This window comes from Pseudophryne corroboree, chromosome 5, assembly GCF_028390025.1.
Source record: "Pseudophryne corroboree isolate aPseCor3 chromosome 5, aPseCor3.hap2, whole genome shotgun sequence".
Taxonomy (NCBI): Eukaryota; Metazoa; Chordata; class Amphibia; order Anura; family Myobatrachidae; genus Pseudophryne; species Pseudophryne corroboree.
In genome coordinates, this window is record NC_086448.1 from 173304744 (window position 1) to 173376832 (window position 72089).

Here is a 72089-nt window from a genome sequence, read left to right on the forward strand (position 1 = left end):
CATTTCAGTGATATTGTCTAATAAATTTGCAAGCGCAGATATATATCTATAGTTCAGCACTCCTCTAGCGGTGCGAGTGAAATCTAACGCAAGTAGAACCTGAATCCCGGTGGATTCATGGATCAGATCAGAGGCCGGGTGCTCTGTCCTTTCTGTCAGCTGCCTTTTAACGACGTGCTCGTAATGAGTGTGAGTATAAGGAGCTTGGGCACCACGGTGTATATATTTCATTTTGGTATGTGATACAGTCATTACCTCAGGCAGTACTTTTCCAATATAACACAATCCTTCAAAGTTTGGGGCAAGCCACTTATACGCCTTCCTCCCGCATATGAAATATGCGTCATCGGGGAGAACATATGGGACGGAGTAGGACATAACCATATTACACATCTTCCATGTGAAATCTCCTAACCCTAATTCTCCCATCTGTCTAGTACACGTATCTGTTTGTATGATATGTGCACAGTATCCTGGTGATACCTCTCCAACTCTCATGATCCTATTTCCTAGGGTATACCTATATCGGAAAGATTTTTCCCTACCGGCTATGTGGCGTATAAGCTCTGTATCTGTTGGCATTCTATCGGCTCTGTATGAAAAGGTCATGGTTTGGTTATTCCATGACACTTCCCAATTTCCCGGCTTTCGGGGATTGGAAATGTTAAAACATACTAGGGATCTATCCACATGATATTGGTGGAGCTTCAAACTAGGAGGACTGGAGATATTAAACCTCCTGTCCACCGGTCTCCCACCCTTTAGCTCAAGTACCTCCCCTATCGTTAAAGGAAATGGTACTAGCCCTGATTTGCTATGACCTTGAGGTCATAGCAACAGAGCATACCCAACAATCTGTCTGATTTAACACATTACCCACTAAGGAGTGATAGTCACTCAATGGATGCCGATCCATGTGGATATTAAAACTGGATTGGCATTTCTTGATGCACCCATCCTCAACTACATTGTCACAGAGCCTACAGATACAATTTTCTTCAGCTAACAATCCTTCACAATTCCTTCTATTGTCAATGCTATCGGATCGTTTTCTGATACTCGCCTTTACTTGTTGATTAAGTTGCTCTTGGAAAACTACGCCTCCATCTTTGTCATCAGAACCCATTCCAGAACCTCTCTCGACCTCCATGGTACTCTCGCCGGAACAGACTGCTCTGGTCAACATCATGGTCAACAGGAAAATCCGGATCACAGTCTCTTGGGGCAAGTCCATCTTATAGGAGGAAACGGAGAAGAATGAGAAGGGGGAAAGAAATAATTTGAGGGAGAGGGGATGGGAAGTGGAGAAAAACAATAAAAGGGAACAGGGAATCGACAACTGCTTTCGATCTTATGATTTTCAATGCTCAGGTGCCGCCTCAGTCCTCCTGAAACAGACACTCCAGTGATACAACTTCCTCTACCGTCTGTTCCTTATCACGGGACCTCTCTGGATCAGCAACCTTCTTACAATGGGACGAATGAACCCAAGTCTCTCTCTCGGCAACTTTCAGTGCTGTAGTGCTAGTCAATAAGACTTGGTATGGTCCTTCCCATCTGTCAATAAGGCAACCTGAGCGTAGAAAATTCCGTATCATTACATAATCCCCAGGTTCAATGTCATGACAATTACTATCTGGCAAATCAGGAATCACCAACTTCAAATTATCATTTTGATTCCTTAGCTGTTTACTCATGTTAACCAGGTATTTTACAGTCACTTCATTGTTACACTTCAAATCATCCTGAGGGTTAATCATAACATGCGGTTGTCGACCAAACAAGATTTCAAAGGGGGACAGATTAAGAGGGGACCTGGGAGTGGTTCTGATGCTGTATAGTACAATGGGTAAAGCTTCTGGCCATGTCAATCCTGTTTCTGCCATAACTTTACTCAGTTTATTTTTAATAGTGCTGTTCACTCTTTCCACCTTCGCACTCGCCTGGGGGCGGTATGGAGTGTGCAGCTTACTATCAATTCCCATCAACTTACACATTCCTTGAAAGACATCACCTGTAAAATGGGTACCCCTATCACTTTCAATTATTCTAGGGATACCATATCTACATACAAATTCCTGCACAATTTTCTTAGCAGTAAACATAGCGGTATTTGTGGCCGCAGGAAATGCTTCGACCCAATTTGAGAATACATCTATACAAACAAGTACATATTTAAAATTTCGACAAGGGGGTAATTGTATAAAGTCAATCTGTATTACCTGAAAAGGGCCGCCTGTAGGTGGGATATGAGATGGTTCTGTTGGTATTGCCTTTCCGATATTCTTCCTCAAACAGGTAAGGCATGACATTGCTCTCTTACCTGCATGGGATGAAAATCCTGGAGCGCACCAATATGCTCTTACCAACTTGCACATTCCCTCCTTGCCCAGATGAGTCAGCCCGTGTGCTGCTTCAGCTAAACATGGAAGATATGCTCTGGGGGCCACTGGTTTACCTTGTCCATCCGTCCAGAGTCCTGAGGACTCCTGGCCATATCCTTTTGCCTTCCAGACTGCCTTTTCCTGTGTGGAACACAAATTTTGCATTTCACACAACTTCTGTGTGTTGATGGTATTAAATACCATCAGTTGTGTGGTGTCTGTCTGTCTGGGGGTACCGGCTGCTAACTTAGCAGCTTCGTCTGCTCGGCTGTTACCAAGTGATACTGGGTCCTGGCTATATGTGTGTGCTTTACACTTGATAACAGCCACTCTGTCGGGTTCCTGTATCGCTGTTAGAAGCCTTTTGATGTGAGCTGCATGCGCTATCGGTGTACCAGCTGCCGTCATGAAATTTCTGAGGCGCCATAGGGCTCCGAAATCATGGACTACCCCGAAGGCGTATCTAGAATCGGTGTAGATATTGGCTGACTTGCCCTTAGCCAATTCACATGCTCTGGTTAGGGCAACCAGTTCAGCAACCTGGGCTGAGTGAGGTGGGCCTAGCGGTTCTGCTTCTATGGTGCCTTTGTCATCTACGACTGCGTATCCAGTACACAAGTCTCCCGAGTCCGTCTGTCTGTGACAACTACCGTCAGTGTAGAAAGTAAGATCTACATCTTCCAGTGGGTTGTCACTGATGTCAGGCCTTGCCGTGAAATTTTGGGTCAAATATTCCATACAATCATGTGTGTCCTCCTTTGTATTAAATCCTCCTTCCCCATCACTCTCGTCCTCCACCCTTTGTGCCTGTCCAGGCACACCTGGGAGATATGTTGCAGGATTTAATGCACTGCATCTCCTTATGGTGATGTTTACGGGGGCCATTAGTGCCAATTCCCATCTTGTAAACCGTGCTGATGAGACGTGCCTGGTTTGGGCAGAATTTAGCAAGGCTGACACTGCATGTGGTGTATGAATTGTGAGGTTGTGACCTAGCACTACATCTTCGCTTTTCGTTACTAGCAATGCTATTGCAGCAACGCTTCGCAAGCATGTGGGGAGGGATCGCGCTACCGTATCTAGCTGAGCGCTGTAGTATGCTACCGGCCTGCTGGCATCACCGTGCTTTTGGGTTAGGACGCCTGCCGCGCAACCAGCACTTTCTGTTCCGTACAGCTCAAAGGGTTTCCTATAGTCTGGCATACCTAATGCTGGTGCCTGCGTTAGGCACTGTTTGAGTTTCTCAAATGCCATCTCGGATTCGTCTGTATGCAAAATCCGATCAGGTTTGTTTGATGAAACCATCTCCTGCAAAGGTAATGCTAGAATGGAAAATCCTGGGATCCAGTTACGGCAATACCCATACATTCCTAAAAACGTTCTGATTTGTTGCTGGGTTTGTGGCAGAGTCATGTCTCTAATTGCTTGGATTCTATCAGCAGTCAGGTGTCTCAGTCCTTGTGTTAGACAGTGTCCTAAATATTTTACTTTAGTTTGGCATAATTGCAACTTGTCTTTGGAAACCTTGTGTCCTGTGTCTGAAAGATGAAACAGGAGCTGTTTCGTATCCTTCAGGGACGCTTCCAATGAATCTGAACACAGTAGTAAATCATCCACATACTGTATCAATACTGATCCACTCTCTGGTTGGAAAGACTGTAAACAATCATGCAAAGCCTGGGAAAATATACTTGGACTGTCTATGAAACCTTGTGGTAATCGAGTCCATGTGTATTGGACTCCTCTGTATGTAAATGCAAACAAATATTGGCTGTCAGGGTGCAGAGGTACCGAGAAGAAAGCGGAGCAGAGGTCAATAACAGTGAAAAATTTCGCAGTGGGAGGGATCTGCATAAGGATGACAGCTGGATTTGGCACTACGGGGAACTGACTCTCAACTATTTTGTTGACCCCTCTTAGATCCTGCACTAATCTGTAACCCCTCCCCCCACTCTTTTTAACAGGGAAAATGGGGCTATTGGCAGTGCTGGACGTCCTTACCAGAATGCCCTGTTGTAGCAAGCGCTCTATTACAGGGTAAACTCCTAACTCCACCTCTGGCTTCAGAGGGTACTGTGGGATTTTTGGAGCTATCCTACCATCTTTTACTAGCACAACTACTGGGGCTACATTTGCCATTAATCCAGTGTCTTGTCCGTCCTTGGTCCAAAGTGACTCCGGTATCTGGGAAATCATTTCTTCTACCTTGGCCGGACACCTATTTGCAACAACAGTGTGTGACATTAATCTTGTTGGGGAGTATAACATATCTTGCGCTACCTGAGCGTGGTTTTCGGGTATGTCCAAGAACACACCTTCAGGAGTACAATATATGACGCATCCCATTTTGCACAGTAAATCTCTCCCTAAGAGATTAGTCGGAGCCGATGCAGCCAGCAGAAAAGAATGCTTGGTATGCAGAGGCCCTATCGTAACCTCTGTTGGTTTGCTTAAAGGGTATTGACATACTACTTACTCCCATGGCTGGAATTGTTTTACCAGTGGTTCTCATGCCCACGGTCGAATTTATCACTGACTTGGCCGCCCCCGTATCTACAAGGAAATTTAGAGATTTACCAGCTACATCGATTATGACCTCGGGTTCACTCCCAAGACTCGCAATCAATTTTACTGGCTGCAGATTACAGGTGTGGCCACACCCCTATTGGGTATGGTGACCCCCCCTGCATTGCAGTTGCAGCTATCACCTGTGGAGGGGGTGAATGGGTATTATCAGAGACTTGCCAGTCTCTTTTTGGGGGATACCTTCTTGTTTCCCCTGCATGTGGCTCATAACCCCGTCTCTGCGGTCCCTGATCCCAATTTCGTATGTCCTGTCGTTGTCTAGGGTTTTTATGTGCATTATGTGAGTTATTAGTACAGTTACGTGCAAAATGTCCTTCCTTGCTACAATTGTAACATTTTACCACATACGGCTTACCACCAGGGATCTGTGATCTGGACTGAGGCGGCCATGTTGTTAGGGCCTGGATACTTATTGCCATCAGTTTATCACTCTGTGACTCCCTGTGTCTTGTAATATTCCTGTCGTGCCCAACAGCAGTCTCTCTTAAGGCGGCCACCGACATACCTCTCCAGTTAGGTTGAGTAGTTTGCACCCTACTCCTTAATACCTCCTTTAAACCGTCCATCAGTACTGACACCGCTACCTCTCTATGGTGTATATTTGCCTCAATGTCCATGATCCCAGTGTATTTAGCCATTTCCTCTAATGCTCTGTGGAAATAATCGGGGGCAGTTTCCCTTTCCATTTGTTTAATGGAGAATATTTTGTTCCATTTTACTACAGCTGGGAAATATATTCCCAACTGCAGATTGATTCTGGTTACATTTTCTTGATTATATGCATCCGTAAGGGGAACCTCCTGATCTAGTTTACAGTCAGCTATAAACTTGATAGGGTCAATACTAGAGGGCAGACATGCCCGCAGTAGTGTTCTCCAATCTTTGTTGTTTGGTTCAGTGGAATTTCCTAGGTCCTTAATGAACCTTTGGCATGCGGCTAAATCTTTCCTGGGATCAGGAAATTCAGACAAAATTGTTCTTAATTCTGCTCGTGACCAGGGACAGTGCATAGCAATATTTCTAATGGGTGTGGCTCCATTTGTGTCAGTCTTACCATTGGGGACCGCTATTACTCTAACAGGGTTAATCTGGACTACTTCACTCTGGTTTGATTCTTCAGTGTGAGGTGCACTAGTTTCAGCATATTGTACAGTGCCGTACTTACCTGTAGACACAACCTCACCTGTCCCTGAGCTATGGGCTTTTGATGCCCCCCTTGCTGGTTGGGCGGTGCCTACTGGAGAATCGCTTATGGTGGCCGCTAGAGAGAGAGCTGAAATCGTAGTGGGCTCATCTTCTTGGTCGTATTCCTGGGGGAAGTTTAACATAGGATACAACTTGCATGGGTTAGCGTTAGTATCAACATTTGCATTTACTTTTATCTTAATTTTGTCATTATTAATACATTGATTAAGTGCACCCTTATCGCACACCCGCATGTCATTCTCTGCAGCCACTTTGTCCCCTGCTATATATGGTGGTGGTGCCGTTGCTATTAGATTTCTACCAGGATGGGAATTTGCTTTTTGAGCTAGTTCCTGTTGTATTTCACTTTCCTGTTGCCATATCAGTAAACAATCATAATGTCTAATCCTCTGCTTTGCAGATTTTATTAGACCTATCCTTTTTCTTAGATTCTGCAATACCTCAGGGTTCAGACTGCCTACCCGGGGAAACTGTTCCCCATCATCCTGTCATACGTTCCCACTCGTTGCATAATACCTGTGTGTGAGTTCCGTATTTTTCACACATTATATACCGTGCGGACCCTTTGGGCCAGCAACCACCAACGTGAACCCTTGTTGGACGTCCCTTCTTTGAACAACTGGCCCCCATCGTTTGTAGTTATTGCTGTCTTAGCTAATTCTTACAAACAGACCAAATTTGCCCGCGGTAAGGCGACGGTGAAAGTTTAACTAGTGCCTTCACTCACTCTGCGCCCCAATTGGCCTATCCAATCCGTGGGATCTTTTGTAACCTCTATTTACTGGGGCGCGTGGGAGTATGCGATCCCTCCCCAGTAAGTATTGGTTGTTGGAGATTTGCTTAGTGAACAGCGAAACTCCCTTAAAATAACAAAAACCTACACAAATCACGTTAGAATGTACAAATAGCGTTTATGATCCCACAGTAAATTGTTGATGGGTATCAAGGTAACAAACTAATGCACACAATTACGTGCGGTACAGTCGCACTGCGTATAAGTAACTATTACTTATCCGCCTTACGACCAACAGAATCGGTTGTTTAGGCTGCGAAACCTTCAGCCGGAGCTTTACCTTGACTATATGGGTGCTACGCAAAACCCCCGGGGCTGCGCTTAAATACCTCGCAGTCCTTTTGTCTGCGGAAACTACTTGCTCCTTTACTTTATACAATGTTAACGCGGGCAAGCCAGTCCCACGCCACCAAGTGTCCACTCACCTGATGTGGTCTCCGACGGGATCCCGATTTGTGGGTTCACAAAAAATAATACCTTAAGTTCCACACTCACTCCTATTCAATCATATACACTTTTAATCTTTCTGTACAGAAATTCCTTTCATACAGGTAGGGGTCCAATCCCTGGGTTTGCAGTAGAAAAAGGTTTTCTTTTAGCTAATACTTTTTGAAAAACTGAACTGAACAACCGTGTGCTATTTATCAGGTGGCTATACTATACCGCCCACCCTAAACAAGGTTATTGTGTGATTTGAGTCTCAATGGGCGTATGCATACGTTCCGTTGCGTAAAACACGCCACGTGCGTATGTCTTTGCGTCACGTACGTGCTTTCGCACGTTGTCCGAGACCCTTATGCACAAAGTGCAGATACGCCCACAGCGACACAATCAACACGTTTCTATCAATGTAAACAATATTCAACAGAAATCGCTTACCGTACATCAAACAGTATTTGCTATGCTGTGTGTGTGTCCTTTACACTTATACCCTTAACAATTTTCCTTTGTAATTTTAACTAAATAGCACTAAATTCCTCAGCACGTATCTAATAATCAATTTCTAATGGCAACAAGAAAGTGAGCTGCAACAATGTAGATGTGTGCGTGCGTGCGTGTGTGCGTATGCAAAAGCAGAAATAAACAGTTTTAAAAAATAATAGCGTATTGTTCTTACCTCCGGTTCCGGATTCCACCCCAGCACTCCTACAGCGTAGCGAAACAGACGCTTATCTAGCCAGCACTACTGTATCCCTCACCACCAATACGGATACTTAAGGATACTGCGTTCCCGCCCTTTGCTGACAGATAAAGTCTGTTTTAGCTAGTGCGGATGGATGTGTGGAGGACGGACGAGGCCCCAATTGAGAATGTCGATTTGATTACCTTATTAACACTCTAAGAGGTTAAGAGACACAGTAAGCAATTGGCGTACGAGGTACCGTAAGGGCACGCTCTTAGCGTAGCGGACGCTGTATCGGGAGCGTGCCGCTCGAGCGACACAAACGCTCGCGAGAATACGCTGTTGGTATCGGGCACACTATAGGTGAGCGACTACCGTAATGATACGCTAACAGCGTAGCGGACGCTCGAGACCACGAGGAGATCACGAGCGGTGCAGACGCTCACCAGATAACAATCAGTAAACCTTGTATGTAACTCACAGGGAGGATATTCTTATTCTGTAAACCTTATACTAAAACACTGTAGTGATATAATGCTGTTTAACCTTATAAATACTAAAGCTGTTTGAGCGATTGAGACGCTCCTATTACCCCTTGCAATATAATGAACACACAATACCGTGTTAAGGGTCCAACACCTTTAACTATCACGAGTCTTAAGTTAATTCAAAAAGGGGAAAACAGTTCACAAGTCATACGCTACAAACTAACATATAATTCTAACAGAGTATCTAGACAGTAACATGCACAATAGAGAACGATCGCATTACAAATACATAGACTAAGTGTGAATGGCTAACAACATACGGGTAACAAAGTGGCAACAGAGAAACATACCATACGGGGAACACACGCAGGCGCAACCGGAATCCAGTCCTCCAATTATCAGCGATAACTGTTGTAGAGAGAGTACTGGCTGGCCTGGGGACGGTGACCCTTATATACACTGCACACAATACAGTACAATGGTCCCTATATTCTTATTGTTCATTGGACACAGGAATTCGTCTTCGCACTAAAACAAAAGGTCATAGGTTGATTCATACAGGTGGGCTGTGACTATTTCCAACTGCTCAGGTGGGTGGGAAACTAGGTTTCCCGCTGCATGGATAAGTAAGTGCAAATAATAGTAAAAGTACATAAACTTCTTATGTCCATAACTATTCGCACGAGCGATTAATTCGCTTCAAACCAACACCGGAATATTGCTAATTAAATACTCTTCCGATGGATACTAAACACCACTGTATAACCCTTGTCTGACCCTTCGTATCAAACAAAGAGGGATCTCTTTGTCCATGAACATGCTATGTTAACTAAACTTTCAGATTCTATCAAAGGGACCATAATCTACAAAATACATTATATGTTAAAAATATGTAACGATTGAGTCGCACGCTAGGCGCACATAAACTCTACCGTAAATGCGCATACCGTGCGCCTGCGGGTGCACGTAACAGCGGGTATGCGCACGCACGGGAGAGCGTACGCATGCGCAGCGCGGACATGTATGAGGTGCAAATATGGCAGTGTGCATCATGATATTTTTCTGACTTTGACACCACCCATGAGGAACTGCTTTAGGACATCCCCGATGTTATTCCCTGTGGAATACTAGTGTACCCAGCTGCAGAAAAGGAGATTTATGGAAAGAACTTATCCTTTGTTAAATCTCTTTCTGCGAGGTACACTGGATTCCACAGGGCACCCACCCTGACACACTTAGCTTCTTTGGGTTTGTATGGCATTAGCCGCTGGTACCTTCTCCTGTTGTGAGAATGTGGGTCTGTGTGGCTACTAACTGTTGTCGTATCTTTTACCTGCTACTGCATTGGACTGGTTAACAAAACTGAGCTCCTGTGCATGCAGGCGGGGTTATAGAGGAGGCAGTGCAAGGCATCCTGGGAACAGTCGAAGCTTTAGCCTATTGGTGCCTCGGATCAATATCCAACTCTACACCCCAATGTTATTCCCTGCGGAATCCAGTGTACCTCGCAGAAAGAGATTTAACAAAGTTAGGTTCTGAAAATAAACCTCCTTATTATCAGATTCTTATATAGCGCAGCAAATTCCGTTGAACTTAACAATTGTAAACAACTGTGAAAAAACAAAACTGGGTAAAAACAGACAGATATAAGGTAGGAAAAATGTACAAACAAAGACTAGTTAACCCTTGCAAAACTACAGCTACTTATTCAAAATGGCAAAATATGGTGTGTGTGCCCACTTTGCCAGTGTATTTCATGCCCAAAACAGCGTTGGGCCAGGAAAAATACAAGTGGGTCACATGCAAGTGACCACCCTCTGTTGTTTTTGGGGGTCAAATGTGTGGCCCAAGACTAGTTAACCCTTGCAAAACTACAGCTACTTATTCAAAATGGTAAAATATGGTGTGTGTGCCCACTTTGCCAGTGTATTTCATGCCCAAAACAACGTTGGGCCAAGCAAAATACAAGTGGGTCACATGCAAGTGACCACCCTCTGTTGTTTTTGGTGGTCAAATTTGTGGCCCAAGACTAGTTAATCCTTGCTAAACTACAGCTACTTATTCAAAATGGTAAATTATGGTATTTGTGCCCACTTTGCCAGTGTATTTCATGCCCCCGTTGGGCCAGGAAATATACAAGTGGGTCACATGCAAGTGACCACCCTCTGTTGTTTTTGGGGGTCAAATGTGTGGCCCAAGACTGGTTAACCCTTGCAAAACTACAGCTACTTATTCAAAATGGTAAAATATGGTGTGTGTGCCCACTTTGCCAGTGTACTGTATTTCATGCCCAAAATAGCGTTGGGCCAGGCAAAATACAACTGCGTCATATGTAAGTGACCACCCTCTGTTGATTTCAGGTGTCAGATTTGTGGCCCAAGACTGGTTAACCCTTGCATAACTACAGCTACTTATTCAAAATGGTAAAATATGGTATGTGTGCCCACTTTGCCAGTGTATTTCATGCCCAAAACAGCGTTGGGCCAGGCAAAATACAAGTGGGTCACATGCAAGTGACCACCCTCTGTTGTTTTTGGGGGTCAAATGTGTGGCCCAAGACTAGTTAACCCTTGCAAAACTACAGCTACTTATTCAAAATGGTAAAATATGGTGTGTGTGCCCACTTTGCCAGTGTATTTCATGCCCAAAACAACGTTGGGCCAAGCAAAATACAAGTGGGTCACATGCAAGTGACCACCCTCTGTTGTTTTTGGTGGTCAAATTTGTGGCCCAAGACTAGTTAATCCTTGCTAAACTACAGCTACTTATTCAAAATGGTAAATTATGGTGTTTGTGCCCACTTTGCCAGTGTATTTCATGCCCAAAACAGCGTTGGGCCAGGAAAAATACAAGTGGGTCACATGCAAGTGACCACCCTCTGTTGTTTTTGGGGGTCAAATGTGTGGCCCAAGACTGGTTAACCCTTGCAAAACTACAGCTACTTATTCAAAATGGTAAAATATGGTGTGTGTGCCCACTTTGCCAGTGTACTGTATTTCATGCCCAAAATAGCGTTGGGCCAGGCAAAATACAACTGCGTCATATGTAAGTGACCACCCTCTGTTGATTTCAGGTGTCAGATTTGTGGCCCAAGACTGGTTAACCCTTGCAAAACTACAGCTACTTATTCAAAATGGTAAAATATGGTGTGTGTGCCCACTTTGCCAGTGTATTTCATGCCCAAAACAGCGTTGGGCCAGGCAAAATACAAGTGGGTCACATGCAAGTGACCACCCTCTGTTGTTTTTGGGGGTCAAATGTGTGGCCCAAGACTAGTTAACCCTTGCAAAACTACAGCTACTTATTCAAAATGGTAAAATATGGTGTGTGTGCCCACTTTGCCAGTGTATTTCATGCCCAAAACAACGTTGGGCCAAGCAAAATACAAGTGGGTCACATGCAAGTGACCACCCTCTGTTGTTTTTGGTGGTCAAATTTGTGGCCCAAGACTAGTTAATCCTTGCTAAACTACAGCTACTTATTCAAAATGGTAAATTATGGTGTTTGTGCCCACTTTGCCAGTGTATTTCATGCCCAAAACAGCGTTGGGCCAGGAAAAATACAAGTGGGTCACATGCAAGTGACCACCCTCTGTTGTTTTTGGGGGTCAAATGTGTGGCCCAAGACTGGTTAACCCTTGCAAAACTACAGCTACTTATTCAAAATGGTAAAATATGGTGTGTGTGCCCACTTTGCCAGTGTACTGTATTTCATGCCCAAAACAGCGTTGGTCCAGGCAAAATACAACTGCGTCATATGTTAGTGACCACCCTCTGTTGATTTCAGGTGTCAGATTTGTGGCCCAAGACTGGTTAACCCTTGCAAAACTACAGCTACTTATTCAAAATGGTAAAATATGGTGTGTGTGCCCACTTTGCCAGTGTATTTCATGCCCAAAACAGCGTTGGGCCAGGCAAAATACAACTGCGTCATATGTAAGTGACCACCCTCTGTTGTTTTTGGGGGTCAAATTTGTGGCCCAAGACTAGTTAACCCTTGCTAAACTACAGCTACTTATTCAAAATGGTAAAATATGGTGTGTGTGCCCACTTTGCCAGTGTATTTCATGCCCAAAACAGCGTTGGGCCAGGCAAAATACAACTGCATCATATGTAAGTGACCACCCTCTGTTGTTTTTGGGGGTCAAATGTGTGGCCCAAGACTAGTTAACCCTTGCAAAACTACAGCTACTTATTCAAAATGGCAAAATATGGTGTGTGTGCCCACTTTGCCAGTATATTTCATGCCCAAAACAGCGTTGGGCCAGGCAAAATACAACTGCGTCATATGTAAGTGACCACCCTCTGTTGATTTCAGGTGTCAGATTTGTGGCCCAAGACTGGTTAACCATTGCAAAACTACAGCTACTTATTCAAAATGGTAAAATATGGTGTGTGTGCCCACTTTGCCAGTGTATTTCATGCCCAAAACAGCGTTGGGCCAGGCAAAATACAACTGCATCATATGTAAGTGACCACCCTCTGTTGTTTTTGGGGGTCAAATGTGTGGCCCAAGACTAGTTAACCCTTGCAAAACTAGAGCTACTTATTCAAAATGGTAAAATATGGTGTGTGTGCCCACTTTGCCAGTGTATTTCATGCCCAAAACAGCGTTGGGCCAGGAAAAATACAAGTGGGTCACATGCAAGTGACCACCCTCTGTTGTTTTTGGGGGTCAAATTTGTGGCCCAAGACTAGTTAACCCTTGCTAAACTACAGTACTTATTCAAAATTGTAAAATATGGTGTGTGTGCCCACTTTGCCAGTGTATTTCATGCCCAAAACAGCGTTGGGCCAGGAAAAATACAACTGGGTCACATGCAAGTGACCACCCTCTGTTGTTTTTGAGGGTCAAATGTGTGGCCCAAGACTGGTTAACCCTTGCAAAACTACAGCTACTTATTCAAAATGGTAAAATATGGTGTGTGTGCCCACTTTGTCAGTGTATTTCATGCCCAAAACAGCGTTGGGCCAGGCAAAATACAACTGCGTCATATGTAAGTGACCACCCTCTGTTGTTTTTGGGGGTCAAATTTGTGGCCCAAGACTAGTTAACCCTTGCTAAACTACAGCTACTTATTCAAAATGGCAAAATATGGTGTGTGTGCCCACTTTGCCAGTGTATTTCATGCCCAAAACAGCTTTGGGCCAAGCAAAATACAACTGCGTCTTATGTAAGTGACCACCCTCTGTTGATTTCAGGTGTCAGATTTGTGGCCCAAGACTGGTTAACCCTTGCAAAACTACAGCTACTTATTCAAAATGGTAAAATATGGTGTGTGCCCACTTTGCCAGTGTATTTCATGCCCAAAACAGCGTTGGGTCAGGCAAAATACAACTGCTTCATATGTAAGTGACCACCCTCTGTTGTTTTTGGGGGTCAAATTTGTGGCCCAAGACTAGTTAACCCTTGCTAAACTACAGCTACTTATTCAAAATGGCAAAATATGGTGTGTGCCCACTTTGCCAGTGTATTTCATGCCCAAAACAGCGTTGGGCCAGGCAAAATACAACTGCATCATATGTAAGTGACCACCCTCTGTTGTTTTTGGGGGTCAAATGTGTGGCCCAAGACTAGTTAACCCTTGCAAAACTACAGCTACTTATTCAAAATGGTAAAATATGGTGTGTGTGCCCACTTTGCCAGTATATTTCATGCCCAAAACAGCGTTGGGCCAGGCAAAATACAACTGCGTCATATGTAAGTGACCACCCTCTGTTGATTTCAGGTGTCAGATTTGTGGCCCAAGACTGGTTAACCCTTGCAAAACTAAAGCTACTTATTCAAAATGGTAAAATATGGTGTGTGCCCACTTTGCCAGTGTATTTCATGCCCAAAACAGCGTTGGGCCAGGCAAAATACAACTGCATCATATGTAAGTGACCACCCTCTGTTGTTTTTGGGGGTCAAATGTGTGGCCCAAGACTAGTTAACCCTTGCAAAACTACAGCTACTTATTCAAAATGGCAAAATATGGTGTGTGTGCCCACTTTGCCAGTATATTTCATGCCCAAAACAGCGTTGGGCCAGGCAAAATACAACTGCGTCATATGTAAGTGACCACCCTCTGTTGATTTCAGGTGTCAGATTTGTGGCCCAAGACTGGTTAACCATTGCAAAACTACAGCTACTTATTCAAAATGGTAAAATATGGTGTGTGTGCCCACTTTGCCAGTGTATTTCATGCCCAAAACAGCGTTGGGCCAGGCAAAATACAACTGCATCATATGTAAGTGACCACCCTCTGTTGTTTTTGGGGGTCAAATGTGTGGCCCAAGACTAGTTAACCCTTGCAAAACTAGAGCTACTTATTCAAAATGGTAAAATATGGTGTGTGTGCCCACTTTGCCAGTGTATTTCATGCCCAAAACAGCGTTGGGCCAGGAAAAATACAAGTGGGTCACATGCAAGTGACCACCCTCTGTTGTTTTTGGGGGTCAAATTTGTGGCCCAAGACTAGTTAACCCTTGCTAAACTACAGTACTTATTCAAAATTGTAAAATATGGTGTGTGTGCCCACTTTGCCAGTGTATTTCATGCCCAAAACAGCGTTGGGCCAGGAAAAATACAACTGGGTCACATGCAAGTGACCACCCTCTGTTGTTTTTGAGGGTCAAATGTGTGGCCCAAGACTGGTTAACCCTTGCAAAACTACAGATACTTATTCAAAATGGTAAAATATGGTGTGTGTGCCCACTTTGTCAGTGTATTTCATGCCCAAAACAGCGTTGGGCCAGGCAAAATACAACTGCGTCATATGTAAGTGACCACCCTCTGTTGTTTTTGGGGGTCAAATTTGTGGCCCAAGACTAGTTAACCCTTGCTAAACTACAGCTACTTATTCAAAATGGCAAAATATGGTGTGTGTGCCCACTTTGCCAGTGTATTTCATGCCCAAAACAGCTTTGGGCCAAGCAAAATACAACTGCGTCTTATGTAAGTGACCACCCTCTGTTGATTTCAGGTGTCAGATTTGTGGCCCAAGACTGGTTAACCCTTGCAAAACTACAGCTACTTATTCAAAATGGTAAAATATGGTGTGTGCCCACTTTGCCAGTGTATTTCATGCCCAAAACAGCGTTGGGTCAGGCAAAATACAACTGCTTCATATGTAAGTGACCACCCTCTGTTGTTTTTGGGGGTCAAATTTGTGGCCCAAGACTAGTTAACCCTTGCTAAACTACAGCTACTTATTCAAAATGGCAAAATATGGTGTGTGCCCACTTTGCCAGTGTATTTCATGCCCAAAACAGCGTTGGGCCAGGCAAAATACAAGTGGGTCATATGTAAGGGAACCTACTCTGTTGATTTCAGGTGTCAAATTTGTTACCCAAGACTCATTAACCCTTGCAAAACTGAATGATCTGAATAAGAAGCTGGAGTTCGAATAAGAAGTGAATAAGAAGCTAGAGCTTGAATAAGAAGTGAATAAGAAGCTGGCCGAATAAGAAGCTAACTTCAGCATCGTTCACACAGCTGAATAATCCGAAGTTAAATCACTGGTCATGCCAGCAATTCCTGACCAGCCATTTGAGAAGAGATAGCTAGCTTCATGAATACATAATCATGGTTGATGGTGCTCATTATGCAGATTGGCCGAAAAAAGCACATGGGTGACCTAAACACACGGCTTCCCCTAGCAGTACAGCACTGGGGGCTGGGAGTACTGCTGAGAGCAGAGCGCGGTGAGCAGACATCACAGGTCACTGCACCCAGCGAAGAGGGAAACGGCTCTCAGAATACGGCGGGAAGTCACATCTTCTCTTCCTATCCCAGCGCCGCCCGCCTGCAGCCAGAACCCGCAGGGCGTCCCCCGGTCCCCGTGATTCCCCCTCCCCGGCTGGCGGCTGTGTGCCGCTGCTGCTGAGGAAAAGGTGTGTGTGGTGTGTCCGCTACGTCATATGGGCAGCCCGCAGCTGATTGGCTGCCGGCGCCTCACCAGACACTCATGTTGTTTTCGGTCAGGGCAGCTGCAGCCCCCTCCCCTCGCTCTCCTCCGTCTGACTCACAGGGGGCGGGGGGAGCGGGGCATCGGAGGACAGAGCGGCGGCGGGGGCGGGGGCGGGAGCCAGCCGCAGCCGCAGCCGCACGTACATAGTACGGCGCAGAGCTCGGTGCCGGCAGAGAAGGACACACCGGGGTGGATAAAGGGGCAAAAGTTTACCAAGTGCTGACGGTTCCCGGCTTCCGCCAGAGACCCCGGAGTGCACAGCGCTGCTGCAGGGTGAGAGGGGCATACTGTGGGCACCAGGGACGGCAGCGGCTGTGTACGGGCATGGGACGGGGTGGTCACTGCTTGGCATATTACTGGCACATATTACACCCATTGCATCAATGAGGTGAGCTCTAGGTGGCTACAGGCTAAGTGGCATGCCTCTGGCTGGCATTCATATCAGTGCTGTAACTGTGCCACACAGAGCCTAGCTGGGCAGCCATAGGGTAGAGATTGGCAGGTACTGGGTGCAGTATGTTCCCTGTGTGCTGTGCAGGAATGTCATGATGTGGGCACCAATGTTCCACAGCTGGGCCATGCCATAGAGAACAGTAAGTGCTCTGCCTGCTGGAACTGGCTTTAAGAGGGCATCTAAGGATCAGAGGCTATACGGATTTTGCAGCAGTGGTGCATGTTATATAGCTGTATACGCAAAGCCTTTGTGTTTTTGAGATAGGGATGTGCCTAGTATGATACAACCCTCATACAATTGTTTGTGCTGCTAGCAGAAGGGTGACCCTGCTGCAAATGGCACCACTTGATAAACATAATTATTTGTTAGTAGTGTCTCTAGTAGCAATAATATGTGTACCACTAGCAGGGAATAGCCTGTGACGCTGGACTGTGGGATAGTCGTTTTGTTAATGGGCAGCTGTGGTTTATTAACATCTGGAGGAATTGAATGGTGTGACTCTGATAATGGAACTCATTGACTGCTGCACATACAGTAGCTGAATGATAGTATGCAGTGGAGGAGTGTGGTACTACCTGTCCTACAGTACATCATGCTACCTGTCCGACCTACAGTGCATCGTAGTACCTGTCCTACAGTGCATCGTAGTACCTGTCCTACAGTACATCGTAGTACCTGTCCTACAGTACATCGTAGTACCTGTCCTACAGTACATCGTAGTACCTGTCCTACAGTACATCGTAGTACCTGTCCTACAGTACATCGTAGTACCTGTCCTACAGTACATCATTCGCATCATAGTACCTGTCCTATAGTACGTCATGCTACTTGTCCTATAGTACATCATGTTTTCAGCAACCTGTGACATGAACTGCTTAAATAAAAATGGCCATTTATGAGTCTGACACTGAGTGACTGAAACTTTACAGGTATAAAAGTCTAGTTCATGTGCTATGGCTTAAATTCTGAGATTTACAAGTCCACAGTCAGCCGCTGACACCTCTCAATGACAGGATAATTACTACTTCCTAAGACAAGCTCTGTCTAAATCACAGTGTTATTGGAGAACAATGAGTGCTCACTGATTGGACTTTATATTTATAAAAGAATAATAATAGTTTGCCTATATGGAAAGCAATAACTTTGTTTACATTTTTTTCATGTACTACTATTCGTCTCACTTTTTTTTTTTCTTCTTTCAGTTAACTCTTAATAAACAAATGCCAAGGCTCGAGGAGCACTGCTGGAGTTGCTCTTGCGCCAGACAGATAGACAAGAAGGGCACAAAGATAAGCATTTGGCTAACACAGAGAGCTGGAGCAGCCATGTCCTCGCTAAACTCTCATATCAGCTTAGCCTATAGCACCTTAGCCAGCAGCCAGGGCCGCAGCCTGATCCGGAGAAGCCTGGTCCTCTTTGCTGTTGGTGCTTTTCTTGCCTTGGTGCTTAATCTTCTCCAAATCCAGAGGAATGTGACCCTATTTCCGGAAGAGGTCATTGCTACCATCTTTTCTTCCGCTTGGTGGGTCCCACCTTGTTGTGGCACAGCAGCTGGTAAGTATCATAATGCCATTGCTGGCCTATCATAGACAACTGTTGGCATGTGCTGGCAATGATGTATCTGGACTGAGCTTGCAATCAGACTTGGGCAACCTGTAGTAATCCAGTTGTGGATGTCTAGGCATCCCTGCTAGCCTGATATTTATATGGATTTCTTTTGTATCTAAGGAAACCTGTCGGGTACAGCTGTTGTGGAACTACAAGTCCCAGTCTGGTCTAGCAGAATGCTGGGGCTTTGTAATTTGGTTATTTAGGTTTTCCTGCAATGCAGTCACTGATGATGATGATTCTGGGGGATGCTATTCATCAAGCGATTGGTTAGCAGAAGTAAACTGTAACGTGAAGCCTTGTGATGATAACCTGTTGTTCTAGTGCAGTGATGGTAACCTTGACACTCCAGCTGCTGTTGAACTACACATCCCAGCATGCCCTGCTACAGTTTTGCTATTTGGCCTTGCGAAAACTGATGCAGGGCATGCTGGGATGTGTAGTTCAACAACAGCTGGAGTGTCAAGGTTAGCCATCACTGTCCTAGTGGTATCCCTGATGCTATAGACCTATCATTTCTGTTTATAGAGCTTCAGACTATCATGTGTAACTAGGGATAGAATGTGGCCAAATATGTTGTAGCCTTACAGTAGGATTTCATACCAAACATGTCAGGAGTTTCATTACTGAAGTGTGATCATGGTGCACGATATTTTTCCTATGTACAGTAAACTTCTTATCAGTCATTGATAATGTGCCTTTGCCATATTGGAAATTTGATGCTAGCTTAAAAACATTATCATACCTGTTTGAAAAGCTTATGGATTCAATATAGTTTTTATTAACCAAAAAGCATGTGACTGTGGGGTCTATTCACTAAAGCCTTGGATGGAGATAAAGTACCAGCCAATCAGCTCCTAATTGTCATTTTTCAAACACAGCCTGTGACATGGCAGTGAGGAACTGATTTGCTGGTACTTTATCTCCATCCAAGGCTTACTAAATAGACCTCTGTGTGCCCTAATGCCACTGAAGGGTACTACAGGTAGACCAGCTTGTAGTTTGTACATAGGACTTGAGATACATTACAATATTTTGCTATGTACAAACTACAAGCTGGTCTACCTGTAGTACCCTTCAGTGGCATTAGGGCACACAGAGGTCTATTTAGTAAGCCTTGGATGGAGATAAAGTACCAGCCAATCAGCTCCTAATTGTCATTTTTCAAACACAGCCTGTGACATGGCAGTGAGGAACTGATTTGCTGGTACTTTATCTCCATCCAAGGCTTACTAAATAGACCTCTGTGTGCCCTAATGCCACTGAAGGGTACTACAGGTAGACCAGCTTGTAGTTTGTACATAGCAAAATATTGTAATGTATCTCAAGTCCTATCAGTGTATAGGAACCTTTACATATATACGTTTGTGAATGTTATTTGAAGTTTGTTTATATACGCAGGTTGAATTTTATGCTTAGTAGTCCTTATAAATATTCAGAAATATATCTGATAGCAGTGGACTGGTTGGGCAGGTAGCATATGTTTAATGCCCAGCTTACTCTATTGTCTGCAGTGCATCTATTAAGTGGCAATATACTTCAGTCGTATTCATTGCTACAATTCATGCAATAAGAAGTTATACAAAGGTGTACAATACTTATTTCAACACATTCTGTCTGGAGTATGACTAATCCTAGATCATTATCCTGTAGAAATGCCTTAAAATAAACATTATGTCCTTCTGTACAACCACTAGGCAGAAATCCTATATCAGGATTAGAACAGCTCCTTTTCATTGCAGACGCGTGCTTGGCATACTCTGGATATCACAGGAAGTGGTGTAATCTGTTTCTTTTCTCATTGGCCACCCCCTAAACTGGTGAGCCGTCTGACTCAGACCTCATTGGCTGTCACATGTAACATGCCACTGCTCGAGAAACGAAAATAAGGAAGTGTTCAGGAGAAATATCTGTCTGCCAAGCACACCATATGTGTGTCAGCAATAACGAAAGCAAGAAAGGATATCCGCAAAGTCACTCCCAAATTATATATAGAGTTTAGAGTTTTATCTGTGAAGGGCCAATCCTAATACATGTATTGACAGACCTATCGTTTGATAATTTCCTACTGAGATAAATGTCTACTGTTTTTTTTTTAAGCAATGATGGAGGTCAGAAGTGATTAAAAGAGTTCTTGTCTGATAAAAGAGAAACTTAACAAAGGTGTTCTGCAGTAATATATAACAAAGGTGTTCTGCAGCTATATATGTTCAGTGCAACTACAGTTGGTTGTATTGATTTCCTACTTAGCACCTATTAAGCTACAGTTTAATTGTGAGATATTTGGGTACCGATTCACAGCTGGAGCAAAAAATAAAAAAAGGAAAAGCAAGTAACTTTTTACCTGGGAAAACAATGTTGCAATGCAAGGGGTGGTAAAGTTAAATGTGTGTTTTTGTTTGTTCGTGTTTTTGACATGCTGGGTGAATACTGGCTGTTTTTGCATGTAGCATGTTGGTCAGCTTTATTTTTCACTGAGAGTGGCATGTCCATACTCCACATAGCAAATCAAAATCTTTCTACACATTTTAAATCTGCCCTATCAGCAGGCAGCGCAACATGGTTTAGGTTTTTTTTGTTGTTTTTTGCTTCTCTCCCAGCTATGAATCAGCACATAATGTTTTTTATTTTTATTTTGTTTGTATATGTATTTCCTGAAATGGTTAAATTGCTTAGTCCTTATTCTTTTATTCTGTATTTGTTAACCACATAGTATTGCTCAGGGTTGCTAAAAAAGAAAGTTGCAATGTTTGGTTTTACTTTCTTTTTCAAACGATATGAATGATGTGATTTTAATTTCTTAAGAGCAGTCACCTCTACTTTTGTGTACCTGTTGCGACTGCTCATACTCAATTAGGTCTATTTATTGATGTAAATTTCTCCATAAATCATGTAGAAACTAGTTTTTGCATGATTTTACCTAATGCATAGTTATCTCTCGCTTTAGGCAAACTGATGCATTATACCACAGTCCATTACAATGGCCTTGTTAGCTATGGCCTACATCTTTGCAGTTTGTTTCAGAAAGGGATTTGATGGTTCCCTCTCCAGTAACCACTGCTGACGCATGCGCACATGGCACAACCAAGTCCAAACATGGAAGTAAAGTGACTGCACAATCAATCTGTTTACTTTTCAGTCATTGCCACAACTGATTTTCAAGAGTCCATGGGGGTCATTCCGAGTTGATCGTAGCTGTGCTAAATTTAGCACAGCTACGATCATTCACACTGACATGCGGGTGGACGCCCAGCACAGGGCTAGTCCGCCCCGCATGTCAGTGCCGGCCCCACCACAGAAGTGCAAAGGCATCGGACAGCGGCAATGCCTTTGCAGTTCAAGAGTAGCTCCCGGCCAGCGCAGCATTTGCGTGCTGGCAGAGAGCTACTCTTCGCTCCCCTACCCGCAGCCACTGTGGCCCGCCCCCCGTTCGGTTTGGCCAGGCTGCTCACACAAAACGGCGGGCAAACGCCGCCGTTCCGCCCAGCGAGCGCCTCTGCCTGTCAATCAGGCAGAGCCGATCGCATCCCTGCTACGGCCTTCAGCCGTCTGGCATGCGTTGGCGCACTAGGGCGCATGTGCAGTAGGGACCCGTTCGCTCGGCTGTGACAAAAAGCAGCGAGCGAACGGGTCAGAATGACCCCCCCCATGTCTGCTATGATATATACCCCTGAAGAACATTTCTGAATCACTATGATACGTAGTGATAAGGAGTGGTAATTTTTAGGGATTTTGCACAATAAATAAATAAATACATATTATCCCCTTTAAAAAAAATTAAAAGCCAACACCTTTTTGTTTATTTGTTGAATGAACAGCTCATTCTTTGATGATAACCCTTCATGTTTCATTGTTGCAGCAGCAATATACCCTTTCAAAGTTTGAGCTTTTCTATAAATTGATACAAAATATTTATTATGTGTCTTCCCCTTTGTCTATGCATTCTTCCCTGTAACAGATTGAGCATGTGCAGACTTGCAAAGGGTTACATGGTCACATATCTCTCAGCCCACAGGAGAGATAACCAGAGACATCTAATTAGCATCCTCCCTAAGGCGCAAAGCTGTAGACCAGGGATGGGGAACCTTCGGCCCTCCAGCTGTTGTTGAACTACACATCCCAGCATGCCCTGCAACAGTTTTAGCATGGCCAAATAGCAAAACTGTAGCAAGGCATGCTGGTATGTGTAGTTCAACAACAGCTGGAGGGCCGAAGGTTCCCCATCCCTGCTGTAGACACAAGATAGAGAGGGAGGAGAATGGTTTGCAGCTGATTTCTATTATAATAGTGCACAGGTTCTCAAACTCGGTCCTCAGGACCCCACACGGTGCATGTTTTGCAGGTCTCCTCACAGAATCACAAGTGAAATAATTAGCTCCACCTGTGGACCTTTTAAAATGTGTCTGTGAGCAATTAATACACCTGTGCACCTGCTGGGTTACCTGCAAAACATGCACTGTGTGGGGTCCTGAGGACCGAGTTTGAGAACCACTGGAATAGTGTATTTGTGTCCAAAGCCCCACATTGTGATTTAACTATATAATAAAATGTTTTCAAGCCAACAAACCGTACTTAGTGGCCAAATAAGTATTAATAAATACAACGTATGCTCTATATGTTACTATATATGGAGAGTTCTACAAACTATTGTTGCTGTAAAATATCGATTGGCTGCCATCTTTGGAAGCAGCTACATTTAGCACCAGGAATAATGTATGCTGAGAAATGCATTGTTGCCCCAAAAACATGTCAACAGTGATCGCTTTCTTCCATGTGGGTCACTCCATATAGTTTTAGTGAGTATTGTGAACGTTATTTACAAAATCTGTACTAAATCTATACTTTTTCTTTCCCAGCTGTTGTTGGCCTTCTTTATCCCTGCATTGACAGTCATCTTGGAGAACCACACAAATTCAAGAGGGAATGGGCCAGCGTCATGAGATGCATAGCTGTTTTTGTTGGAATTAACCATGCTAGTGCTGTATCCTTCAAAGTGTGTTGCTGAAAGTTTTTTTTCAAAAATACATAATTGCACCTGTTTGTTATTGTAGATGATTTACTATATGAAATATTAAAAAACATTTATGGAAAGTGTGCTGCATTCTATTGTAATGGAGCACACAGAGCTTTATGACGAGAAGTGCGGTGTATCATGCCCCGTCCCCTTCTGCATCATGTCGCAATTCAGGGCATTGAACTGTGTGTGCATGGACCGCAAGGGCAATAAGTATGCAAGTATTTTATCATGGTGTGTATAACTACAGTAGAAAGTCAAAGCCAGCATTATGAGACCACAGATTATCCATTTTGTCTTTCTTTTTACGAGCACTCAGAATTCAATATGCATTATCTAGAAATTATTCAAGGGGTGGCGGTGCGGGGGTGGGTAGTATACAGGAACAGTATTTAAAAAAAAAAAAAATTGTAGTTGTGAACTGTGAATATATTTAAATAACTTATGTGATCTTTATTATATGTATGTTTCCATCTGCTAAAGTTCTCCTTTTTTTATATGGACTCTGCATATTCCTTAACTTTAAATTCCACCAGAAACTGGATTTTGCAAATAACGTTCAGCTTTCCTTGACACTGGCAGCCTTGTCTTTGGGTCTGTGGTGGACCTTTGACCGTTCCCGCAGTGGACTGGGGCTCGGAATTACAATAGCATTTCTTGCAACACTCATAACACAGTTCCTTGTCTACAATGGAGTGTACCAGTAAGTAATATGTTATGTATATTGCAACTACAGCAGTACTATTTTAAAATCTACCATATTATGATTTCTGCTGGTTTGCTAGAAGTTACTAGATATTTAAATACCGTATATACTCGAGTATAAATCGACCTGAATATAAGCCGAGGCACCTAATTTTACCACAAAAACCTTGGAAACTTATTGACTCGAGTATAAGCCTAGAGTGGGAAATGCAGCTCTAGCCGTACACAGCCCAGATATGCCCCCACAGTGCCAGATATGCCCTCACAGTGCCAGATATTCCCCCACAGTGCCAGATATGCCCTCATACTGCCAGATATGCCCCCTCAGTGCCACATATGCCCCCCCTTTCCCCCCAAGTGCCAAATATGCTCCCCCAGTGCCAGGTACAACTTACCCTCCCCGCTCCCCCACTGTCTTGTGAAGGAGGGACGCGCGGAGCGCACAGCGAGCGCCTCTTCTGTGTCCCTCCTGCGTCTCCGGCGGCGGGTCTGTTAAATTAAGTGCCGGTTCGTGAGCCAATCGGAGCTCATGAAAGGGTACTTCATTTAATAGACCCGCCGGAGACGCAGGAGGGACACAGTAGAGGCGCGCGCTGTGCCCTCTGTATCCCTCCTTACCACTGACTCGAGTATAAGCCGAGGGGGCTTTTTCAGCACAAAAAAAAGTGCTGAAAAAGTCAGCTTATACTCAAGTATCTACGGTACCTATTGATTAATAACTAAAGTATACAAATTGTACAAATCCTAGTTTTCATCGCTCATTCTACTTTATGGTAAAACCTGATTCTTTTACTGCAAGTCTGGTAAATGTAAGCTATATGTCCAGGAGCCTGTTTGAGACCGATATTTTCCACTCAGTATTGGGTAGGTGTAAGTGCGATACTAATCATTATGGTTGCATCTGTGGAAGGAAAACAGTGGGCATTGTGGCCTTCTACACAGATACTTGCATTAGTATAAGGCTGTAAATTTGGCTACCTTGGACGTTCGCACTTGCAGCTGCTTTTTGTCCGACTCCTAATTCAGCCAAATATATTTAGCCGCCACTCCTTGATATAGTGTCACCAGTGCCTGTTGCTATCTAACCAAACAATGGAGGTCATTCTGAGTTGATTGCTCGCTGCCATTTTTCGCAGCGCAGCGAACAGGCTACTACACATGCGTATGCACCGCAATGCGCAGGCGCGTCGTACGGGTACAAAGCGGATCGTTGCTGGGCGATGGATTTAACAAAGAATCCATTTACACAGCCGATCGCAAGGAGATTGACAGGAAGAGTGCGTTTGTGGGTGTCAACTGACCGTTTTCAGGGAGTGTTTGGAAAAACGCAGGCGTGTCCAAGCGTTTGCAGGGCGGGTGTATGATGTCAATTCCGGGACCAAACAGACTGAAGTGATCGCAGGGGCTGAGTAAGTCCAGAGCTACTCAGAAACTGCAAAAAAAGTTTTCGTCCCGCTCGGCTGCACACACGTTCGCACACTTGCAAAGCGAAAATACACTCCCCCCGTGGGCGGCGACTATGCGTTTGCACGGCTACTAAAAGTAGCTAGCGAGCGATCAACTCGGAATGAGGGCCAATGTCAATAAATAAGGAGCCAGCTCACACTGGAAGGTTCAGCAACCTTCCTTGTTTAATCTGACGTTTCGTGGGCACTCAATTTATTATTTCCAAAGTATAACATACCTTCCTTATCTGCCAATTTAAATATGGTGACCATTATTTTTTGTTTTCAAAAACTTTCAGTTAATTTCATTTTGAACGTGTGTATTGTAGGATTTGGATTTGAGTAATAGTGGTCTCTGGTTCCAATAAATTGGTTTCTCTTCTTTTGGTGCAGGCAGGAGTAGTGTGAGAACTTTTGCTTGTATACTGCTGGGCTGCTAGTTTTACATCCGATGCAGCTTACTTGTACTTAGAACTTTTCTGTCATTTGTTTTTTTCAGATACACCTCTCCAGACTTCCTGTACATTCGTTCCTGGCTGCCTTGCATATTCTTCTCTGGGGGTGTAACTGTTGGAAACATAGGTCGACAGCTAGCAATGGTAATCATCCGTTTTATTTATTATAATATACCAAAGTATATACTTAACAAACGCCTGATGACCAAATGTATGTTTTTTTTATATTTCGTAATGTGTTTGTGTAACAGAAGAACATTATTTTTAACTGCTTTAGACATGATACAAAATTTCTCCATGTGTTTCTTCTGATAGCAAATTAATATCAATACATATATATATCATATTCATTTAAAAACAGTACCCATGTTAACAATAAATAATCTTTTCCATGGTTATGTCAACCCCTATTGGTGAAACCCTATAAAGTACAATAATGAATTGTGTGGTTTTCCTGATCATGTTATATAAACTATAGGGCCTAAAAAAACAAAGGGGCCTTTTTCTTTTAATCCTTTATCTGTGGTAGCCTATCTTGGGTCTACCCTCATGTCAGTACTGATTTGTTCAATGTAAGCTGTATAGGACTGCATTTTATGTATTGGCAACTTCTCCAAAATACATTGGTACTGTCAGTGCTGACCTGCAGGTAACAACTGAGCCATGTGGGTTTCCACATCCAAGCTTTCCTCTGAGATTTACAAAGGACTGTTTGAGTATTGCGTACAGCGAGCCTTAGCCCTGGACCATTAAAGCTGATCTTTGTATATGTAGTTGTGCACTGCTGCACATGGCTGCTATATTAAGCAGACTTAAATATACGTTTATACTTGCAAAGATTTATCGGCCTTGGTCGTAATTTTACCATGTGAAAAGCCATTAACATTTCATCTGCAGTGATCCCACCGGTAATCTTACATCACATTTGATTTTTCTCTAATGACATTAACCCTACACATGCTTAGATGTTTCTGTAATTGATAGATATATTTATTTAACCTATGATGGTAAATAAACCTTTGTAGCCTCCTGCTGATAGAGAAGCTCTAGTGCACGTCTGGCCAACCTATGGCTCTCCAGCTGTTGTGCAAGTACATATTCCAGCATGCCCTGCCACATTTTTAGCATTCCCTATAGCAAAACTGTTCCAGAGTATGCTGGGACTTGTAGTTTAACCCACTTCTCTTCTTGCCTTCCTTTCTTCTCTCCCTCCCTTCTGCACTTAACTGCTTGGTCCAAATAATGAAACGTAATGTGATTTTCTTCTCCTTCCATTACAGGGGCCCACAGAAAAACCACATGGAGACTAGACGCTTCAGCATGTTATTCATGTGCGAGGAGAAGAATTTCTCTGATGTTGGAAAAGCTTGCACTATGTTACTGAGTAACAACACGCAAACTTGTTCTGGAAACATGTAAAAATGGAAGGCATCATTATTTGATTAGTACATTTTATGGCGTGCAGAATTTTGTCCCGGCTCCAGGGATTGATACGAGACTATTTATTTTTGGTGGAGCACGGATAGGACGAAAAATAATCATCCAGTAAAGCGTGTGCTCTTCCATGATTGCTGCAGGTTTTGTGTATCTATCAATATAGCGGTAGGATCTTAAATGTTATCTGCATGGTGTATAAGCTGTTTGCCAGCTTCAAGTACCAGTATTACGATTTCATTATAAGAAGAGGACTGTCCATTATGAAGCTGAGCAGCAACCATGTCCCGTGGAAGATGCCTAAAAGCAAAAAGGATGAAGTGATGTTTCATAGCAGTGTATTATTTATCTGAAGTGGAAAATAAGGCTGTGGGGGGAAAGGTTAGAGATAAATGACACTCGCCTTTAGAAAACTGTTCTCTGATCTCTACATATATTAGCTGCAAAAATGTTTGAGGTTTGAATCAAACCTGAGATTATATATCTGATCGATATATGGTGTCACCTACTATAAATTGTGATATTGTGACCACATAAAGCACCAGTCCGTAGGCCAAGTTTAAATATATTGACTACATATGTCTGACATGACTGCTAATATGTGTAGTAGTTACAGTAAGGGTCACTAATAGTAAGTTTTCCTAATGAATACTGAAGTGACGACATCACAACCCACTGTGTCTAAATATCCAGTTTCAAAAAGTCTATAGAAAGATTAACGTCCCTTTCAGTTTCATTAATTCCCTCCCTCTCTCTTATTTTTAGTATGCTGTAATATTCTTTTACTCCAGCTTAAATTCTGAAAGGGGAACATTCTTTCTAGAAATAAGCTTACACTATGTGATGATCAGGCCCATGTTGCTCTAGGATGACCTACTAATATGAACTAAATAGCCACCAAAATAATGACGTTTGCTGGCCATAGACATCAAGATGGTTTGTGTGTAAGGAATTCTTGGTTGCATCGGCTGTTGATAGTAAAGCTGGGTACACATCTATACAATCAATGGCCCAATCACCTGATATTGTGTGAAGGGGCTGACAATTGTATAGGTATGTGTGCAGGTCCGTTGCATGAGCTGATAATCGGCTAATAACACCACTGCAATGGTCTGTATTGGGAGGTCGCATCTTATGTGCTGTTTAATATTTGTCGGGCAGACCTCCCAATCTCATAGAACCACATACACATTGAGCTATTTCTAGTACAGTGTGTATGGGCTCGCCTTGCAGAAAGCTGACAGCAGGTCAAGCTGGGGACATACTGTTCTGCTAATCGGGAGCGTTAACCCAATCGGCAGAGTGATCATAAAAGTGTGTAACCAGCTTAAGTACAAGCTGGACAACAGCACTTTGATCTGTGATTAAATATTTCTGCAAAAGAAAAGGGAAAGCAATGTGATAGTTGGTGTTTGCCCCTTACCCCTAATACTTCTTACAAGTCTCAGTTATGTTAGACACACCAGTTTTCTGCTCCCTGGAAAGGTATCCTATAATTATGCCAGAAGTGGACTCTGTGCTGTTTTTTTGTCCACACAGCCTTATTAATATTTGCAGTCTGTGATTGCCTTGTAAAGATAAAAGTGCATTTGTCACTTCATTAAACGTGCCGTTTTGAATATTCTTTAGTATTTGTGAGCACAATGTATTCATTGCAAACATTTAATTCAATTTACTTACATTTTAGGCTGATTGCTAGGAAACATATAAATGATAAGTGCAATGTGTTTAAAGGGAATCTATCACTTATTTATTTTTCTGGATCTCAGCGTTTGGTAGTGTTGCAGATATATGCACTAGGTGTATTGTTTACTTTCCTTTGAAATCTCTTGCATTATTAAAGGTACAATAATGTTTTAAAAACTATGATTTCAAAAATGTGTTCCCAGAACAAATTGCAATAACATTTCCATTTAGAAGTGAGAACTGACCTTTTAGGCCAGACATGGGCAATTAGCGTCCACCAGTCACTGTGAGACTACACATCCCAGCGTGCCCTGCATCAGATTTGCTATGAGGGCATTTTAAAACTGTAGCATGGCGTGCTGGAATGTGTAGTTCAACAGCAGCTTGAGGGCCGCTAATTGTCCACCCATTTTTGGCAATACATTAGAGTAAGACAACAGTCACCAAGATACAGTATGCTATGTAACATACTACAATAAATGTTGCTCTGCATATGTAATCATTTTTTATAACATCTCAAAGCTTTAGTGAACTTGGGGGCAGATGCTGGAGAAGTGATAAAACAGTGATAAAGAAGAGATAAGATAAAGAAGTGATGAGTGGAAGGTGATAACGCACCAGCCAATCATTACTGGTTTGAAAAATTACAGAAGCTTATTGGCTGGAGCGTTATCACCTTCCACTTATCACTTCTTTATCGCTGCATTATCACTTCTCCAGGCTTAACTACATTTGTCTCATTGTCTACAGTGGCCTAAAAGTTGTAAACGCTAAACAATTGTCACCAAATAATTTCAGGGTTTTTAGGTCCAAGGGAGTTTTTGGGGTAGATGTATTAACCTGGAGAAGGCATAAGGAAGTGATAAACCAGTGATAAAGCAGTGAATGCACCAGCCAATCCGCTCCTAACTGTTAATTTACATATGGGAGCGGATTGGCTGGTGTGTTTATCACCTTGCATTTATCACTGGTTTATCACTTCCTTATGCCTTCTCCAGGTTAATACATCTGCCCCTTTGTCCTTAAAGAAACAGACTGTGAAGTAAATAATAACTGAGGCTTTGTGTGTGTATAGATTATTATTCTCTTTGCCATGATGGATTTCCCTTCTAAAATTATAAAGGGCATACAATGTCAATTTTATCTTCGAGGACTATACACTTTCATTCTTCTGGCCAGTGTTATCTTAGCATTATTCTGCACAGTGGCATAATGTTATTGTTGAAGATGGTCGTACCTGTCGCTCATTTTTCTGGAAGATACCTTGTAGAACACAATTAGCAAATGTGTAAATAGAATAGAAATTAATTTATGGCTTTCAATGTTTTTAGCCAACAATTACGTTCAAAATAACTACTTCTAAACTGCGCATTTTATCAGACAGGTTAGATCATCGGATTCTCTTACATTCAGTCACTTGCTGGCAATTAAAATCTCTTCCACATATTTGGTTGACAGGTTTGCTCTGTTGCTTCTTGAAAACAAATCAGCAATAATTTCATTAATAGAAAATTCACCTTATTGTAGCATTCATTGAGTTTTATCTAGAAATACTCCATTTATTGTTTAAAATGTAAAAGTGTTTTCTGTGAAGTTGCCTTTACATATTTTACTTTATGCAAGGAAATCTTGCATTTGGTTTAAATTCTTGCTTCAAGTTTGATGTAAATCTAATAATTTTACTTGCCAACAATCTGTAATCTTTGCTACCTTTAGACAGAAAGTTAACAAAGTATTATAGTGTTTGTGAAATACCTAAGGTGTTAAATAAGTTTAATTTACTATTGTGTGTATCTTAAAATTCATAAAAAATTAACACCACAATTGAATGAATATTCTTGTGTGTGGTAAGTGAAATAGCTGCCATCTTGAAGTCTTTTCACAGTTTGATAAGTCTTTTTTTTTTAAAAACTGGACAGGATTAATTAACCGGACATAACGGTGTGTGTATAGAACGCTCACCTCATCCATTTCAGATAAAGCGGGTTATCCTATTAATTCGCAATCGTTTTCAGTGGGAGAAAACGGGCAGATATTGAGATTAATGACCGATAATCATTTATGTGGTATCCAATTAGGGTCCGTTTTTCATCGGCCGAAAATAAACCTGCAATTGCGCAAAAACACATATGCCTGAGGCACCTGAAGCATAATCCACGATAAGTGCCGGCATTGGGGCTAGCTAAGTAGGCTAGCCCCCGACGTACCTATTAGCAGCGGTAAATTACTGCTGCTGATAGGATACCCCCCCTTAGTGTATGACCAGCACTCGCATTCAGTTTCCTCAGAAAGCTTTAGTCATGTAAAAGTCATGGCATGTTGGCAGATGACCGACGACCGTTTTCAACTGATCACTGTGGCTTTGCACATACCGATCAGAAGCCAGATAAAGTAGTCCAAATAGACGCCCTGAGGAAAAGTGACAGTGATCAGTTGAAACGGTCGTCGGGCATCTGCCACCATGCCATGACCTGTATATGCCTTATACCTGAGTAAAGCTTTATACTGAAACTAAATGTGAGTGCTGGTCTTACACTTTATCTGAAAATATATATTGACAATTATTTTAGAGATGCACCAATTATTTGACTGATTCAAAAAAATTTGAATTTGGTTGATTTGAGGGTTTCAAATCCATTCACAAAACAATCGTGAGTTTTAGGCTGGGCTCACAATTAAAATAGACTTTTAAAATAAACTAAAAAATAATTCTTGTTAATCTTAAATTCTACTATTATAGTATTTTTTTTTTTTTATTCACACAGCAAATATTACTCTGCTGAAATGTGCATGGTAAACCAATAAAATACTATATAATGTAGTGTAGTCATTAAAACGTACAAAATGGTTTAAACTTTGCCTTGCAGAGTATAGCTTGTGGGGGAAGGGGGGGTTGTTTTTTAGGTGTTTGTTTAAAGCCTATTTAAGGTATGAGAATTTATTAAAAATTGTACAACTTTTAGAGCCAGTTCACTAAACCTGTTTGGAACCACTGTGAAATTTGAGCATCTCCTAGTCACTGTAGCAGCTATTCAGCAAAGCTTTGTTGTGTCTGAGGCCATACACTGGACACTAGTATTGAGAAACTTGTGTTACCACCACTCAATGCACAGATGAGTTGTGAAGCAGACTTTAGCAGCCTGTTGCTCTCTAACTGGTGTGATACTACAATTCCCAGCATGACAGTTGTCCTCCAGCTAACTGGACTTGTGGGGCTTGTATCAGCGGGAGTACCACAGCTTCTCATACCTTTGTTCCAGTCTCGTTGTTAACATGACTAATGTGTTAAATATCTATTTACATAAGGCTATTTTAGTTGTCTGTGTTCAGTTTGAGGGATGCTCAACAAGCAGCTGTACAGCTGTTGTGGAACTATACACCCCAGCAAGCACTGTCACCGTTTTACCAATCCCCAATAGAAAAACTGTGGCAGGGCATACTGGGATGTGTACTTCCATAACAGCTGGAGAGCCACATGTTTAGCACCCTTGCTTCCATTTGATTTAAAAGTAACTTATGTTGCCAATACTTGTAGCAAGTTTATAAACCAAAGTCAGCCAAGTTGAAAAAGTAAATGAAAATATTTGCACTATGCTGTATTTACAAAAAAAATAAAAAAATAAATGATGTATATATTATCAGCTCATTCTGTGTAGAATTTCTGTCGTATGCTTTATAAATGTATATAGCTTTTTTATTAAAGGTTGTGGATTATTTGATTTGTGTCTCTTTTTTTTCTCTCTTAATTGTTTGACACATAAACTTTATATACAAAACAATGTATTTTATTGGAAGATACGCAGAGCCCAAATGTTTCTTATTTTCAGGGATTGCCTCATAAAACGTTGGCAACATTCGGCTGTGTCCAACCCTTAAGTAGTATCCCTGGAGCTTACTAATAACGTCTCTTACGCAGTAAGTGTCTGAGATACATATGCTCAATATCCCCTGTGAAGTTCAGATTATTTCTAATAAATATTTAAAATGCCAGCGTTAATATATGCTGCGGACGCAAGGCGCATCTTATTACCATATACGATAAAAGTGCGCTGTACATTGCAAACACTGCATCCCTTAAGAGAAAACAAGCACTCGCACACATTTCCTCCATTTCTCCCTCTCTCAATGTTCAGTGAACAGTCGTCTCCATCTTTAGCTTTCCCTCTACAGCAAACAAACAGCAACTGGAAAAGCAACCAGCAAACAGAGCTTCTTGTGTGTCTAGAATCACCTATACACTGTGAATATTGGGGGAGTACAGGTCTGGGACTGAGTCTTCTGTTATTGGTCCAGGGAAGGGAACTTTCTCATTAATGATGTGGTATTGGTCAGTTCATATGCAAGCAACTTCCAGCCTTGAAGATGCAGGAATGTCTTTTGTTCTCATTTGAATTGTGGCTTCATATTTATACATTCAATCATAACTACTCATTGCAATGTGCTACAACCTAATCACAGGTATCAAATTAACACTCGTTCCCCTGATTATTTTGACACCAAGCATGATATGTTTATCTTGTTCCGTTCCATTAATACATATACATGGTGTTATACTCTATTATATAATTTAATACATTATAATGTCTGGTTCTTGACATGTTTAATTTATGTGTGGTATGAAATATGTGTTGAATATATGTTTGTGGCTTGTCTGTGTGAATGCGTATGCTACCATATATCGCTGTGCACACTGTGTATTTGCACGCACAGCGACTCATCAGTGTGGAGTTTACATGTGCTGTGTATGTAATATTTTTGACTTCGACACCCCATTACCTGGTTGTTTAAGTAAAAATCTCCACTCTGATAGCTTTTTATGGATTTTGCGTTCCACTCAACGTAAAGGGCTTACAATCGCTATCACTTACAATTACTGCCAAAAACCTACAGTATATCCAACTTTATGGTATTCAGTAACAGACCGTGTTATACACACACAGCTGCATTTGCTCGGCTTCCTAGGAGCTGATATTGGTGTCTTCCTCAATATCAGAGATTAAATGGTGAATCTCCAGTGTCACCCTGCTTTCTGCAGGCATATAACTTTGCAATTAACTGGAGGATTCCTTATAACTGTCCCTTTCTTCCTCAATTAAGTGGAGAACGTTTGTCCCCACCCAGTACTGACTGAATTTTCTGCCTTCCAGTCTCACTTCTAATTTTTTCCCTGGATGCCCCGCTCCTTGTATGGGTCATCAGGGAAGAATCTTAGCTTAAAATTGTACCCATTAGTATTTCTTAACCAGACAAGATAGCTTGAGAATGAGTTTAGGATCCTCTCCTGGCATCACAACTAACTATATTAACAGGCTGGAATTTATTATTGGAGACCATGGCATGTGCAATAATGAGTAGTATAGGGAAGGTTCATTTTCCATTTTGTCCTGGGTCAGACCGGAGATTTGGAACACTGGGGGGCAGATGTATTAAGCCTGGATAAGGGATAACGAAGTGCTAAACCAGTGATAAGCACAAGGTGATAATGCATAAGCCAATTTAGGAGCTTTCTGGCTGGTGCGTTATCACATTGCGCTTATCACTGGTTTATCCTTCTTTATCCCTTCTCCAGGTTAATACGTCTGTCCATGTTCCTAACCGGTATGTAGAATGGAAATGTAACAAAATACAGTGGCGCTAAATCTGAACCATGAAAAGCAAATAAGTAAATAATCACCCTTATAATAATCCTCAATGTGGATCAGTTCCTAAATAAGGGGAGATAATCCATACGATGTTTTGATTTCTTCCTTTGACTCTATTCAATAATGAGATCTAATGAGACAAGAAGAAACTGTGTCCATTCACCATCAAAACTCAGTTTGAGGCAGAGTGTATTAACGTCACAGAAGACAAATGATCGTGCAATACCGCAAATATGAGAAGGATTATTTTATTAATAAACCATTACACTCACAATAACGAAGAGTATAAAAGCATTTCATCAATCCATCCTCAAATAATTCCCCGGATCCAGATAGCCAGTTTAAGGATGTGTTCCTGGTTTTCACAAAAACCTGATAAAACAAAAACCTGTGCCCACTGCTTTAAAGCAATATGTAGTGGATACACAGAGGGAAAATAATAGTGCAATACCTTTTATATAAAAGGATTTTTTATTTACAACACTGCACTCTCAATATAAAAGATGAATAAAAGCATGTAATACATCACTCCACCCAGAGTCCTCTCTGGTCTGAAGGGAGAATCACCAGGGCTCCCACGATGGAAAAAGGGAATTGACACAGCCCGGGTGAAGGTGTCAGCCGCCGGTGATCTCCACAACAGAACCGTCCTGGACTCACGAACCACACTGTGCTTAACGCGTTTCGGATCCTCCTCGATCAGAAGCATGTATGGTCGCTCTGCAATGTCCCCATTTCTCTGACGTCCTAGTGGATGCTGGGAACTCCGTAAGGACCATGGGGAATAGCGGGCTCTGAAGGAGACTGGGCACTCTAAGAAAGAATTAGGACTACCTGGTGTGCACTGGCTCCTCCCTCTATGCCCCTCCTCCAGACCTCAGTTAGAATCTGTGCCCGGCTCGAGCTGGATGCACACTAGGGGCTCTCCTGAGCTTCTAGAAAAGAAAGTATATTTAGGTTTTTTATTTTCAGTGAGATCTGCTGGCAACAGACTCACTGCTACGAGGGACTTAGGGGAGAGAAGCGAACCTACCTGCTTGCAGCTAGCTTGGGCTTCTAGGCTACTGGACACCATTAGCTCCAGAGGGATCGAACACAGGCCCAGCCTCGGTCGTCCGGTCCCGGAGCCGCGCCGCCGTCCCCCTTGCAGAGCCAGAAGCAAGAAGAACGTCCAGGAAATCGGCGGCTGAAGACTCCGGTCTTCATTAAGGTAGCGCACAGCACTGCAGCTGTGCGCCATTGCTCCCCATGCACACCTCACACTCCGGTCACTGATGGGTGCAGGGCGCTGTGGGGTGGGGGGGTGGGGGGGGCGGCGCCCTGGGCTGCAATAAGATTACCTTACATTGGCAAAAAATACACATAATATAGTCATTAAGACTATATATATGTGTAAAATCCCCTGCCATATATCCATAAAAAAAGCGAGAGAAGTCCGCCGTGAAGGGGGCGGGGCTATCTCCCTCAGCACACTGGCCACATTTCCTCTCACAGCTCTGCTGGAAGGACGCTCCCCAGGCTCTCCCCTGCAGTTTCCAGGCTCAATAGGGTAAAAAAGAGAGGGGGGGCACTAAATTTAGGCGCAAATACTATATATATAGCTGCTATAGGGTAAAATCACTCATTATAGTGTACATCCCTGTGATTTATAGCGCTGTGGTGTGTGCTGGCATACTCTCTCTCTGTCTCCCCAAAGGACTTTGTGGGGTCCTGTCCTCAGTCAGAGCATTCCCTGTGTGTGTGCGGAGTGTCGGTACGGCTGTGTCGACATGTTTGATGAGGAGGCTTATGTGGAGGCGGAGCAGGTGCCGATAAATGTGATGTCACCCCCTGCGGGGTCGACACCTGAGTGGATGGATATGTGGAAGGAATTACGTGACAGTGTCAACTCCTTACATAAGAGGTTTGATGACATAGCAGATGTGGGACAGCCGGCTTCTCAGTCTGTGCCTGCCCAGGCGTCTCAAAAGCCATCAGGGGCTCAAAAACGCCCGCTACCTCAGATGGCAGACACAGATGTCGACACGGATACTGACTCCAGTGTCGACGACGATGAGACTAGTGTACATTCCAATAGGGCCATCCGTTACATGATTACGGCAATGAAATATGTGTTGCACATTTCTGACATTAACCCTGGTACCACAAAAAAGGGTATTATGTTTGGGGAGAAAAAGCAACCTGTGGTTTTTCCCCCTTCTGAAGAGTTAAATGAAGTGTGTGATGAAGCGTGGGTTTCCCCCGATAAGAAACTGGTAATTTCCAAAAAGTTACTAAGGGCGTACCCTTTCCCGCCAGAGGATAGGATACGTTGGGAGGCAGGGCCGTTTCTAGACAATTTGGCTCCCAGTGCGAGATTTCAAAATGCGCCCCCCCCCCCCCCCCCTATTGCTCTAAAAAAAAAAAAAAGTGTGCCCCCCCCATATAGCCATAAAAAGAAAAAGCATGCGCGCGCCGTAGGCGCGCGCGCTCCCGACAAGGGTGTGTGGCCTGATTAAAATGGGCGTGGTCTCATTGAAGTGGGCATGGCCTCATCTGATATCATCACACCCACCACAGTGGGGAAAAAATAAAAATAAAAAAGTCCCCTTTTTACACATTACAGCAGGCAAGTGTCCCCATATTACACAGCGCGGCAGGCAGGTGTCCCCATTTTACACAGCGCGGCAGGCAGGTGTCCCCATTTTACACAGCACGGAAGGCTGGTATCCCCATTTTACACAGTACGCAGGCAGGTGCCCCCATTTTACACAGTACGCAGGCAGGTATCCCCATTTTACAAAGTGCAGCAGGCAGGTATCCCCATTTTACACAGCGCGGCAGGCAGATATCCCCATTTTACACAGCACGGCAGGCAGATATCCCCATTTTACTCAGCACGGCAGGCAGATATCCCCATTTTACTCAGCACGGCAGGCAGATATCCCCATTTTACACAGCACGGCAGGCAGATATCCCCATTTTACACAGTACGCAGGCAGGTGCCCCCATATTACACAGTACGCAGGCAGATGCCCCCATATTACACAGTACGCACGCAGATGCCCCCATATTACACAGTACGCAGGCAGGTGCCCCCATATTACACAGTACGCAGGCAGATGCCCCCATATTACACAGTACGCAGGCAGATGCCCCCATATTACACAGTACGCAGGCAGGTGCCCCCATATTACACAGTGTGGCAGGCAGGTATCCCCATAGGCAGGTGCCCCCATATTACACAGTGTGGCAGGCAGGTATCCCCATAGGCAGGTGCCCCCATATTACACAGTGTGGCAGGCAGGTATCCCCATAGGCTGGTGCCCCCATATTACACAGTGTGGCAGGCAGGTATCCCCATATTACACAGTGTGGCAGGCAGGTATCCCCATAGGCAGGTGCCCCCATATTACACAGTGTGGCAGGCAGGTATCCCCATAGGCAGGTGCCCCCATATTACACAGTGTGGCAGGCAGGTATCCCCATAGGCAGGTGCCCCCATTTTACACAGTGCGGCAGCGGCAGGCAGGTTTCAAGCTGAGGAGAAGGAAGGGGGAGAGAGAGAGAGAATACTTACGTCTTCCCGCTCTTCGGTCCCGCCACTCACGTCCCGCGCCGGCCGCCTCCTCCTTCTTGCTTCTCCTTCTCGCCTCTCCCGAGCGCTCCTGCTCAGGGGGCGGGGCTTTGCGGAATGACGCGTTTGCGTCGTGACGTCACGACGCAACGCGTCATTCCGCGAAACTCCGCCCCCCGAGCAGGAGCGCTCGGGAGAGGCAAGAAGGAGTAACTAAGTGCCGCGGCGGGCGCCCCGTGCAGTTGCACGGCTCGCCCGCCCCTAGAAACGGCACTGTTGGGAGACATCCCCTAGGGTGGATAAAGCGCTCACACGCTTGTCAAAGAAGGTGGCACTACCGTCTCCGGATACGTCCGCCCTAAAGGAGCCTGCGGATAGAAAGCAGGAGGCTATCCTGAAGTCTGTATATACACACTCAGGTATTATACTGAGACCGGCTATTGCTTCAGCATGGATGTGCAGTGCTGCAGCTGCGTGGTCAGATTCCCTGTCTGATAACATTGATACCCTTGACAGGGACACTATATTGCTAACTGTAGAGCATATTAAAGACGTAGTCTTATACATGAGAGATGCACAGAGGGATATTTGCCAACTGGCATCTAGAATAAATGCAATGTCCATTTCTGCCAGGAGAGTATTATGGACTCGGCAGTGGACAGGTGATGCGGATTCTAAAAGGCACATGGAGGTTTTGCCTTACAAGGGTGAGGAATTGTTTGGGGATAGTCTCTCGGACCTCGTTTCCACAGCGACGGCTGGGAAGTCGACATTTTTACCCCATGTTCCCTCACAGCCAAAGAAAGCACCGTAGTATCAGGTACAGTCCTTTCGGCCCCAGAAAGGCAAGCGGGTTAAAGGCGCGTCCTTTCTGCCCAGAGGCAGAGGTAGGGGGAAAAAGCTGCACCAAACAGCAAGTTCCCAGGAACAAAAGTCCTCTCCCGCTTCCTCTAAGTCCACCGCATGACGCTGGGGCTCCACAGGTGGAGCCAGGTGCGGTGGGGGCCCGTCTCCGGAACTTCAGCGACCAGTGGGTTCGCTCACGGGTGGATCCTTGGATTCTACAAGTGGTATCTCAGGGGTACAAGCTGGAATTCGAGACGTCTCCCCCTCGCCGTTTCCTCAAATCAGCCTTGCCAACTACTCCCCCAGACAGGGTGGCGGTGCTGGAGGCGATTCAAAAGCTGTACTCCCAGCAGGTGATAACTCCTTCAACAGGGACGGGGTTACTATTCCACAATGTTTGTGGTACCGAAACCGGACGGTTCGGTGAGACCTATTTTAAATTTGAAATCCTTGAACACTTATATAAGAAGGTTCAAGTTCAAAATGGAATCGCTCAGGGCGGTTATTGCAAGCCTGGACGAAGGGGATTACATGGTATCACTGGACATCAAGGATGCTTACCTGCATGTCCCCATTTACCCTCCTCACCAGGAGTACCTCAGATTTGTGGTACAGGACTGTCATTACCAATTCCAGACGTTGCCGTTTGGTCTGTCCACGGCACCGAGGGTATTTACCAAGGTAATGGCCGAAATGATGATACTCCTTCGAAAAAAGGGAGTTATAATTATCACGTACTTGGACGATCTCCTTATAAAGGCGAGGTCCAGGGAACAGTTGTTGATTGGAGTAGCACTAGCTCGGGAAGTGCTACAACAGCACGGCTGGATCCTGAATATTCCAAAGTCGCAGCTGGTTCCTACAACGCGTCTACTGTTCCTGGGGATGGTTCTGGACACAGAACAGAAAAAGGTGTTTCTCCCGGAGGAGAAGGCCAAGGAATTGTCATCTCTAGTCAGAGACCTCCTAAAACCAAAACAGGTGTCGGTGCACCACTGCACACGAGTCCTGGGAAAGATGGTAGCTTCTTACGAAGCAATTTCATTCGGAAGGTTCCATGCAAGGATCTTTCAGTGGGATCTGTTGGACAAGTGGTCCGGATCGCATCTTCAGATGCATCGACTGATAACCCTGTCTCCAAGGACCAGGGTGTCGATGTTGTGGTGGCTGCAGAGTGCTCATCTTCTAGAGGGCCGCAGATTCGGCATACAGGACTGGGTCCTGGTGACCACGGATGCCAGCCTTCGAGGTTGGGGGGCAGTCACACAGGGAAGAAACTTCCAAGGACTATAGACGAGTCAGGAGACTTCCCTACACATAAATATTCTGGAACTAAGGGCCATTTACAATGCCCTAAGTCAGGCAAGACCCCTGCTTCAACACCAGCCGGTGCTGATCCAGTCAGACAACATCACGGCGGTCGCCCATGTAAACCGTCAGGGCGGCACAAGAAGCAGGATGGCGATGGCAGAAGCCACAAGGATTCTCCGATGGGCGGAAAATCATGTGTTAGCACTGTCAGCAGTGTTCATTCCGGGAGTGGACAACTTGGAAGCAGACTTCCTCAGCAGGCACAACCTCCACCCGGGAGAGTGGGGACTTCATCCAGAAGTCTTCCAAATGATTGTACACCGTTGGGAAAGGCCACAGGTGGACATGATGGCGTCCCGCCTCAACAAAAAGCTAAAAAGATATTGCGCCAGGTCAAGGGACCCTCAGGCGATAGCTGTGGACGCTCTAGTGACACCGTGGGTGTACCAGTCGGTTTGTGTTCCCTCCTCTGCCTCTCATACCCAAGGTACTGAGAATAATAAGAAGGAGAGGAGTAAGAACTATACTTGTGGTTCCGGATTGGCCAAGAAGAGCTTGGTACCCAGAACTTCAAGAAATTATCTCAGAGGACCCATGGCCTCTGCCGCTCAGACAGGACCTGCTGCAGCAGGGGCCCTGTCTGTTCCAAGACTTACCGCGGCTGCGTTTGATGGCATGGCGGTTGAACACCGGATCCTAAAAGAAAAGGGCATTCCAGAGGAAGTCATTCCTACGCTGATTAAAGCTAGGAAAGATGTGACCGTAAGACATTATCACCGCATATGGCGAAAATATGTTGCTTGGTGTGAGGCCAGGAAGGCCCCAACGGAGGAATTTCAGCTCGGTCGATTTCTGCACTTTCTACAGTCAGGAGTGACTATGGGCCTAAAATTGGGTTCTATTAAGGTCCAGATCTCGGCTCTGTCGATTTTCTTCCAAAAAGAACTGGCTTCACTGCCTGAAGTTCAGACTTTTGTTAAAGGAGTGCTGCATATTCAGCCCCCTTTTGTGCCACCAGTGGCACCGTGGGATCTCACCGTGGTGTTGGATTTCCTAAAGTAGCATTGGTTTGAGCCACTTAAAACCGTGGAGCTAAAATACCTCACGTGGAAAGTGGTCATGCTGTTGGCCTTGGCGTCGGACAGGCGTGTATCAGAATTGGCGGCTTTGTCTTGTAAAAGCCCTTATCTGATTTTTCATATGGATAGGGCGGAATTGAGGACTCGTTCCCAATTCCTTCCTAAGGTGGTTTCAGCTTTTCATGTGAACCAACCTATTGTGGTGCCTGCGGCTACTCGGGACTTGGAGGATTTCAAGTTACTGGACGTAGTCAGGGCCCTGAAAATCTATGTTTCCAGGACGGCTGGAGTCAGGAAAACTGACTCGCTATTTATCCTGTATGCACCCAACAAGCTGGGTGCTCCTGCTTCTAAGCAGACTATTGCTCGCTGGATCTGTAGCACAATTCAACTTGCACATTCTGCGGCTGGACTGCCGCATCCTAAATCTGTAAAAGCCCATTCCACGAGGAAGGGGGCTCTTCTTGGGCGGCTGCCCGAGGGGTCTCGGCTTTACAACTTTGCCGAGCTGCTACTTGGTCAGGGGCAAACACGTTTGCAAAATTCTACAAGTTTGATACCCTGGCTGAGGAGGACCTTGAGTTTGCTCATTCGGTGGTGCAGAGTCATCCGCACTCTCCCACCCGTTTGGGAGCTTTGGTATAATCCCCATGGTCCTTACGGAGTTCCCAGCATCCACTAGGATGTCAGAGAAAATAAGAATTTACTCACCGGTAATTCTATTTCTCGTAGTCCGTAGTGGATGCTGGGCGCCCATCCCAAGTGCGGATTGTCTGCAATACTTGTATATAGTTATTGCCTAACTAAAGGGTTATTGTTATGAGCCATCTGTTCGTGAGGCTCAGTTGTTATTCATACTGTTAACTGGGTATAGTATCACGAGTTGTACGGTGTGATTGGTGTGGCTGGTATGAGTCTTACCCGGGATTCCAAATCCTTTCCTTATTGTGTCAGCTCTTCCGGGCACAGTTTCCCTAACTGAGGTCTGGAGGAGGGGCATAGAGGGAGGAGCCAGTGCACACCAGATAGTACCTAATCTTTCTTTTAGAGTGCCCAGTCTCCTGCGGAGCCCGTCTATTCCCCATGGTCCTTACGGAGTTCCCAGCATCCACTACGGACTACGAGAAATAGAATTACCGGTGAGTAAATTCTTATTTTTTTCTTATTTTTTGAGGGGATGTTTATATTGGACACTTTGGGACCACTAAAAATCAATATATAAATCGGAGTTTTGGTGGATCACATTATTCTAAGTATTGGAATATATCAATGAATATTTATCTGGTTGGGTGGAACCGATATGAAACGCAGTAAAATCTATTTCCCCTTTGAGATATTGTGGAACGCATACCGGAACGCAAGAACTTTCGGTTCCGGTCATGACCATTCTGCTGTGCGATGGAATTGGACACTTCCGCATATGCGTGAGGATTGTGGAATGCATAGCGGAACGCAAGGACTTACGGTTCCGGTGGCACAAGATTCAATTATGGATTGTAATTATTTGTGATTAACTTTGGGTATAAAAATGGGGACATTGCAGAGCGACCACACATGCTTCTGATGAAGGATCGAGGAGGATCCGAATCGCGTTAAGCACAGTGTGGTTCGTGAGTCCAGGACGGTTCTGTTGTGGAGATCACCGGCGGCTGACACCTTCACCCGGGCTGTATCAATTCTCTTTTTCCATCGTGGGAGCCCTGGAGATTCTCCCTTCAGACCAGAGAGGACTCTGTGTGGAGTGATGTATTACATGCTTTTATTCATCTTTTATATTGTGAGTGCGGTGTTGTAAATAAAAAATAATTTTATATAAAAGGTATTGCACTATTATTTTCCCTCTGTGTATCCACTACATATTGCTTTAAAGCAGTGGGCACAGGTTTTTGTTTTATCAGGTTTTTGTGAAAACCAGGAACACATCCTTAAACTGGCTATCTGGATCCGGGGAATTATTTGAGGATGGATTGATGAAATGCTTTCATACACTTCGTTATTGTGAGTGTAATGGTTTATTAATAAAATAATCCTTCTCATATTTGCGGTATTGCACGATCATTTGTCTTCTGTGCCGTTAATACACTCTGCCTCAAACTGAGTTTTGATGCTGAGTGGGCACAGTTTCTTCTTGTTTCATTAGATCTCATTATTGAATAGAGTCAAAGGAAGAAATCAAAACATCGTATGGATTATCTCCCCTTATTTAGGAACTGATCCACATTGAGGATTATCATAAGGGTGATTATTTACTTATTTGCTTTTCATGGTTCAGATTTAGCGCCACTGTATTTTGTTACATTTCCATTCTACATATTGTATTCTGAAGGTTACTATTTGGGAGACCTTTGTTAATATTAATACGGGCTGCTTTATTTGTTTATTGCGCACTATTTATATGTTCCGTCTACATTGATTCATGTTCCTAACCGGGACAGACCCCTTTTCCACTGCGGTACTCATCCGGGATATTCACGTACTGGTGCCATTCACGCTGCACACAGGTGCAGTGCTGGTATTTGGAGATGACATAATCTTGCACTGGAATGCAGCTCCCCTGTGCTGTAAACGGGACCTGGGTTGGACGACACAGGTTACCTGTTGGCAGTGTAATTAACCCAGGTCCTTCCCATGTGAAACCCTGCTAGGTACCCGGGACTTTGTTTATTATTATATTATTACATTTTATTTATAAAGCACCACATGTGTTTCGTAGCGCTGTACAAAGGATAGTACAGGGAGACAAAACATAGCATTACAGTAGATAAATAACAGAAATAGAGTACAGGTAACATAGAGCACCACATATTCTCAAGACATAATACAGCTAAGATGTAAGTATTGAGGGAGTGTTATGCACACCAGTGCCTGCAGGAAAGTACTGGTGTCAGGACTGTTATGCACTCCAGTGTCTGCAGGAATGTACTGGTGTCAGGACTGTTATGCACTCCAGTGTCTGCAGGAATGTACTGGTGTTTGAACTGTTATGCAAAACAGATGGACTCACAGACAAACTGGGGGATATGACATAATGTACACAGAAGGTGATAGGGTAACAAAATACACACAAAGTGAACAGAGAAGCCCAGAGGCTAAGGAACTGGGTATCTCCCTTGTATGAGAACTGCTCAGATGGAAAAGCAAGATGTTGTGTTTTAATACGTAGAGAACCCGAAATGCTGTTGCTAAGGGCAACAGCAAAACCCTAAAGGGTTACCAACGGGTGTGGCAGTAAACTCCTTGGTCAGAGATGGAATGATAGACACAAGGAGAATCTCCACAATCCTAATTCTCACTTGCAGTGCACAGGTTTTAGCTTACTGCCACTAAACTGACCCCTGACACCTAGCACAGTGAGACAGGATTAGACAGGCAAGTCTTAGAATACAGCCGCAAACTTGCTAAGTTCACAGAGTAGTAACAGAACCCCAGCAAGCTAAACGACTGACTCCAGTCTTACTGCTAGGTCTGGATTGGCAGAGTGTAATACCAAATCCCCAGGCCTATTTGCAGTAAGCAACAAACAAATACAAAGCTACACAGTACTGGCTAACTTTCATGAACTGACTAACCAACAAAGATTCAGCAGCATCTGCTTACCCTGAAAAGAGGCCTTATAAAGCAGGTGCTGTCCACGCCCCACTCAGACCTCACAGACTGTGAGCACAAAAACCAGCACCGGATCCCCTGCCGTGCACAGAGCCTATAACCACTGCACAGCAAAAGACCCGAACCGGAGTATAAGCTGCGCTCAGGTTACTCCACTAGCACTAGTCTCCCGGTTGCCATGACGACGTGGCAGCACAGGGCAGGAGACCCTAACAGTACCCCCCCTCTGACGAGGGGTCAAAGAACCCCTACCACCGGGTTTATCGGGGAACTGCGAGAAGAAAGAGCGTATCAGCCTGGGGGCATGAAGATCACAACTGCGCACCCACGACCGCTCCTCCGGGCCATACCCCTTCCAGTGCACCAAAAATGACAGCCGACCCCGAACCACCTTGGAGTCAAGAATCCTTTCAACAACAAACTCCCTCTGGCCACGTATCAGAAGAGGGGAAGGTCTTCCACTGGAAGAAGGATTACTAATCGCCCGTTTTAAAAGGGAACAATGAAATGTTTTATTGATACCCAAAGAACGGGGCAGATCTAACTGAAATGCCACCGGATTGATAACCCTGGTGATCTTATAAGGGCCGATGAACCTGGGCCCTAACTTATGAGATGGCTGTCTCAACTTCAAATTCTTGGTAGACAACCAGACGAAGTCTCCTAATTTGAAGCTGCAGGGTCTTTTCCGCTTATCAAAAACCCTTTTGGTCACTAATGACACAGACACAAGGGCTTTCTTCACTTTCCGCCAAATACCTCTAAGGACCGAAACCACAGAGGAACCACCAGGCGTGGAGTCCAGGGGGTCAAAAGAATTGGCCTTAGGATGATGCCCATACACACAAAGGAAGGGAGAGATCCCTGTAGCAGAGTGAGCCGCGTTGTTATAGGCAAACTCCGCCATGGACAGATGAGCAACCCAGTCAGTCTGACACTTGGAGACATAACACCTGAGGAACTGCTCCAAGGACTGGTTCACCCTTTCAGTCTGCCCATTAGACTGCGGATGGTAGCCTGACGACAAGCTGACAGAAATCTGGAGATCGGAACAAAATGCCCTCCAGAATTTGGCCACAAACTGGGATCCGCGGTCAGAGACCACATCAAGTGGCAACCCGTGGAGACGCACAACATGCAGCATAAATAATTCAGACAGGCGTCTGGCTGATGGCAGCCCAACCAGTGGAACGAAGTGCGCCATCTTCGAAAACCTGTCAACGACAACCCAGATGGCTGTCATCCCCGAGGATTTGGGCAAGTCCACCACAAAATCCATTGAAATGTGGGTCCATGGCTTAGATGGGATAGAGAGTGGATGTAATGGGCCAACAGGAACCCCTCTAGGAGTCTTATTTCGGGCACAGATGTCACATGCCCGAACCCACTGATCCACATCCTTAGCCACCGAGGGCCACCACACCGCCCTAGATAGCAACTCCCGAGTTCTGGCAATACCCGGGTGACCTGCCGACTTCTTGGCATGGAATTCCAGGAACACTCGCTGTCTTAACCTAGGAGGCACAAACAAAAGACCTACCGGAAGGTCTGGAGGAGCCTGCTCCTGTGCTCTAAGGACTAATGATAAGAGGTCCTGGGTAATGCCCACTTTAATACATGATGGGGAAACAATGGGCAACGGCTCCTCGGTGGTCTCCTGGATTGGAGCAAAACTCCGCGAGAGCGCATCAGCCTTGATGTTTTTTGACCCAGGGCGATATGTTATCAAAAAATTAAAGCGAGCAAAAAACAAAGCCCATCGTGCCTGCCTGGCATTGAGACGCTTCGCTGACTCTAAATATGCCAGATTCTTATGGTCAGTGAGAATTGAGACCACAAACTTAGCCCCCTCAAGCCAGTGTCTCCACTCCTCGAGTGCATCCTTAATAGCCAACAATTCCCGGTTACCCACGTCATAAGTCATCTTGGCAGGCGAAAATTTACGGGAAAAGTAAGCACAGGGATGAAGGCGATTATCAGACACTCCCATCTGAGAAAGCACTGCCCCAATACCCATCTCAGAGGCATCCACCTCCACCACAAAAGGGCGCTCTGGATCTGGGTGTCGCAGCACCTTGGCCGAAACAAATGCCCTTTTGAGACGGGCAAAAGCCGCTTTAGCCTCACAAGACCAGTGAGCAACATCCGCCCCTTTCTTAGTGAGTGCCACCAAGGGCGCCACTATAGACGAAAATCCAGCGATAAATCGTCTATAAAAATTCGCAAAGCCCAGGAAACGCTGAAGCGCCTTCAAACTAGTGGGCTGCACCCAATCCAGGACTGCCTGTACCTTGGAACCCTCCATTTGGAAACCTTCTGGGGAGATAATATATCCTAGAAATGCGATTTGCTGAACTTCAAATTCGCACTTCTCCAGCTTCGCCCCAAGCCGGTGGTCTCTGAGTTTCTGGAGGACTAAGCGTACATGCTTCCGATGTTCCTCCAGGGAATGGGAGAAGATTAGGATGTCATCTAAGTATACAACTAAGAATCTATCCAAATATTCCCTGAGCACATCATTCATGAAATCCTGGAAGACTGCCGGGGCATTACAGAGCCCAAAAGGCATCACCAAATATTCATAATGCCCTGAGTGGGTATTAAAGGCAGTCTTCCATTCATCCCCCTCTCTTATTCGGATTAGATTGTACGCACCGCGTAGGTCAATCTTAGAAAAAATGGTGGCAGTACGAAGCTGGTCAAACAAGACCGAAATGAGAGGCAGTGGGTATGAGTTTTTAATCGTGATACGGTTCAATTCCCTGAAGTCGATGCAGGGTCGCAACGAACCGTCCTTTTTACCCACGAAGAAGAACCCCGACCCAACTGGAGACTGTGAAGGTCTGATAAATCCCTTAGCCAAGTTCTCCTGAATGTACTCTGCCATAGCCTGAGTCTCAGGACGTGACAGGGAGTACAACCTGCTCTTGGGAAGCTTAGCATTTGGCAACAAATCAATGGCACAGTCATAGGGGCGATGGGGAGGTAGTACCTCTGCAACTTTTTTGGAGAACACGTCCGCAAAATCTGCATAACACCCTGGCAATCCTGGCAAATTTAGCTGCGAGAGCCTGACTGGAAGGCTCAAGCAACTCCTGAAACAATCAGTACCCCAACTAAGAATCTCCCCAGAGACCCAGTCAAATTGAGGATTGTGGGCCCTTAACCAGGGTAACCCCAACACCAATGGGGCAAAAGTACAGACAGTCACATAAAAGGACAATTTTTCAGAGTGTGTGGCTCCAATAAACAAAGAAATCTGGCTAGTGCAAGAGGTAATTTTACCTTGGGATAATGGTTCCCCGTTTAACCCACAAATCCCAATTTCCGATGCCAAGGGTAATAAGGGAACAGAGTGTTTCAGGGCGAATTGGCGGTCCATAAAAACCCCGTCGGCCCCACTGTCCACAAAGGCCTCAGTCTTGACAGTTTGACCGAGGATCTTCAAGGTCACCGGAATGATAAAAGTCTTCTTGGGAAATTCTGACTTCTGGCCTGACAGGATATTTCCCATCACCCTCAGGCCCTGAAGTTTTCCGGCTTTTCTGGGCATGATAACACCACATGACCTTTATTCCCACAGTACAAACACAACCCCTGCTGTCTCCTCCGCGTCTTCTCACGCGAGGAGAGGCGGGTAGCCCCAATCTGCATAGGCTCCTCAGAAAATTCCTCAGAGTCTGAGGTTCCCTTGGGAAGGAAGGAAATCTCAGTCTCCCTTTCAAGCCTACGCTCTCTCAGCCGTCTATCCACCCGGATGGATAACTGCATGAGCTGATCCAAGCTATCAGGCAAGGGATATTGTACCAGTTGGTCCTTTATGTGGTTAGAAAGACCTCTTCGGTACTGGTGTCTCAGGGCTGGGTCATTCCACTGGGTATCATGGGCCAACCTCCGAAACTCCGTACAGTAAACCTCAACTGGCCTTCGCCCTTGCTTAAGGATCGAAATCTGAGCCTCGGCTGAGGCCGTCTTGTCAGGGTCATCATACAACATGCCCAGTGCCGTAAAAAAAGCGTCAACACTTTTAAGCGACGGACAGTCAGGCTGCAACCCATATGCCCAGACCTGTGGGTCTCCTTGTAGCAAGGAAATCACTATGCCCACCCGCTGAATCTCCGACCCAGAAGACTGAGGCCTAAGCCGGAAGTATAGCTTGCAGCTCTCCTTGAAACAAAAGAACTGCGAGCGATCTCCAGAAAAACGATCCGGGAGATTTACTTTCGGCTCCTTAACCCCTGCAGGTGCTGCTGCTGCGGGAGCTCCGCCAGCAGCCTGGGAGGTGTGCATTTTAATGGACAAATCATTAAATTGTCGAGTCAGGACCTGCACCTGATCGACCACCTGTTGCAACGTATTTTGAGGGGTATGCTCCATATTCACACAAAATTTCAACAGGAGTATTCGGCTGCTGAATATGTTATGCACACCAGTGCCTGCAGGAAAGTACTGGTGTCAGGACTGTTATGCACTCCAGTGTCTGCAGGAATGTACTGGTGTCAGGACTGTTATGCACTCCAGTGTCTGCAGGAATGTACTGGTGTTTGAACTGTTATGCAAAACAGATGGACTCACAGACAAACTGGGGGATATGACATAATGTACACAGAAGGTGATAGGGTAACAAAATACACACAAAGTGAACAGAGAAGCCCAGAGGCTAAGGAACTGGGTATCTCCCTTGTATGAGAACTGCTCAGATGGAAAAGCAAGATGTTGTGTTTTAATACGTAGAGAACCCGAAATGCTGTTGCTAAGGGCAACAGCAAAACCCTAAAGGGTTACCAACGGGTGTGGCAGTAAACTCCTTGGTCAGAGATGGAATGATAGACACAAGGAGAATCTCCACAATCCTAATTCTCACTTGCAGTGCACAGGTTTTAGCTTACTGCCACTAAACTGACCCCTGACACCTAGCACAGTGAGACAGGATTAGACAGGCAAGTCTTAGAATACAGCCGCAAACTTGCTAAGTTCACAGAGTAGTAACAGAACCCCAGCAAGCTAAACGACTGACTCCAGTCTAACTGCTAGGTCTGGATTGGCAGAGTGTAATACCAAATCCCCAGGCCTATTTGCAGTAAGCAACAAACAAATACAAAGCTACACAGTACTGGCTAACTTTCATGAACTGACTAACCAACAAAGATTCAGCAGCATCTGCTTACCCTGAAAAGAGGCCTTATAAAGCAGGTGCTGTCCACGCCCCACTCAGACCTCACAGACTGTGAGCACAAAAACCAGCACCGGATCCCCTGCCGTGCACAGAGCCTATAACCACTGCACAGCAAAAGACCCGAACCGGAGTATAAGCTGCGCTCAGGTTACTCCACTAGCACTAGTCTCCCGGTTGCCATGACGACGTGGCAGCACAGGGCAGGAGACCCTAACAGGGAGTGATCATTGTACTACTAAGGGCTGGTGGCCATATATGGAGATGAGCCTTTACTAGCAGGGTAAAGATGGTCGTTGAGTAGGGGGGAGCTGCGAGTGAAATGTGTCGAGACGAGGGCTTAGATAACAAGAGGAAAGAGGGCCCTGCTCTGAAGAGCTAACAATCTAGTGGAGAGGGGCGACAGACAGATGACAAGAGGTGCAGGCAAGCGGGAGGTAGCCTGATGGCAGTATGCAAGCAAAGCTGAGATGTTCACGGCATGAGGCATGGGGGTGGAGGCGCGGCTTCAGGATTAGGTTATGAGTCCAGAGCTAGGTTAGTGTCTAGTTGCATTTGATGAATCACATCTATTACATTTGTTCTACATCCACACTGGAACTAAAATCATCTGTAACTAGTAGATCATAATATTGTGCACTGCATATAACAGGCAGTGTTATAATGTGATGAGATATGGATCCACAGACAGAAAGGTAATTAAATTAGTAGCAGGTTCCTCCAACAGCACATAATAGTGTTCTGAAGCTTCTATCAAACTGAAAGATAAGAGCTGAAACCTGTCTGGCTTTGTACACATATACTCACATTAGTAATCTATTGACACATATAACCTATTCTACTGTATCTGGAACTTTACTGAAAATGTGCATATAACCGCTTGTAAACATCTGCATGTAATTGTGCTCCATCTAGTGGACAATTCTGAATCTGTAAATCTTAAGGAAATCAAGTTTTATCCATGGTTAAGTTCTAACTTCCTAGCTGGTTATGCCTTAAGACACTGTTTGAGTCCAGACTCCCCCCTTCCTCTGATCCATCCATACCACTATTTATCCTATACATAACACCAACATTCCTTTTTCTTTCACATATTCAAAATTATGATGCGTATACTTGTATATGTTTTTATTTCATCATTAGATTTTTATTCAAAAGTAAGACATGGTTTATGGTGTACAGAAAAAAAGAGGAGAAAGGAACAAAACCTATGGAAAATACAGCAAGTAGAAGAAACCTACAATAGGCACCATAAACATAATATAACATAATAAATATAGGTGCAGATACTGTAGGCCGGCATCATGTGGAACAGACCACGCAGGAACCATCAAACTGCTCAATGTAGGGACTTTTATTCCGATTGAAAAGGTTGCGGAAGAACACTAGCAGCAGAAGGGTGCAATGGAGCAATGCTATCACAAAATTTATTATTTTAATTATTGTTCTGTTAATACACGGTTGTGCAATAACAGAGATTCCACCACCATAACAATATTAACAAATTCAGCATAAAACAGAAAACATCATATATTTCCCATCTCTACACTGACATACCTCCCAACATTCTGGATCATCACCACGGGACCCAATCGCGTGGCAAAGCCGCATGCCCAGAAAGGGGGTGTGGCTTTGTGGAAATGCCGCAATCACAGATCATACTGAAATCACACACCTAATACACACTGATCACTTTACACTAGTACCATCTTTTTCAAACAACTGATACAGGTCACATTTACGTTGATATCACCTACCTGATGTACACAGATTACTATAAACAAGTGGCGCAAATGTTACACACCTGATAGGCTATGTACACATCAATGTAATGTCCGCATGATGCGACATCGCCTGCGATTGGGTCACGACATTGGCAAGTGCATACTGCGATGGGGGGAGGAGCGGGGTGCAGCATGGCCCTTATAATCAATATTGCACGTCGGACCTGCAGGCTGGTCCGACGTGCGATGCTGGATACGACCCGCGGGAGTGCGCATCATATCCTTTATTGTGCATATACACACTCTACAATATCACAACGAACCAGCCGATATTACATACCCCATCGGGATGTAAATTGTAAATACAGTAAACGATACTTGCCTACTTATAAAGTCTCCTCTTCAGGAGAAGCCCAGAGGAGACACTACTTGCACCTTCGGGGGGTCGCAAATCGCGATCCAACCGGAATTATTACGATCGCCCCGCATGCACATGCGCAGCGCCCGTCCTGCGTGTGCGCCCGCACCTTCTGGGGGCGCAGAAAATGTGATCCCCTCTGCCTGTCAATCAGGCAGAGGCGGTCACAGGGCGGGGGGGAAGGGGGCAATGCTCCGTTTCCAGGGCGGAGATGGAGCGTTGCGGGGGCAGTTAAATTGGGGCATGTTGGGGGTATGATCACGGCGGCTGCGTGACGTCACACTCAGCCGCCGCGATCGGGCGTTGCTAAGCTGCTCTGGCAGGAGGCTACCTCTATTTCTGCTAACAAGCAGAAAATAAGATTTTAAACCTACCGGTAAATCTTTTTCTCCTAGGCCGTAAAGGATGCTGGGGACTCCGTAAGGACCATTATCTACTGTAATGCTATGTTTTGTCTCCCTGTACTATCCTTTGTACAGCGCTGCGAAACACATGTGGCGCTTTATAAATAAAATGTAATAATATAATAATAATAAGTCCCGGGTACCTAGCAGGGTTTTACATGGGAAGGACCTGGGTTAATTTACACTGCCAACAGGTAACCTGTGTCGTCCAACCCAGGTCCCGTTTACAGCACAGGGGAGCTGCATTCCAGTGCAAGATTATGTCATCTCCAAATACCAGCACTGCACCTGTGTGCAGCGTGAATGGCACCAGTACGTGAATATCCCGGATGAGTACCGCAGTGGAAAAGGGGTCTGTCCCGGTTAGGAACATGAATCAATGTAGACGGAACATATAAATAGTGCGCCACAGGAGACATGGGCACTCTAAAGACTTTAGAATGGGTGTGCACTGGCTCCTCCCTCTATGCCCCTCCTCCAGACCTCAGTTAGAGAAACTGTGCCCAGAGGAGACGGACAGTACGAGGAAAGGATTTTTGTTAATCTAAGGGCAAGATACATACCAGCCCACACCATCCACACCGTATAACCTGGAATTTACACAACCAGTTAACAGTATGAACAAAACAGCATCAGCCAAAGACTGATCTTAACTGTAACATAACCCTTATGTAAGCAACAACTATATACAAGCCTTGCAGAAATATATCCGCACTGGGACGGGCGCCCAGCATCCTCTACGGACTAGGAGAAAAAGATTTACCGGTAGGTTTAAAATCTTATTTTCTCTTGCGTCCTAGAGGATGCTGGGGACTCCGTAAGGACCATGGGGATTATACCAAAGCTCCAAACCGGGCGGGAGAGTGCGGATGACTCTGCAGCACCGATTGAGCAAACATGAGGTCCTCATCAGCCAGGGTATCAAACTTGTAGAATTTTGCAAAGGTGTTTGAACCCGACCAAGTAGCTGCTCGGCAAAGCTGTAACGCCGAGACGCTTCGGGCAGCCGCCCAAGAAGAGCCCACCTTCCTAGTGGAATGGGCTTTTACCGAATTTGGTAACGGCAATCCAGCCGTAGAATGAGCCTGCTGAATCGTGTTACAAATCCAGCTAGCAATAGTCTGCTTCGAAGCAGGAGCGCCAACCTTGGTGGCCGCATACAGGACAAACAGTGCCTCTGTTTTCCTAATCCGAGCCGTCCTGGCTACGTACATTTTTAAGGCCCTGACTACATCCAGGGACTTGGAATCCTCCAAGTCTCCCGTAGCCACCGGCACCACAATAGGTTGGTTCATATGAAACGATGAAACCACCTTAGGCAAAAATTGAGGACGCGTACTCAACTCTGCTCTATCCACATGGAAAATCAGATAGGGGCTTTTGTGAGACAAAGCCGCCAATTCGGACACCCGCCTTGCAGATGCCAAGGCCAACAACATGACCACCTTCCAAGTGAGAAATTTTAATTCAACTGTTTGAAGAGTTTCAAACCAGTGAGATTTTAGGAACTGTAACACCACGTTAAGGTCCCAAGGTGCCACTGGGGGCACAAAAGGAGGCTGGATGTGCAGCACTCCCTTTACAAAAAAGTCTGGACTTCTGGGAGAGAAGCCAATTCCTTCTGAAAGAATATAGATAGGGCCAAAATCTGTACCTTAATGGAGCCTAAGTTCAGGCCCATATCCACTCCTGTCTGTAGAAACTAGAAAGTGGAGAAAACGGCCCAAGTGGAAATCTTCCATAGGAGCATTCTTGGCTTCACACCAAGATACATACTTTCTCCAAATACGGTGTCAATGTTTCGCCATCACCTCCTTCCTAGCCTTTATCAGAGTAGGGATGACTTCCTCCGGAATACCTTTCCCAGCTAGGATTCGGTGTTAAACCGCCATGCCGTCAAACGTAACCACGGTAAGTCTTGGAATACGCAGGGCCCATGCTGAAACAGGTCCTCCCTGAGAGGAAGAGGCCATGGATCTTCTGTGAGCATCTCCTGAAGATTTGAATACCAGGCCCTACGAGGCCAATCTGGAACAATGAGTATTGTCCGAACTCTTTTTCGTCTTATGATTCTCAATATTTTTGAGATGAGAGGAAGAGAAGGGAACACATAGACCGACTGAAACACCCACGGTGTCACCAGGGCGTCTACCACTACTGCATGAGGGTCCCTTGACCTGGCACAATACCTCCGAATCTTCTTGTTGAGGCGTGACGCCATCATGTCTATTTGAGGAAGTCCCCAAAGTTTTGCTATCTCTGCAAAAACGTCTTGATGAAGTCCCCACTCTCCTGGATGGAGATCGTGCCTGCTGAGGATATCTGCTTCCCAGTTGTCCACTCCCGGAATGAAGATTGCTGACAGAGCGCTTATGTGATTTTCCGCCCAGCGAAGAATCCTGGAGGCTTCCGTCGTTGCCACTCTGCTCCTTGTCCTGCCTTGGCGGTTTACATGAGCCACGGCTGTGACGTTGTCTGATTGAATCAGAACCGGTAGGTCGCGAAGAAGATTCTCCGCTTGTCGTAGGCCATTGTATATGGCCCTTAAATCTAGAATGTTGATGTGTAGACAAGCCTCCTGGCTCGACCATAGTCCCTGAAAATTTCTTCCTTGTGTGACTGCCCCCCATCCTCGGAGCGTCCGTGGTCACCAGAACCCAGTCTTGAATGCCGAACCTGCGACCCTCTAGAAGGCGAGCACTCTGCAGCCACCACAGGAGAGACACCCTGGCCCTGGGGGACAGGCTTATTTTCTGATGAATTTGAAGATGGGACCCGGACCACTTGTCCAGAAGGTCCCATTGAAACGTCCTTGCATGAAACCTGCCGAAGGGGATCGCCTCGTAGGTCGCCATCATTTTTCCCATTACTCGAGTGCATTGATGAACTGACACTCTGTTCGGTTTTAACAGGTCTCTGACCATGTTCTGGAGTTCCTGGGCTTTTTCCATCAGGAGAAAAACCCTCTTTTGTTCTGTGTCCAGAATCATTCCTAAGAACGATAGCCGAGTCGTTGGATCCAACTGTGACTTTGGTAGATTTAGAATCCAGCCATGCTGCTGGAGCACTCTCAGGGAGAGCGACATGCTTTTCAGCAACTGTTCTCTCGATCTCGCTTTTATCAGGAGATCGTCCAAGTATGGGATAATTGTGACTCCCTGCCTGCGCAGGAGCACCATCATTTCCGCCATTACCTTGGTGAAAACCCTCGGGGCCGTGGAAAGCCCAAACAGCAACGTCTGAAACTGGTAATGACAGCCCTGTACAGCGAATCTCAGGTACGCCTGATGAGGGGGATATAAGGGGACATGAAGGTATGCATCCTTTATGTCCAGTGACACCATAAAATCCCCCCCTTCCAGGCTGGAGATAACCGCCCGGAGCGATTCCATCTTGAATTTAAACTTTTGCAAGTACAGGTTTAGGGATTTTAGATTTAGAATGGGTCTGGCCGAGCCATCCGGTTTCGGAACCACAAACAGGGTTGAATAGTACCCCTTCCCCTGTTGAACTAGGGGAACCTTGACAATCACTTGATGTTGACACAGCTTTTGAATTGCAGCTAAAACTATCTCCCTTTCTGGGGGAGAAGCAGGTAAAGCCGATTTAAAAAATCGGCGCGGAGGCACCTCTTCGAATTCCAGCTTGTAGCCCTGGGATACAATTTCCATCGCCCAAGGATCCACGTCTGACTGAACCCAGACGTGGCTGAAGAGTTGAAGACGTGCCCCCACCGACGCGGACTCCCTCAGTGGAGCCCCAGCGTCATGCGGTGGATTTAGTAGAAGCCGGGGAGGACTTCTGCTCCTGGGAACTAGCCGTGGCAGGCATTCTATTCCCTTTACCCTTACCTCTGGCGAGAAAGGAAGAGCCCTGACCTCTTCTGGACTTATGCGACCGAAAGGACTGCATCTGATATTGTGGTGTTTTCTTTTGTTGTGGGGGAACATAAGGCAACAAAGTAGATTTACCCGCGGTAGCTGTGGAAACCAGGTCCGCGAGACCTTCCCCAAATAACACCTCACCCTTGTAAGGCAAAACTTCCATATGCCTCTTTGAGTCGGCATCACCTGTCCATTGGCGGGTCCACAGGGTCGCCTGGCAGAAATCGCCATGGCGTTGGCTCTTGAACCTAGTAGCCCAACGTCTCTCTGAGCATCTCTCATATATAGGACTGCGTCTTTAATGGGGATCGGTATGAAATACATCCAATCAAAATGCAGACGTTCAAAATCCCGACACCAATTGACCGATGGTCAAAATCCCGACAAGGTCAAAATCCCGACATGGACAAAATACCGACATTTAAAATACCGACAAGGTCAAAATACCGACATGTAAAATACTGACAAGGTCAAAATACCGACATGCTTTTTTGTTGTATTTTGTGTGTATGTCGACATAAGTCAACATGGACACCATATAAGGTGTACCGCGTCCTCTCGCATGGCTCGCTGCGCTCGCCATGCTTCGGGCACACTTTATATTCCCCCTCCAGGTCCACTGGGATGGTAAAGTATGAACAAGTCGGTTTCAATGAAAAAAAATCATGAAAAAGTCATGTCGGTATTTTGACCTGTCGGTATTTTGACCTTGTCGGTATTTTAAATGTCGGCATTTTACATGTCGGGATATTGACCTTGTCGGGATTTTGACCATCGGTCAATTGGTGTCGGGATTTTGAACGTCGGGATTTTGATTGGAGGTAAACTGACTGCATCCCCTTTAATGTGACCTAAGGTCAATAAAATGGTATCCCTATCTAGGGTATCAATGTCAGCTGACAAGGTATCTGTCCAAGCTGCTACCGCACTACAAACCCAAGCCGATGCTATTGCCGGTCTGAGCAAAGCACCCGTATGTGAATAAATTGATTTTAAGGTAGTTTCCTGTCTGCGATCAGCAGGATCCTTGAGGGCCGCCGTGTCTGGAGACGGTAGCGCCACCTTCTTGGACAAGCGCGTTAAAGCCTTGTCCACCCTGGGAGAGGATTCCCACCGTACCCTGTCCTGTGCAGGGAAAGGATACGCCACAAGAATCCTCTTGGGAATCTGCAGTTTTTTGTCTGGAGTTTCCCAAGCTTTTTCAAATAACGCGGTCAGCTCATGAGATGGGGGAAAGGTTACCTCAGGTTTCTTTTCCTTAAACATGCATACCCTCGTGTCAGGGACAGAGGGGTCATCGGTGATATGTAAAACATCTTTTATTGCAATAATCATATAATGAATACTTTTGGCCACCCTTGGGTGTAACCTCGCATCATCGTAGTGGACACTGGAGTCAGAATCCGTGTCGGTATCAGTGTCTGCAACCTGGGACAGGGGACGTTTTTGAGACCCTGAAGGGCCCTGTGACACAGTCAAAGCCATTGATTGACTCCCTGTTTTATCCCTTGACTCTGCTTTGTCCAATCTCTTATGTAATAAAGCCACATTTGCATTTAAAACATTCCACATATCTAACCAATCAGGTGTCGGCGTTGCCGATGGAGACACCACAATCATCTGCTCCACCTCCTCCTTAGATGAGCCTTCTGCTTCAGACATGCCGACACACACGTACCGACACTCCCACACACTCAGGGATATATCTATATGGAGACAGTCCCCCAATAAGGCCCTTTGGAGAGACAGAGAGAGAGTATGCCAGCACACACCCAGCGCCACCTGACACTGGAATAAAATCCCAGTTAGTACAGCGCTTTTATATAAATATATAAATCCACTCACTGCGCCAATGAAATGTGCCCCCCCCCCCCCCCCCTTTTTTTGCCCTCTGTAACCTTGTTCAGCAGGGGAGAGTCCGGGGAGCCAGCTTCTCTGCAGTGTGCTGTGGAGAAAATGGCGCTGGTTAGTGCTGGAGGACCAAGCCCCGCCCCCTCACCGGCGGGCTTCGGTCCCGCTCAAATTATTTATACTGGCGGGGGTTTATTAATATACTGCCTCCGCAGTATCTACTTTATATGCCAGTGTCCCTAGAGGTTTTAATTGCTGCCCAGGGCGCCCCCCCCTGTGCCCTGCACCCTTACAGTGCCCGCTGTGTGTGTCTGTGTGGGAGCAATGGCGCGCAGCGTTACCGCTGCGCGTTACCTCAGTGAAGATCTGAAGTCTTCTGCCGCCTGTGAAGTCTTCTTTTCTTCTTAATACTCATCCGGCTTCTATCTTCCGGCTCTGTGAGGAGGACGGCGGCGCGGCTCCGGGACGAACGGCGAGGGTGAGACCTGCGTTCCGACCCTCTGGAGCTAATGGTGTCCAGTAGCCTAAGAAGCAGAGCCTATCATTCAAGTAGGTCTGCTTCTCTCCCCTCAGTCCCACGATGCAGGGAGCCTGTTGCCAGCAGTGCTCCCTGAAAATAAAAAACCTAACAAAAAGTATTTTTCAGAGAAACTCAGGAGAGCTCCCCTGCAGCGCACCCAGTCTCCTCTGGGCACAGGATCTAACGGAGGTCTGGAGGAGGGGCATAGAGGGAGGAGCCAGTGCACACCCATTCTAAAGTCTTTAGAGTGCCCATGTCTCCTGCGGAGCCCATCTATACCCCATGGTCCTTACGGAGTCCCCAGCATCCTCTAGGACGTAAGAGAAATTGCGATGCGTTTGCAATTTCTGCTTGTTTAACTGGGGGAGGCGCTGGTCAGCATGCTGGGTGGCCTCGCCCAGCGATGGGCAGCCCCCAGCATGCGATCCAAAGCTAATTAGCAGTATTTGCAATCCATACTGAATTAGGCCCATAGATCACACTGTTATCAAACACCTGATACAGGCTGGTCACTGAACACAGGTCACATCAACAGAGGCGTTACTTACCATACGGACACCCAGTGCGGTGTCAATATGCGTGCCATACGTGCGCATCGAAAAAAGAGGTGTGGCTTTGTGAGAGGGGGCACAGCTATGTGTGAGGGTGTGGCTTCACGTCCCAAACCCCGCTATTGGCACTCTGGGAGATGCGGACTGTCCCGGAGACTGCTGTGGCTGCAGTGCCGGCTCCTACACTGTGACAGGAGCCGGGTGCTACACATAATGCTACAGTGCAGCACCTGGCTCCTGTCACTGAGTAGGAGCCAACATTTTAGTGTTACCCCTTGGCGGGTGACACCCAGGTGCGGCCCCCACCCACCCCTGTGACACCACTGCACACCGATATTATGCACTTGATTAACACGGATCACTATACACACTGATCACTATGGTGGTCATTCCGAGATGATCGCTCGTTATTTTTTTTTTCTCGCAACGGAGCTATTAGTCACTAATGCGCATGCGCAATGTCCGCAGTGCGACTGTGCCAAGTAAATTTGCTTTGCAGTTAGGAATTTTACTCACGGCATTACGAGGTTTTTTCTTCGTTCTGGTTATCGTAGTGTGATTGACAGGAAGTGGGTGTTTCTGGGCGGAAACTGGCCGTTTTATGGGAGTGTGTGAAAAAACGCTGCCGTTTCTGGGAAAAACGCGGGAGTGGCTGGAGAAACGGGGGAGTGTCTGGGCGAACGCTGGGTGTGTTTGTGACGTCAAACCAGGAACGAAACTGACTGAACTGATCGCAGTGACAGAGTAAGTCTCGAGCTATTCAGAAACTGCTAAGAACTGTCTATTCGCAAATCTGCTAATCTTTCGTTCGCAAATCTACTATGCTAAGATTCACTCCCAGTAGGCGGAGGCTTAGGGTGTGCAAAGCTGCTAAAAGCAGCTAGCGAGCGAACAACTCGGAATGACCACCAATATACTGATCAAAGTGATAAATCTAGAGTACTCCCTATGCCCCATATGTATTAAAACTTAAAAAGTGATAAAGTGGAGACAGATAAGGAATAGTAAAGCATCAGCCAACCAGCTCCTAACTGTCATTTTTCAAACTGAGCCTGTGACATGGCAGTTAGGAAGCTGATTGGCTGATACTTTATTACTTTTTTGGGGGGATTCAAATGTTTGAAAAGTTGGTTGGGTGTCTGTTTTTTCCTGTCTATTAGATAAAAAAACAGACACCCAACTGACTTTTCAAACATTTGAATTCCCCCCTTTATCCGTCTCCACCTCACTGGCGTATTTATTATGGGTGCAGTGTGTGCAGTGCACATCGGCCCCCGGAGTCCAGGGGGGCCCACACCGCACACACTGCACCCATTATGTTTAATACTCACCCTCCGGAGTCCCGCGGTGCAGCAGCAGCGCTGCAGAAATCACTGGGAAAATGGAGCTGCGCCGTTTTCCCTGTGTGAAACACAGGCGCAGTAGGAAAATGACTGCCACACCATATTCCCCGGAATTCTGCGCATGTGCCCTAGGCTCTGGGACTCTAGTGACCAGAGTCTCTGCGCTGCCGGCTAGAGAGGAGGGGGCCCGGATGGAGCCTGCATTAGGGCCTCCTCCTCCCTAGAAATGCCCTTGCTCCACCTTATCACTTTTTAAGGCTTAATGCATTTGGGACTGTGACCCCTAGATTTAATCTTCTTGTGGATAGATAGAGCACATCAAATAAATACAAATTAAAGGCACAAAATGAATGCAAAATCCCTAATTTACTATAAAACCAACTATAAACTAGAGATGAGCGGGTTCGGTTCCTCGGAAACCGAACCCGCCCGAACTTCATGTTTTTTTACACGGGTCCGAGCGACTCGGATCTTCCCGCCTTGCTCGGTTAACCCGAGCGCGCCCGAACGTCATCATCCCGCTGTCGGATTCTCGCGAGGCTCGGATTCTATCGCGAGACTCGGATTCTATATAAGGAGCCGCGCGTCGCCGCCATTTTCACACGTGCATTGAGATTCATAGGGAGAGGACGTGGCTGGCGTCCTCTCCGTTTATAGAGAAGAGAGTGAGACTAGAGTAGAGAGAGACACAGTAGTAATTTTGGGGAGCATTAGGAGGAGTACTACTACTTGCTGAAGTGATAGATAGATAGTGTGACTGTATAATGTATATCTGACTTGTGGGGGAGACACTGACAGTGGGGAGCAGTTAGAGTCTGAGAGCAGGACTCAGGAGTACATATAACGTACAGTGCACACTTTTGCTGCCAGAGTGCCACACTGCCATTGTGACCACACTGACCACCAGTATAATATATATTGTGATTGTCTGCTTAGGAGTACTACTTGCAAGTTGCTGATAGTGTGACCAGTGACCTGACCACCAGTTCAATAATCACCACCAGTTTAATATATATATATATATATAATTGTATATAATATATATATAATATTGTATACCACCTACCCGTTTTTTTTTTTCTTTCTTCTTCTTTATACATACTACTATAGTAGCTTACTGTAGCAGTCTGCGGTGCTGCTGAGCTGACAGTGTCCAGCAGGTCCGTCATCAGTCATTACATAATAAATATATATACCTGTCCGGCTGCAGTACTAGTGATATTATATATATATATATATATTAATTTCATCTCATTATCATCCAGTCTATATTAGCAGCAGACACAGTACGGTAGTCCACGGCTGTAGCTACCTCTGTGTCGGCAGTCGCTGGTCCATCCATAATTGTATACCACCTACCCGTGTTTTTTCTTTTCTTTCTTCTTGATACATACTACTATAGTAGCTTACTGTAGCACTCTGCGGTGCTGCTGAGCTGACAGTGTCCAGCAGGTCCGTCATCAGTCATTACATAATAAATATATATACCTGTCCGGCTGCAGTACTAGTGATATTATATATATATATATATATATATATATATATATATTAATTTCATCTCATTATCATCCAGTCTATATTAGCAGCAGACACAGTACGGTAGTCCACGGCTGTAGCTACCTCTGTGTCGGCAGTCGCTGGTCCATCCATAATTGTATACCACCTACCCGTGTTTTTTTTTTTTTCTTTCTTCTTGATACATACTACTATAGTAGCTTACTGTAGCAGTCTGCGGTGCTGCTGAGCTGACAGTGTCCAGCAGGTCCGTCATCAGTCATTACATAATAAATATATTATATACCTGTCCGGCTGCAGTACTAGTGATATTAAATATATATATATATTAATTTCATCTCATTATCATCCAGTCTATATTAGCAGCAGACACAGTACGGTAGTCCACGGCTGTAGCTACCTCTGTGTCGGCAGTCGCTGGTCCATCCATAATTGTATACCACCTACCCGTGTTTTTTTTTTTCTTTCTTCTTGATACATACTACTATAGTAGCTTACTGTAGCAGTCTGCGGTGCTGCTGAGCTGACAGTGTCCAGCAGGTCCGTCATCAGTCATTACATAATAAATATATATACCTGTCCGGCTGCAGTACTAGTGATATTATATATATATATATATATATTAATTTCATCTCATTATCATCCAGTCTATATTAGCAGCAGACACAGTACGGTAGTCCACGGCTGTAGCTACCTCTGTGTCGGCAGTCACTGGTCCATCCATAATTGTATACCACCTACCCGTGTTTTTTTTTTTCTTTCTTCTTGATACATACTACTATAGTAGCTTACTGTAGCAGTCTGCGGTGCTGCTGAGCTGACAGTGTCCAGCAGGTCCGTCATCAGTCGTTACATAATAAATATATATACCTGTCCGGCTGCAGTACTAGTGATATTATATATATATATATATATATATATATATTAATTTTATCTCATTATCATCCAGTCTATATTAGCAGCAGACACAGTACGGTAGTCCACGGCTGTAGCTACCTCTGTGTCGGCAGTCGCTGGTCCATCCATAATTGTATACCACCTACCCGTGTTTTTTTTTTTTTTTTCTTTCTTCTTGATACATACTACTATAGTAGCTTACTGTAGCAGTCTGCGGTGCTGCTGAGCTGACAGTGTCCAGCAGGTCCGTCATCAGTCATTACATAATAAATATATATACCTGTCCGGCTGCAGTACTAGTGATATTATATATATATATATATATATATATATATATTAATTTCATTTCATTATCATCCAGTCTATATTAGCAGCAGACACAGTACGGTAGTCCACGGCTGTAGCTACCTCTGTGTCGGCAGTCGCTGGTCCATCCATAATTGTATACCACCTACCCGTGTTTTTTTTTTTTTCTTTCTTCTTGATACATACTACTATAGTAGCTTACTGTAGCAGTCTGCGGTGCTGCTGAGCTGACAGTGTCCACCAGGTCCGTCATCAGTCATTACATAATAAATATATATACCTGTCCGGCTGCAGTACTAGTGATATTATATATATATATATTAATTTCATCTCATTATCATCCAGTCTATATTAGCAGCAGACACAGTACGGTAGTCCACGGCTGTAGCTACCTCTGTGTCGGCAGTCGCTGGTCCATCCATAAGTATACTAGTATCCATCCATCTCCATTGTTTACCTGAGGTGCCTTTTAGTTGTGCCTATTAAAATATGGAGAACAAAAATGTTGAGGTTCCAAAATTAGGGAAAGATCAAGATCCACTTCCACCTCGTGCTGAAGCTGCTGCCACTAGTCATGGCCGAGACGATGAAATGCCAGCAACGTCGTCTGCCAAGGCCGATGCCCAATGTCATAGTACAGAGCATGTCAAATCCAAAACACCAAATATCAGTAAAAAAAGGACTCCAAAATCTAAAATAAAATTGTCGGAGGAGAAGCGTAAACTTGCCAATATGCCATTTACCACACGGAGTGGCAAGGAACGGCTGAGGCCCTGGCCTATGTTCATGGCTAGTGGTTCAGCTTCACATGAGGATGGAAGCACTCAGCCTCTCGCTAGAAAAATGAAAAAACTCAAGCTGGCAAAAGCACCGCAAAGAACTGTGCGTTCTTCGAAATCCCAAATCCACAAGGAGAGTCCAATTGTGTCGTTTGCGATGCCTGACCTTCCCAACACTGGACGTGAAGAGCATGCGCCTTCCACCATTTGCACGCCCCCTGCAAGTGCTGGAAGGAGCACCCGCAGTCCAGTTCCTGATAGTCAGATTGAAGATGTCAGTGTTGAAGTACACCAGGATGAGGAGGATATGGGTGTTGCTGGCGCTGGGGAGGAAATTGACCAGGAGGATTCTGATGGTGAGGTGGTTTGTTTAAGTCAGGCACCCGGGGAGACACCTGTTGTCCGTGGGAGGAATAGGGCCGTTGACATGCCTGGTGAAAATACCAAAAAAATCAGCTCTTCGGTGTGGAAGTATTTCACCAGAAATGCGGACAACATTTGTCAAGCCGTGTGTTACCTTTGTCAAGCTGTAATAAGTAGGGGTAAGGACGTTAACCACCTCGGAACATCCTCCCTTATACATCACCTGCAGCGCATTCATAATAAGTCAGTGACAAGTTCAAAAACTTTGGGCGACAGCGGAAGCAGTCCACTGACCAGTAAATCCCTTCCTCTTGTAACCAAGCTCACGCAAACCACCTCACCAACTCCCTCAGTGTCAATTTCCTCCTTCCCCAGGAATGCCAATAGTCCTGCAGGCCATGTCACTGGCAATTCTGACGAGTCCTCTCCTGCCTGGGATTCCTCCGATGCATCTTTGCGTGTAACGCCTACTGCTGCTGGCGCTGCTGTTGTTGCTGCTGGGAGTCGATGGTCATCCCAGAGGGGAAGTCGTAAGCCCACTTTTACTACTTCCACCAAGCAATTGACTGCCCAACAGTCCTTTGCGAGGAAGATGAAATATCACAGCAGTCATCCTGTTGCAAAGCGGATAACTGAGGCCTTGACAACTATGTTGGTGTTAGACGTGCGTCCGGTATCCGCCGTTAGTTCACAGGGAACTAGACAATTTCTTGAGGTAGTGTGCCCCCGTTACCAAATACCATCTAGGTTCCACTTCTCTAGGCAGGCGATACCGAGAATGTACACGGACGTCAGAAAAAGACTCACCAGTGTCCTAAAAAATGCAGTTGTACCCAATGTCCACTTCACCACGGACATGTGGACAAGTGGAGCAGGGCAGGGTCAGGACTATATGACTGTGACAGCCCACTGGGTAGATGTATGGACGCCCGCCGCAAGAACAGCAGCGGCGGCACCAGTAGCAGCATCTCGCAAACGCCAACTCTTTCCTAGGCAGGCTACGCTTTGTATCACCGCTTTCCAGAATACGCACACAGCTGAAAACCTCTTACGGCAACTGAGGAAGATCATCGCGGAATGGCTTACCCCAATTGGACTCTCCTGTGGATTTGTGGCATCGGACAACGCCAGCAATATTGTTTGTGCATTAAATATGGGCAAATTCCAGCACGTCCCATGTTTTGCACATACCTTGAATTTGGTGGTGCAGAATTTTTTAAAAAACGACAGGGGCGTGCAAGAGATGCTGTCGGTGGCCAGAAGAATTGCGGGACACTTTCGGCGTACAGGCACCACGTACAGAAGACTGGAGCACCACCAAAAACGCCTGAACCTGCCCTGCCATCATCTGAAGCAAGAAGTGGTAACGAGGTGGAATTCAACCCTATATATGCTTCAGAGGTTGGAGGAGCAGCAAAAGGCCATTCAAGCCTATGCAATTGAGCACGATATAGGAGGTGTAATGTACCTGTCTCAAGCGCAGTGGAGAATGATTTCAACGTTGTGCAAGGTTCTGCAACCTTTTGAACTTGCCACACGTGAAGTCAGTTCAGACACTGCCAGCCTGAGTCAGGTCATTCCCCTCATCAGGCTTTTGCAGAAGAAGCTGGAGGCATTGAAGGAGGAGCTAAAAGGGAGCGATTCCGCTAGGCATGTGGGACTTGTGGATGGAGCCCTTAATTCGCTTAACAAGGATTCACGGGTGGTCAATCTGTTGAAATCAGAGCACTACATTTTGGCCACCGTGCTCGATCCTAGATTTAAAACCTACCTTGGATCTCTCTTTCCGGCAGACACAAGTCTGCTGGGGTTCAAAGACCTGCTGGTGACAAAATTGTCAAGTCAAGCGGAACGCGACCTGTCAACATCTCCTCCTTCACATTCTCCCGCAACTGGGGGTGCGAGGAAAAGGCTCAGAATTCCGAGCCCACCCGCTGGCGGTGATGCAGGGCAGTCTGGAGCGACTGCTGATGCTGACATCTGGTCCGGACTGAAGGACCTGACAACGATTACGGACATGTCGTCTACTGTCACTGCATATGATTCTCTCCCCATTGAAAGAATGGTGGAGGATTATATGAGTGACCGCATCCAAGTAGGCACGTCAGACAGTCCGTACTTATACTGGCAGGAAAAAGAGGCAATTTGGAGGCCCTTGCACAAACTGGCTTTATTCTACCTAAGTTGCCCTCCCACAAGTGTGTACTCCGAAAGAGTGTTTAGTGCCGCCGCTCACCTTGTCAGCAATCGGCGTACGAGGTTACTTCCAGAAAATGTGGAGAAGATGATGTTCATTAAAATGAATTATAATCAATTCCTCCGTGGAGACATTGACCAGCAGCAATTGCCTCCACAAAGTAGTACACAGGGAGCTGAGATGGTGGATTCCAGTGGGGACGAATTGATAATCTGTGAAGAGCGGGATGTACACGGTGATATATCGGAGGATGATGATGAGGTGGACATCTTGCCTCTGTAGAGCCAGTTTGTGCAAGGAGAGATTAATTGCTTCTTTTTCGGTGGGGGTCCAAACCAACCCGTCATTTCAGTCACAGTCGTGTGGCAGACCCTGTCACTGAAATGATGGGTTGGTTAAAGTGTGCATGTCCTGTTTATACAACATAAGGGTGGGTGGGAGGGCCCAAGGACAATTCCATCTTGCACCTCTTTTTTCTTTCATTTTTATTTGCGTCATGTGCTGTTTGGGGAGTGTTTTTTGGAAGGGCCATCCTGCGTGCCACTGCAGTGCCACTCCTAGATGGGCCAGGTGTTTGTGTCGGCCACTAGGGTCGCTTATCTTACTCACACAGCTACCTCATTGCGCCTCTTTTTTTCTTCTTTGCGTCATGTGCTGTTTGGGGAGTGTTTTTTGGAAGGGCCATCCTGCGTGACACTGCAGTGCCACTCCTAGATGGGCCAGGTGTTTGTGTCGGCCACTAGGGTCGCTTATCTTACTCACACAGCTACCTCATTGCGCCTCTTTTTTTCTTTGCGTCATGTGCTGTTTGGGGAGTGTTTTTTGGAAGGGCCATCCTGCGTGCCACTGCAGTGCCACTCCTAGATGGGCCAGGTGTTTGTGTCGGCCACTAGGGTCGCTTATCTTACTCACACAGCTACCTCATTGCGCCTCTTTTTTTCTTCTTTGCGTCATGTGCTGTTTGGGGAGTGTTTTTTGGAAGGGCCATCCTGCGTGACACTGCAGTGCCACTCCTAGATGGGCCAGGTGTTTGTGTCGGCCACTAGGGTCGCTTATCTTACTCACACAGCTACCTCATTGCGCCTCTTTTTTTCTTCTTTGCGTCATGTGCTGTTTGGGGAGTGTTTTTTGGAAGGGCCATCCTGCGTGACACTGCAGTGCCACTCCTAGATGGGCCAGGTGTTTGTGTCGGCCACTAGGGTCGCTTATCTTACTCACACAGCTACCTCATTGCGCCTCTTTTTTTCTTTGCGTCATGTGCTGTTTGGGGAGTGTTTTTTGGAAGGGCCATCCTGCGTGCCACTGCAGTGCCACTCCTAGATGGGCCAGGTGTTTGTGTCGGCCACTAGGGTCGCTTATCTTACTCACACAGCTACCTCATTGCGCCTCTTTTTTTCTTCTTTGCGTCATGTGCTGTTTGGGGAGTGTTTTTTGGAAGGGCCATCCTGCGTGACACTGCAGTGCCACTCCTAGATGGGCCAGGTGTTTGTGTCGGCCACTAGGGTCGCTTATCTTACTCACACAGCTACCTCATTGCGCCTCTTTTTTTCTTCTTTGCGTCATGTGCTGTTTGGGGAGTGTTTTTTGGAAGGGCCATCCTGCGTGACACTGCAGTGCCACTCCTAGATGGGCCAGGTGTTTGTGTCGGCCACTAGGGTCGCTTATCTTACTCACACAGCTACCTCATTGCGCCTCTTTTTTTCTTCTTTGCGTCATGTGCTGTTTGGGGAGTGTTTTTTGGAAGGGCCATCCTGCGTGACACTGTAGTGCCACTCCTAGATGGGCCAGGTGTTTGTGTCGGCCACTAGGGTCGCTTATCTTACTCACACAGCTACCTCATTGCGCCTCTTTTTTTCTTTGCGTCATGTGCTGTTTGGGGAGTGTTTTTTGGAAGGGCCATCCTGCGTGCCACTGCAGTGCCACTCCTAGATGGGCCAGGTGTTTGTGTCGGCCACTAGGGTCGCTTATCTTACTCACACAGCTACCTCATTGCGCCTCTTTTTTTCTTTGCGTCATGTGCTGTTTGGGGAGTGTTTTTTGGAAGGGCCATCCTGCGTGCCACTGCAGTGCCACTCCTAGATGGGCCAGGTGTTTGTGTCGGCCACTAGGGTCGCTTATCTTACTCACACAGCTACCTCATTGCGCCTCTTTTTTTCTTCTTTGCGTCATGTGCTGTTTGGGGAGTGTTTTTTGGAAGGGCCATCCTGCGTGACACTGCAGTGCCACTCCTAGATGGGCCAGGTGTTTGTGTCGGCCACTAGGGTCGCTTATCTTACTCACACAGCTACCTCATTGCGCCTCTTTTTTTCTTTGCGTCATGTGCTGTTTGGGGAGTGTTTTTTGGAAGGGCCATCCTGCGTGCCACTGCAGTGCCACTCCTAGATGGGCCAGGTGTTTGTGTCGGCCACTAGGGTCGCTTATCTTACTCACACAGCTACCTCATTGCGCCTCTTTTTTTCTTCTTTGCGTCATGTGCTGTTTGGGGAGTGTTTTTTGGAAGGGCCATCCTGCGTGACACTGCAGTGCCACTCCTAGATGGGCCAGGTGTTTGTGTCGGCCACTAGGGTCGCTTATCTTACTCACACAGCTACCTCATTGCGCCTCTTTTTTTCTTCTTTGCGTCATGTGCTGTTTGGGGAGTGTTTTTTGGAAGGGCCATCCTGCGTGACACTGCAGTGCCACTCCTAGATGGGCCAGGTGTTTGTGTCGGCCACTAGGGTCGCTTATCTTACTCACACAGCTACCTCATTGCGCCTCTTTTTTTCTTTGCGTCATGTGCTGTTTGGGGAGTGTTTTTTGGAAGGGCCATCCTGCGTGCCACTGCAGTGCCACTCCTAGATGGGCCAGGTGTTTGTGTCGGCCACTAGGGTCGCTTATCTTACTCACACAGCTACCTCATTGCGCCTCTTTTTTTCTTCTTTGCGTCATGTGCTGTTTGGGGAGTGTTTTTTGGAAGGGCCATCCTGCGTGACACTGCAGTGCCACTCCTAGATGGGCCAGGTGTTTGTGTCGGCCACTAGGGTCGCTTATCTTACTCACACAGCTACCTCATTGCGCCTCTTTTTTTCTTCTTTGCGTCATGTGCTGTTTGGGGAGTGTTTTTTGGAAGGGCCATCCTGCGTGACACTGCAGTGACACTCCTAGATGGGCCAGGTGTTTGTGTCGGCCACTAGGGTCGCTTAGCTTAGTCATCCAGCGACCTCGGTGCAAATTTTAGGACTAAAAATAATATTGTGAGGTGTGAGGTATTCAGAATAGACTGAAAATGAGTGGAAATTATGGTTTTTGAGGTTAATAATACTTTGGGATCAAAATGACCCCCAAATTCTATGATTTAAGCTGTTTTTTAGTGTTTTTTGAAAAAAAACACCCGAATCCAAAACACACCCGAATCCGACAAAAAAAATTCGGTGAGGTTTTGCCAAAACGCGGTCGAACCCAAAACACGGCCGCGGAACCGAACCCAAAACCCGAAAAATTTCAAGTGCACATCTCTACTTTAAACTATTACTAAGCCCCCAAGGTAATGTAAATTAATTGTAAACCCAGAATTATAAATCTTTCAAAGCAATGTAAATCCCACTTGTTAACCATAATTAGCTCAAGAAAATAGAACCACTTGACAGAGTAAATGGGTGGCTCTTCTGCATAGTAACTGTGAAAATCAAGTGTGCTTGTGTCATGACCTGCTTTCTTTTCATAGCAGTTTCAGATTGCTATAGAAGTCTAAAAACAAGGCCTGTTAAGTGTGGAATGTTAGAGAATTGGATGGGATGATATTGCTAGTTGCTACTAGAGATGAGCGCCGGAAATTTTTCGGGTTTTGTGTTTTGGGTTCGGTTCCGCGGCCGTGTTTTGGGTTCGACCGCGTTTTGGCAAAACCTCACCGAATTTTTTTTGTCGGATTCGGGTGTGTTTTGGATTCGGGTGTTTTTTTCAAAAAACACTAAAAAACTGCTTAAATCATAGAATTTGGGGGTCATTTTGATCCCAAAGTATTATTAACCTCAAAAACCATAATTTACACTCATTTTCAGTCTATTCTGAATACCTCACACCTCACAATATTATTTTTAGTCCTAAAATTTGCACCTAGGTCGCTGGATGACTAAGCTAAGCGACCCTAGTGGCCGACACAAACACCGGGCCCATCTAGGAGTGTCACTGCAGTGTCACGCAGGATGGCCCTTCCAAAAAACACTCCCCAAACAGCACATGACGCAAAGAAAAAAAGAGGCGCAATGAGGTAACTGTGTGAGTAAGATAAGCGACCCTAGTGGCCGACACAAACACCGGGCCCATCTAGGAGTGTCACTGCAGTGTCACGCAGGATGTCCCTTCCAAAAAACCCTCCCCAAACAGCACATGACGCAAAGAAAAAAAGAGGCGCAATGAGGTAGCTGTGTGAGTAAGATAAGCGACCCTAGTGGCCGACACAAACACCGGGCCCATCTAGGAGTGTCACTGCAGTGTCACGCAGGATGTCCCTTCCAAAAAACCCTCCCCAAACAGCACATGACGCAAAGAAAAAAAGAGGCGCAATGAGGTAGCTGTGTGAGTAAGATAAGCGACCCTAGTGGCCGACACAAACACCGGGCCCATCTAGGAGTGTCACTGCAGTGTCACGCATGATGTCCCTTCCAAAAAACCCTCCCCAAACAGCACATGACGCAAAGAAAAAAAGAGGCGCAATGAGGTAGCTGTGTGAGTAAGATAAGCGACCCTAGTGGCCGACACAAACACCGGGCCCATCTAGGAGTGGCACTGCAGTGTCACGCAGGATGTCCCTTCC

The 72089-nt window shown here is 45.5% G+C and overlaps 1 protein-coding gene across 3 annotated transcripts; it reads left to right on the forward strand.

The window, feature by feature from the left end:
• Positions 1-16188: 16188 nt before the first annotated feature.
• On the forward strand, positions 16189-33051 carry INSIG1 (insulin induced gene 1). Of its 3 annotated transcripts, none has more exons than XM_063921879.1 (6): positions 16189-16265; positions 18188-18539; positions 23450-23574; positions 24144-24310; positions 26257-26356; positions 27493-33051. In XM_063921879.1, exons 2-6 carry the CDS (start codon positions 18206-18208, stop codon positions 27520-27522), a joined length of 756 nt encoding a protein of 251 aa, XP_063777949.1. In that variant the 5' UTR covers positions 16189-16265; positions 18188-18205; the 3' UTR covers positions 27523-33051. The 3 variants fall into 3 exon arrangements, with proteins under 3 accessions (XP_063777949.1, XP_063777948.1, XP_063777947.1); XM_063921878.1 differs by lacking the exon at positions 16189-16265 and adding an exon at positions 16276-16454; XM_063921877.1 differs by lacking the exon at positions 16189-16265 and adding an exon at positions 16541-16804.
• Positions 33052-72089: the final 39038 nt, after the last annotated feature.

Excerpts from the sequence above, each read along its gene's own strand:
- INSIG1 (XM_063921879.1), top strand. The coding sequence starts at position 18,206 with ATGCCAAGGCTCGAGGAGCACTGCTGGAGTTGCTCTTGCGCCAGACAG. Across the intron at positions 18,540-23,449 it reads TTGTTGTGGCACAGCAGCTG|CTGTTGTTGGCCTTCTTTAT; the intron begins GTAAGTATCATA and ends TTTCTTTCCCAG. Across the intron at positions 24,311-26,256 it reads GTCTACAATGGAGTGTACCA|ATACACCTCTCCAGACTTCC; the intron begins GTAAGTAATATG and ends TGTTTTTTTCAG.